Source organism: Coregonus clupeaformis, chromosome 11 (genome assembly GCF_020615455.1).
Source record: "Coregonus clupeaformis isolate EN_2021a chromosome 11, ASM2061545v1, whole genome shotgun sequence".
Lineage (NCBI taxonomy): Eukaryota > Metazoa > Chordata > Actinopteri > Salmoniformes > Salmonidae > Coregonus > Coregonus clupeaformis.
The window spans coordinates 37,218,607-37,283,573 of record NC_059202.1 but is presented as its reverse complement, the minus strand read 5'-3'; the positions used below and the strand labels follow the sequence as shown (position 1 = coordinate 37,283,573).

The 64,967-nt window shown below is 43.3% G+C and overlaps 4 protein-coding genes and 1 non-coding gene across 5 annotated transcripts in view; 2 read left to right on the top strand and 3 right to left on the bottom strand.

The window, feature by feature from the left end:
* Positions 1–3,412, bottom strand: part of LOC121577236 (excitatory amino acid transporter 5-like) — a 27,021-nt gene extending 23,609 nt beyond the window's left edge. The window contains exons 1-3 of the mRNA XM_041890997.2: positions 3,079–3,412; positions 1,131–1,210; positions 169–384 (exon numbers count right to left, since the gene is read on the bottom strand). Of these exons, the coding sequence (XP_041746931.1) occupies positions 169–384; positions 1,131–1,210; positions 3,079–3,393 (611 nt within the window). The 5' untranslated portion in view covers positions 3,394–3,412. The remainder of the gene's footprint in view (positions 1–168; positions 385–1,130; positions 1,211–3,078) is intronic.
* A 17,050-nt stretch (positions 3,413–20,462) lies between these two features.
* Positions 20,463–25,976, bottom strand: LOC121576475 (zinc transporter ZIP3-like). The gene is made up of 3 exons (XM_041889639.1): positions 25,932–25,976; positions 22,960–23,292; positions 20,463–21,901 (listed from the first exon to the last, which is right to left on the bottom strand). The coding sequence occupies exons 2-3, from the start codon at positions 23,167–23,169 to the stop codon at positions 21,164–21,166; spliced, it is 948 nt and encodes a 315-aa protein (XP_041745573.1). The 5' UTR covers positions 23,170–23,292; positions 25,932–25,976; the 3' UTR covers positions 20,463–21,163.
* A 2,919-nt stretch (positions 25,977–28,895) lies between these two features.
* LOC121576478 (small glutamine-rich tetratricopeptide repeat-containing protein alpha-like) lies at positions 28,896–37,442 on the bottom strand. Its single transcript, XM_041889641.2, has 12 exons — positions 37,339–37,442; positions 36,527–36,675; positions 36,298–36,401; positions 36,121–36,211; positions 34,286–34,385; positions 33,997–34,101; positions 33,749–33,884; positions 33,606–33,668; positions 30,367–30,404; positions 30,042–30,209; positions 29,716–29,838; positions 28,896–29,567 (listed from the first exon to the last, which is right to left on the bottom strand). The coding sequence occupies exons 2-11, from the start codon at positions 36,624–36,626 to the stop codon at positions 29,727–29,729; spliced, it is 1,017 nt and encodes a 338-aa protein (XP_041745575.1). The 5' UTR covers positions 36,627–36,675; positions 37,339–37,442; the 3' UTR covers positions 28,896–29,567; positions 29,716–29,726.
* A 49-nt stretch (positions 37,443–37,491) lies between these two features.
* On the top strand, positions 37,492–61,110 carry thop1 (thimet oligopeptidase 1). The gene is made up of 14 exons (XM_041889640.2): positions 37,492–37,615; positions 38,660–38,866; positions 42,263–42,411; positions 42,960–43,067; positions 43,303–43,405; positions 43,739–43,896; positions 44,234–44,369; positions 44,967–45,109; positions 54,364–54,587; positions 57,498–57,699; positions 59,708–59,894; positions 60,068–60,196; positions 60,347–60,483; positions 60,723–61,110. The coding sequence occupies exons 1-14, from the start codon at positions 37,603–37,605 to the stop codon at positions 60,882–60,884; spliced, it is 2,058 nt and encodes a 685-aa protein (XP_041745574.1). The 5' UTR covers positions 37,492–37,602; the 3' UTR covers positions 60,885–61,110.
* Positions 43,450–43,586, top strand: LOC121577486. The gene has a single exon (XR_006002637.1). It is a non-coding gene; the product is annotated as a small nucleolar RNA SNORA16B/SNORA16A family (small nucleolar RNA).
* Positions 61,111–64,967: the final 3,857 nt, after the last annotated feature.

Below are 64,967 nucleotides of genomic sequence, written 5' to 3'. Positions count from 1 at the left end.
TAAGGGCTGTAAGTAAGCATTTCATTGTAATGTCTGCACCTGTTGTATTCGGCGCATGTGACCAATAAAAATTGATTTGATTTGATTTGATACCCCTGCCCTAGACAGTATTGATTGTTTGTAGATATTGCTTGTCGAGCTTCAGGTTTATCTTCATTGGTCACTCACCTGATGAGATCTAGCAAGGCATCAGCAGAAGTCATGACGGGCCCTCCTCCTAGCCTGTTGCTGTCCATCTCAGTACCCACCCCGGGCTTGATGATGATCACCAGCAGGATACCCACCACCACCGCAATGAAAGTGGTCCACAGGTAGTAGGTCACAGTGAGAACACCCATACGACAACATGCTTTGGGCTCCATGGACGACAGGCCTGACATTAAACTGTAAAAGGGAAAAGAGAGAGAGAGGATTAGATAGGATCAAATAACGCAAATATATAATACAAATGGCCCCATAAATGCTCAGGTGCCTAAATTGGAACTCAAATATGGTTCCATTCTACTGACTGGTTAAGTGAAGCTACGGTGAATGACCAGGAGAGAGTGTGGACCTAAGCGAGATCTAATTCTAATTTCAAATGTTTGTTGTAAGTACTACTTCTTATACTATCTGACAGGTGTGATATAACTACAACCTGTCATGTTATGTAGACAATATGGAATCTATTGACATTTGGTTTCCAAAAAGTCTGGTTTTGTCATCTTTTATCATTATAATTGCCTGTCTGTAGGGGGTTGCTACTTATATTGGGTGTAGCTCAGTTGGTAGAGCATGGCGTTTGCAACACCTGGGTTGTGGGTTCGTTTCCCACGGGGGGCCAGTATGAAAAAAATAAAAAATGAAAAAATAATAATGTATGCCCTCACTACCTGTAAGTCGCTCTGGATAAGATAAATGTAAAATGTAGTGTGATAACAACAGCAAAATTGGTCACTGCAGTCAGCACTTTCTACAGTTCATTCAACATCCCTTGTCCAGTTATGCACTTTTCTCAAAAGCATTTAAAAAGTCACTTTTGAGGCTGAATATCTTTTGTGGTGAGTGAACACCAAATATTTGTATTCCGCTACTGCTGATGAAATATAAAACCATATTACTGGACAGAGGCTGACATTACAGATGTTTACCTGGATGTGATGAGGGGAAGGATAAGCATTTTGAGCATTCTCATGAGAAGCTCTCCAGGGAACGAGAAATATATCTTAGCCTGGAGGGGAAATCAGAAGAAACATAAGTTACATTAAAAAGAATATTATACATTAGAAGTAGACATGAACCCCTCCAAAGCAGTGGCAGCTGGTGACTTTTGAAAAAAGAGCCAAAGAGCACCTTCAAACATATTACAAAACTTAAGAAACCCAAGCAGTGTTCCTGACTTTACCACAGGAGACCCTTTTCAAAGGTTGGACAGATATTTTTGTTTCAAGCATTCCTTTCCTATAGGAAAAAGTGCCCATCAGCACACCCTTGGATGAATCTCAAATGCCTTTTGCTTGATTCCTTATGTCCTCTCTCCTAGATTCCTTGTATCCTCTCTCCTAGATTCCTTGTGTCCTCTCTCCTAGATTCCTTCTCAAACCATCAAAGGGAGGTGAGGAGAGCATTGAAGAAGATCTAAGGTTCCTTCTCCTCCAATGCGCCCAACTTCCCTCTGATGTTTTGAGAAGGGAAATCTAGGAAAAGGCTTTTCAGATTCACCCCTTGTGAAAAAGTTGTTCATGGTTTTCAAAATAGACATACTAAAATGTGGAATAATCTTGGTTGATTCGATCAGGTTCATATGAATAGAATGGAAACTATATAATTTACATTAGTCATTGGCGTTGATAAAATTTAAAATCAATGTGGTTTCAAATGTTTGGATTGCATTAATAGGTCTCAAAGCCATAGATGACTAGCTATAAGTGACAGGGTTGGGGTCAACTCCATTTAAATTCAGAAATTCAAAATGTTACCCATTGAAAAGCATTGAAGAGAATTGGAATGGAATTGACCCCAACCCTGATACGTGACACAGTTCTTAGTAGTAACACGCACAGTAATTCCCTCCAGTTAAACATTTGCTCACTTTTAAACATCAGCCTTGGGTCACACGTCACCTGTGATTATCGAGCACACTTAAGGCCATGTTTGCTTTGGCAAGCCAATTCTCAGTCTGAGATCAAATAATCCCCTCCGATTCTGAACATCGGTTTTCTTTCGTCTTTCATGTAAAAGTGAACTGGAAGGGCGTGATAATGTGGACAGATGATACATTTCCTTCCTAACCTTATGAGTCCCAAAATATGTCCTGTAACTATCTAAGTATCTATTGTTGCCCTCCAAGAATATGCTGCAATTCTTTTTCTGAAGCCAGTAATCGATTCACCATCTATGGTCTAGATTCGAATGTATTCCTCCAAAAAATGCATTGAGACTGATACATGTGCGTCAATGGAGTGCTTTCCTCTCAGAAACATGTTGCTTAGTAGAGGTCATTAACTCCTTCCCAACAACCACTTTTTGAATCAAGGGGATGAATGCAGGCTGCTCTTATTGCTGTGCACTGACTCTCTGTTCCTATAACAACTGTAACACACACCACTTTACAGGGTTCCAGTCCCATCATTTGCAGATAGTGTAGTGCACTTGAAGCTTCTCTCAATGGTTCATTAGGTCTGGCTGTTGATGTTATCCTATGGTTTTCCACAACCCAACAATGAAATGCTCCAGTGCATCAAGGCAATGCAAACAGGAGCTCTATAGGCGTTTAAGTGGAACACCGTCACGAAAAGAGGGAGAGGTGCTCAAACACAGAAATGTACACAGTGTACAAAACATTAAGAACACCTACTCTTTCCATGACATAGACTGACCAGGTGAATCCAGGTGAAAGCTATGATCACTTACTGATGTCACTTGTAAAATCCAACTCAATATTAGGAAGGTGTTCTTAATGTTTTGTACACTCAACGTATGTATGCACTGCTAAGAGAGACCAAACCAAGAGAGACATATGGACCTGGAGGGCAGGCCCATCAAATAATCAAACAGCATTTGCACATGCATCTGACTGTGTGATAAAGAGTGACTTACCTGGGTAGAGAGATGGCTCCCTCTCAACACAGCCCCCAGGACACAGCCCATCAACACGGCAAAAACCGAGAGCGTCAGCAAGCCGTTGCGCTTCAGGTAGCCCCTTAACCACTGTTTCAAGTCATCAACAAAAGCCCTGTGGAGAAATGTATTGACACGTTCGTACATGGTTTCTCCTCTTGGAGAATACGAGCTATTGTTGGAGCGTGTCTCCTCGCCTTCAGTGGGCAGTAGTAGTAGCTCCTCCATAGTTCCAAGTCCTTCACTGGGCAGACAGTCAACTTCTTCTGGAGTGTGGCGATTCTTAGGAACCATATAGCCCACATGGGGATTAAGCCATCATGGCTTGTGCAGAGTAAACACCAGCCAGCCACAGCCCCACGGTCAGGGAGAATTAGTGGGACTAAGAGGCTTACAAGTGTGTAATAAAATCGAACATGTCTTTGTTGTTAGACAGCTGCCATGCTTTTGTACTTCCTCATTGTTGATGTCTTGTCATCTCAATCAATCATCACATTTATAAAGCTCTTTTTACATCAGCAGTTGTCACAAAGTGCTTTTACAGTAATCCGGCATAGAACTCAAAGAGCAAGCAGAAATGGAAGCAGAAGCACAGTAGCCAGGAAAAACTCCCTAGAGGCCTAGAGAGGAAAACCTAGAGAGGAACAAAGCTAAGAACGTAAGGTCCATCCTCTTCTAGCTGTAACAGGCAATCTGCTACAACCTTGCTTTTCGCAGGACCATTAACTTTCTTGGACAAGTTATAGGCTACTGAGGGCATAGCTGTGGGAAGTAGGGGTACTGAGGGTGCTGCAGCACCCCCTGAAAAAAATAAACATTTTTCAGAAATGTAGTGCACTGTGCCTTTACGAGTCCTGTACTAGCTGACCAATATGGCCGTCTGTAGGCCATTTGATTTTGTTTGTATCGCACAATTAAATGATACATTCAGAAACTTTTGCATTCACAATTGTGCATCACTGATTCTTTCTTTACGAAATGATAACTTGGATTCCTTGAAAATGGACTTTGGCTGCATTTTATGTTATCAAAGTGAATTCAGCACACTATGGCACTGCTAGATGGGAGTATTGACAACAGGCTTGTTGGGTAGGTAGGCTATAGTAGGAGGTCCTTCATGGTTTCATCCCAAATGTGCTCCAGTTCGCAGTAGCCATTTTAGTAGCCCCTTATCCATAAGATAAAAAGTGTGATGAGATAAGACGTATGATGACAGTCCCAAAGTCGGAGGTTTACATGCACCTTAGCCAAATACATTTAAACTCAGTTTTTCACAATTCCTGACATTTAATCCTAGTAAAAATTCCCTGTCTTAGGTCAGTTAGGATCACCACTTTATTTTAAGAATGTGAAATGTTAGAATAATAGTAGAGAGAATGATTTATTTAAGCTTTTATTTATTTAATCACAATCCCAGTGGGTCAGAAGTTTACATACACTCAATAAGTATTTGGTAGCATTGCCTTTAAATTGTTTAACTTGGGTCAAATGTGTCGGGTAGCCTTCCACAAGCTTCCCACAATAAGTTGGGAGAATTTTGGCCCATTCCTCCTGACAGAGCTGGTGTAACTGAGTCAGGTTTGTAGGCCTCCTTGCTCACACACGCTTTTTCAGTTCTGCCCACACATTGTCTATAGTATTGAGGTCAGGGCTTTGTGATGGCCACTCCAATACCTTGACTTTGTTGTCCTTAAGCCATTTTGTCACAACTTTGGAAGTATGCTTGGGGTCATTGTCCATTTGGAAGACCCATTTGCGACAAAGCTTGAACTTCCTGACTGATGTCTTGAGATGTTGCTTCAATATATACACATACTTTTCCTTCCTCATGATGCCATCTATTTTGTGAAGTGCACCAGTCCCTCCTGAAGCAAAGCACCCCCACAGCATGATGCTGCCACCCCATGCTTCACGGTTGGGATGGTGTTCTTCGGCTTGCAACCCCTTCTACCTTTTTCCTCCAAACATAACAATGGTCATTATGGCCAAACAGTTCTATTTTTGTTTCATCAGACCAGAGGACATTTCTCTAAAAAGTACGATCTTTGTCCCCATGTGCAGTTGCAAACCGTGGTCTGGCTTTTTTATGGCGATTTTGGAGCAGTGGCTTCTTCCTTACTGAGCGGCCTTTCAGGTTATGTCGATATAGGACTCGTTTTACTGTGGATATAGATAATTTTGTACCTGTTTCCTCCAGCATCTTCACAAGGTCCTTCGCTGTTGTTCTGGGATTGATTTGCACTTTTCACACCAAAGTACGTTAATCTCTCGGAGACAGAACGCGTCTCCTTCCTAAGCGGTATGACGGCTGCGTGGTCCCATGGTGTTTATACTTCCGTACTATTGTTTGTACAGATGAACGTGGTACCTTCAGGCATTTGGAAATTACTCCCAAGGATGAACCAGACGTGGAGGTCTACAATTTGTTTTCTGAGGTCTTGGCTGATTTCTTTTGATTTTCCAATGATGTCAAGCAAAGAGGCACTGAGTTTGAAGGTAGGCCTTGAAATACATCCACAGGTACACCTCCAATTGACTCAAATGATGTAAATTAGCCTATCAGAAGCTTCTAAAGCCATGACATAATTTTCTGGAATTTTCCAAGCTGTTTTAAAGGCACAGTCAACTTAGTGTATGTAAACTTCTGACCCACTGGAATTGTGATACAGTGAATTATAAGTGAAATAATCTGTCTGTAAACAATTGTTGGAAACATTACTTGTGTCATGCACCAAGTAGATGTCCTAAACAACTTGCCAAAACTATAGTTTGTTAACAAGAAATGTGTGGAGTGGTTGAAAAACAAGTTTTAATGACTCCAACCTAAGTGTATGTAAACTTCCGACTTCAACTGTACCTAAATCTCAAATGCACTGCCAAACTGAACAATTCTGTGCCAGGTAACAATGGGGCATTTTATAAAATTGTGCCTTCAAATCAAATTTATGAACTGAGATTAAATGAATCCCAATTAAACTGATCCCATCACAAACATCTAAGGATCAGTAGATGAATCCTCATTAAGGTCAATCTCATAAGGTTTGATCGTCATTGTGATCTAGATACAACAAAGGGACGGCTGCAATCCAATCAAATCCTAACCCTGCACAGGCTATATAAGACGTGTAGGTGGAAAGGTCAACCAACAGTTAAGCGATGGAAAATGCAACTGGGCAACTAGTTTGAGAGGCTTGGGAAGAGGTTGTGCCACAATTTGACCTAGATGTGTGTGCCAAAAGGTCTTCATGTCATGAGCCCTCTCACTCCACCGGGTTACCACCTTAATGTGTTTCCATTATCTTCCACTCTGCTCATCTCTCTCTCTACTCAGCCTAACTAGCTCCACCTGTCCCTGCTCTGCTCGGCTCTAATTACTCTGCCAGCTGCGCTGCATTACCCACTAACCTCTCCCAGTATTTAAAGTCCTGTCTTTCAGCTCTCCTTTGTCAGATCGTCTGCAAAGCTCACACCCGGAACCTGTGTGCTCGCGCTTCTGGCTCACCCCTGTTTTGTGACCCCGGACCTGCCTGATTCTTGGATACTCTTCTGCCCCAGGAGGACCAGACCTGCTTTCTGCCATTACGACTCCTGACTACTCTTCGACCCCGGTAACTCTGACCAGCCTTCTGCCTTGCTACAACGTATTTGGATTTCCCTTGAACTGTACTTCTGCCTGTTTTCATCCGCCCCGTTGTGTCTGTGTTTCCTCCCCCCCCAGGACTTCTGGACCACCAACCACCGGCGTCATCGGACGCATCGCTGCCACTGGGGGGAGGCACAGACCCAGCACATCGGACGGGATAACCCCTGGAGCCTCCACTCACTCCCTACATCCCTTTCCCCTTAAGTTTAAATAAACTTTCTGGTGTGACGCAATTGTGGTCCTCTTGTCGTCTGTCTGAACCGTGACAGTACGATCTGACCATCATGGACTCAGCGCACACTTCCCCCGACATGGAAGCCGAAGAACCTGAGCAACCCACCGCCATGCTACGCCTGGAACACACTGAGAGAGAGCTAGGCCGCATGAGCGGCGACGTCACCTCTCTGCTTCAGGTCGGCCACCAACAGCATCAGCAGTTCCAGCAGCACCAGCAGCAGTCCCAGCAGCAGCAACAACAACTCGCCAGGATCATCCAACTCCTCACCAACCTTACCCCAGCCAGTCTGCCCACCAGCCCTGCCTCCGAGTTACCTGCCCCGGTCATAGCAGCCGCTGCCCCCGAACCCAAGATTGGAAACCCCGAGCGGTTCAACGGCGATTCTACCCAGGTCCGGCCATTCCTGACTAGCTGCCGACTTCAGTTCTCCTTGCAGCCAAGGACCTTCGCCACGGAGGGGGCTAGGGTCGGGTATGCCATCACTCACCTGACGGGCCGAGCTCGACTCTGGGGAACAGCAGAGTTCGAACGTCAAACCCCCGCATGTGCAACCTTCGACCTGTTTGCTGAGGAGATGCTGAAGGTGTTTGACCTGGATTCACCAACCGCAGAGGCGTCTCGTGAACTGTTCAGTATTCGACAAGGCAGACGTACAGTCGCAGACCATTCCATCGACTTCCGAACCCTGGCAAGACGAAGTTCTTGGAACACACCCTCGTTGGTGGACGCGTTCTTCCATAGCTTGGCTGACTATATCAAGGACGAGTTGGTCTCCCATGAACTGCCTTCCACTCTTGATGAAGCCATCGCACTGACTGTCCGGATCGACAGAAGGATACAGACCCGTCGGTCGTGAGAGGGGGCGCCAAGGTCCACCAACTACCGGCATTCGGAGAGATCCGACTGGGCTCCTGTCAGCTACTGCCACTCACCCAAGTCAGCTTGATCAGTCTGAGCCTATGGAGATTGGGCGAGCCTCTCTCACTCCTGCAGAGCGCCAGCGCCGCTTCACCTCAAACCTCTGCCTCTATTGTGGAGGTGATGGACATCGTGTGGTAACCTGCCCTTTAAAAGGCCGAAGCTCACCGGGCATAGGGGGAGTCCGGTTGAGCTCAATGACCACCCAGTCCTCCGACCGCAAACCCTTGCTGCAAGTTCACCTCCGCCTCTCTGACTCAACTCACACCCTGGCTGCTCTGGTGGATTCGGGCGCCGAAGCCAACATAATGGACATCAAGCTGGCACGCCAACTGGGACTGGAGAACCTCCGTTTGACACCTCCTATTCCTGCCCGGGCACTGGACGGACACTTACTCGGATCGGTCACTCATGTCACGGCCCCGGTCTTGATGGGTCTGTCCGGAAACCATCAAGAAACTATCCAGTTTCACCTGCTCCCCTCTCCAGGCCAACCCCTCATCCTGGGTTACCCATGGCTCCGCCGGCACAACCCTCAGCTCGACTGGGTGACCGGGGTGATCAGGGAGTGGGGAGAGGACTGCCACCGAACCTGCCTGCTTGCTGCCGCACTACCCCCTCGGCCAGTACCTACTAACTCCGCTCCTGACCTCTCCCATGTCCCAGAATGCTACCATGGTCTCAGAGAGGTGTTTAACAAAGCAAGAGCCACATCTCTGCCCCCCTCACCGACCGTACGACTGTGCCATCGACCTCCTCCCTGGAACAGCCCCTCCAAGGGGCCGTCTTTATTCGTTGTCTGCTCCTGAAAGAAGGTCCATGGAGGACTACATCAATGGCTCTCTGTCCACAGGATTGATCCGTTCATCTTCATCTCCGGCTGGTGCTGGCTTCTTCTTTGTGGGGAAGAGGGACGGATCTCTTCGCCCCTGCATCGACTACAGGGGACTCAACGACATCACAGTGAAAAACCGTTACCCTCTCCCTCTGCTCACCTCTGCTTTTGAGTTGCTCCAGGGAGCCACTGTTTTTACCAAGTTGGATCTCAGAAACGCTTACCACCTAGTGCGGATCCGGGAGGGAGATGAATGGAAGACCGCATTCAATACACCAACAGGCCACTACGAGTATCTGGTTATGCCTTTTGGCCTCACCAATGCTCCTGCTGTGTTCCAGGCTCTAGTGAATGATGTACTGCGGGACATGTTAAACAAGTTTGTCTTCGTTTACCTGGATGACATCTTAATCTACTCCAGAAACCTGTCTGAACACACCCGCCATGTCCAGCAAGTCCTTCATCGTCTTCTGGAGAATTCCCTCTACGCCAAGGCAGAGAAATGTGAGTTTCACGTCAAGACAGTGGCCTTCCTGGGGTACATAGTGGCAGAGGGAAGTATCCAAATGGATCCTGCCAAAGTATCAGCAGTCACTTCATGGCCAGTTCCGGAGAACAGAAAGAAGCTGCAACAGTTTCTGGGGTTTGCTAACTTCTATAGAAAGTTTATCCGGAACTACAGTACCGTTGCTGCCCCTCTCACTGCTCTAACCAGCACCAAGCAACCCTTCACCTGGACCCCAGCAGCCGACAAGGCCTTCAGTACCCTCAAGGTAAGGTTCACCTCCGCTCCCATCCTCCAGATGCCTGACGTGGACCGGCAATTCATTGTGGAGGTGGACGCCTCGGATGTGGGAGTTGGTGCTGTGATTTCTCAGTGGGCTGCGGAGGATAGGAAGCTCCATCCCTGTGCCTTTTTCTCACGTCGGTTGTCCCCCTCTGAGTGCAATTACGACATAGGGAACCGAGAGCTGCTGGCTGTGAAGCTTGCCTTGGAGGAGTGGCGTCACTGGCTGGAGGGGTCCACCATTCCATTTCTCGTTTGGACCGATCATAAGAACTTGGAGTACATCCGCACGGCCAAACGGTTGAACTCCAGGCAGTCCCGCTGGGCCCTGTTCTTCACCAGGTTTAATTTCACTCTGTCATACCGGCCTGGGTCACGCAACACCAAGCCAGACGCCCTCTCCCGTCAATTCCAGAAGGATGACAACCCCTCCAAGGATCCTGTGTCGATTCTGCCAAGTCCCTGCATCGTAGCAGCTCTGACCTGGGCTGTTGAGGAACAGGTGCTGGAGGCTCTCCGTAACCAGCCCGGTCCCAGCACTTGCCCAGCTGACCGCCTTTTTGTCCCCGAAAACCTAAGGTCCCAGGTCGTTCAGTGGGGACATGACTCCCGCCTAGCTTGTCACCCTGGCTCCACCCGCACTTACAACCTGCTCGCCCAGAGGTTCTGGTGGCCCGCTCTGAGAAAGGATGTACGGGAATTCGTCCAAGCCTGCCCCATCTGCAACCAACACAAGTCGTCCTGCCAGCCCCCAGCCGGATTGCTGCAGCCCCTGCCTGTGCCCAGACGTCCCTGGTCTCACATCGCCCTTGACTTTGTCACGGGGCTGCCCCCTTCAAGGGGCAAGACCGTCATTCTCACCATAGTTGACCGATTCAGCAAGATGGCACACTTCATTCCCCTCCCCAAGCTCCCAACCGCCAAGGAGACCGCCCAGGTGGTCCTGGAACACGTCTTCCGGATCCACGGACTGCCAAAGGATGTTGTTTCTGACCGTGGTCCACAATTCTCCTCCGCTTTTTGGAAGGAGTTCTGTCACCTGCTGGGAGCCACAGTCAGTCTGACTTCCGGATTCCATCCCCAATCCAATGGGCAGTCAGAGCGGGCAAATCAGGAGCTCGAGAAGGCACTGCGATGCATGACCTCACGCAACCCCCCACTCCTGGTCGCAGCAATTGACATGGGTGGAGTACGCACACAATTCTCTGACCTGCTCTGCCATCGGTATGTCCCCTTTCCAATGTGTTTATGGATACCAGCCTCCTCTATTTGCCAGTCAGGAAGGGGAGGTTACTTGCCCATCTGCACTTGCGTTTGCCCGTCGATGTCGCCGCACCTGGTCACAGGCCCGAGCCACACTTCTCAGATCCGTTGCCAGCTACACTAGCGGGGCCAACCGTCGGAGAATCCCTGCTCCCACCTACCATGTTGGTCAAAGGGTGTGGTTGTCGTCAAGGAACCTGCCACTCAGGGTGGAGTCGCAGAAGTTGGCACCTCGGTTCATTGGCCCATTCCCTATCATAAGAGTGATTAGCCCAACTGCTGTCCGGCTCCAACTGCCTAATTCCATGAGGGTGCACCCCACTTTCCATGTGTCTAAGATTAAGCCCATTCATGAGAGTCCGCTGGTCCCTGCTGCGCCTTGTCCTCCTCCTCCACAGCTCGTCGATGGTGGTCTGGTTTACACCGTCCGCCGCCTGCTTCGGTCCAGACGGAGGGGTAGGGGTCTCCAGTACCTCATTGACTGGGAGGGCTATGGACCTGAGGAAAGGACCTGGGTGCCAGCTAGTCGGATTGTGGATAGGACTCTCATCACCGCCTTCCACCAACGGCATCCTGATCAACCTGCAATCCGTAGGGGCCGCCCCAGAGGGATCCCTAACCGTCCTGCCCGCTCGGCTTCCTGTCCTGTGCCTGATCCTGTCTCGGGACCTGTCCCATCTCCCGACCACGGCCCTCAGGCTTCCTCCGAGGATGAGGGCGTTCGCTCGGACCGTTCGGAGGAGTTCTAGCCCTCCTCCGGCTCCCCTCCTCCCGCCCGGCGTGGTGTTGCTCTTGGGACTTCTGGGGCCGTCCCTTGGGGGGGGGGTTCTGTCATGAGCCCTCTCACTCCACCGGGTTACCACCTTAATGTGTTTCCATTATCTTCCACTCTGCTCATCTCTCTCTCTACTCAGCCTAACTAGCTCCACCTGTCCCTGCTCTGCTCGGCTCTAATTACTCTGCCAGCTGCGCTGCATTACCCACTAACCTCTCCCAGTATTTAAAGTCCTGTCTTTCAGCTCTCCTTTGTCAGATCGTCTGCAAAGCTCACACCCGGAACCTGTGTGCTCGCGCTTCTGGCTCACCCCTGTTTTGTGACCCCGGACCTGCCTGATTCTTGGATACTCTTCTGCCCCAGGAGGACCAGACCTGCTTTCTGCCATTACGACTCCTGACTACTCTTCGACCCCGGTAACTCTGACCAGCCTTCTGCCTTGCTACAACGTATTTGGATTTCCCTTGAACTGTACTTCTGCCTGTTTTCATCCGCCCCGTTGTGTCTGTGTTTCCTCCCCCCCCAGGACTTCTGGACCACCAACCACCGGCGTCATCGGACGCATCGCTGCCACTGGGGGGAGGCACAGACCCAGCACATCGGACGGGATAACCCCTGGAGCCTCCACTCACTCCCTACATCCCTTTCCCCTTAAGTTTAAATAAACTTTCTGGTGTGACGCAATTGTGGTCCTCTTGTCGTCTGTCTGAACCGTGACACTTCAATTAATTCAAGATCTTCTTAATGTGCCCTTCTCTGTGGATTTACATGTATATTTATTATCAACATACTATTTGCTACATAATAATTAACGTATTTTAACATCCCATTAACATATAATGTTCTAATGTTAATCCATTTTATATTTTGTTGGCATTGTCCTATACTGACAGAATCAAGCAATAATTAATGGTCGATTTATCCAATTTAGCTATACAGTACATTGGACACCTAAAATGTAGTCTACATGGGCTTTATCTTCAGTTGGGTGCAACGAAGTCAAATGCAAGCATTTTGGTATACTTTGGTCCAGCACAGGACAGCAGCAATATTTCCTGTTGCCACCAAAGTTTTCTGATCTATACTGATTCATTTGCATTGAGTTATGAGGGGCGGAGTTAATAACTCATGGATTAGCATGTACAGTGGGGGAAAAAAGTATTTAGTCAGCCACCAATTGTGCAAGTTCTCCCACTTAAAAAGATGAGAGAGGCCTGTAATTTTCATCATAGGTACACGTCAACTATGACAGACAAATTGAGAAAAAAAATCCAGAAAATCACATTGTAGGATTTTTAATGAATTTTTTTGCAAATTATGGTATAAAATAAGTATTTGGTCACCTACAAACAAGCAAGATTTCTGGCTCTCACAGACCTGTAACTTCTTCTTTAAGAGGCTCCTCTGTCCTCCACTCGTTACCTGTATTAATGGCACCTGTTTGAACTTGTTATCAGTATAAAAGACACCTGTCCACAACCTCAAACAGTCACACTCCGAACTCCACTATGGCCAAGACCAAAGAGCTGTCAAAGGACACCAGAAACAAAATTGTAGACCTGCACAAGGCTGGGAAGACTGAATCTGCAATAGGTAAGCAGCTTGGTTTGAAGAAATCAACTGTGGGAGCAATTATTAGGAAATGGAAGACATACAAGACCACTGATAATCTCCCTCGATCTGGGGCTCCACGCAAGATCTCACCCTGTGGGGTCAAAATGATCACAAGAACGGTGAGCAAAAATCCCAGAACCACACGGGGGGGACCTAGTGAATGACCTGCAGAGAGCTGGGACCAAAGTAACAAAGCCTACCATCAGTAACACACTACGCCGCCAGGGACTCAAATCCTGCAGTGCCAGACGTGTCCCCCTGCTTAAGCCAGTACATGTCCAGGCCCGTCTGAAGTTTGCTAGAGTGCATTTGGATGAACCAGAAGAGGATTGGGAGAATGTCATATCGTCAGATGAAACCAAAATAGAACTTTTTGGTAAAAACTCAACTCGTCATGTTTGGAGGACAAAGAATGCTGAGTTGCATCCAAAGAACACCATACCTACTGTGAAGCATGGGGGTGGAAACATCATGCTTTGGGGCTGTTTTTCTGCAAAGGGACCAGGACGACTGATCCGTGTAAAGGAAAGAATGAATGGGGCCATGTATCGTGAGATTTTGAGTGAAAACCTCCTTCCATCAGCAAGGGCATTGAAGATGAAACGTGGCTGGGTCTTTCAGCATGACAATGATCCCAAACACACCGCCCGGGCAACGAAGGAGTGGCTTCATAAGAAGCATTTCAAGGTCCTGGAGTGGCCTAGCCAGTCTCCAGATCTCAACCCCATAGAAAATCTTTGGAGGGAGTTGAAAGTCTGTGTTGCCCAGCGACAGACCCAAAACATCACTGCTCTAGAGGAGATCTGCATGGAGGAATGGGCCAAAATACCAGAAACAGTGTGTGAAAACCTTGTGAAGACTTACAGAAAACGTTTGACCTGTGTCATTGCCAACTAAGGGTATATAACAAAGTATTGAGAAACTTTTGTTATTGACCAAATACTTATTTTCCACCATCATTTGCAAATAAATTCATAAAAAATCCTTCAATGTGATTTTCTGGAGAATTTTTTTCTCTCATTTTGTCTGTCCTAGTTGACGTGTACCTATGATGAAAATTACAGGCCTCTCTCATCTTTTTAAGTGGGAGAACTTGCACAATTGGTGGCTGACTAAATACTTTTTTTCCCCACTGTATGGTCCTGGAGAGTCAGTGACTGATGATTTTCAGTCTTTCTGGGTATTAATATAGTGAGGTGAATTTATAATTTGGTTAAATTCCCCTTATACCCTTATTGTTATATCCCTTTCATGTTTGAGAATGTGAAACATATCTTTTACAGTAGTAGATTTGAATAACTGTTCCCATGGTTTCATTTACTTAGAAAGGAATTATTTCGGTAGGGTAACACTCAGAACCTTCGGTAATACCCACTCAGTAATTAGCTAGAAGTTAAACGTTTGACATGCTGAACAGGGCGTTGTGTCAAAACCATGTCTACTCTGACCCTCTAGATGCATTTAACAGGAGGCTCAACTATCTTTGGAAATGATACCATTATAGTACTGCCAATTCTAGTCCTCACATCTCCTTACTTGGAAAAGTGCCATTTGGAATGTGTCATTGAAGGTGTGAATGTAAATATACTGAACAAAAATATAAACGCAACATGTAAAGTGTTGGTCCCATGTTTCATAAGCTGAAATAAAAGATCTCAGAAATATTCCATACACACAAAAAGCTTATTTTCTCTAAAATTGTGTACAAATTTGTTTACATTAATGTTAGTGAACATTTCTCCTTTGCCATAATCTATACACCTGACAGGTGTGCCATATCAAGAAGCTGATTAAACAGAATTATCATTACACAGGTGTACCTTGTGCTGGGGATAATAAAAGGCCACTCTAAAATGTGCAGTTTTGTCACACAACACAATGCCACAGATGTCTCAAGTTTCGAGGGAGCGTGCAATTGGCATGCTGACTGCAGGAATGTCCACCAGAGCTGTGGCCAGATAATTTAATGTTCATTTCTCTACCATAAACTGCTTCCAACGTCGTTTTAGAGAATTTGGCAGTACGTCCAACTGGCCTCACAACTGCAGACCACATGTAACCACACCAGTCCAGGACCTCCACATCTGGCTTCTTCACCTGTGGGATTGTCTGAGACCAGCCACCCGGACAGCTGATGAAATATAGGAGTATTTCTGTCTGTATTAAAGCCCTTTTGTGGGGAAAAACTCATTCTGATTGGCTGGGCCTGGCTCCCAAGTGGGTGGGCCTATGCCCTCCGATGGCTGTGCCCCTGCCCAGTCATGTGAAATCCATAGTTTAGAACCTAATTTATTTATTTCAATTGACTGAATTCTTATATGAACTGTAACTCAGTAAAATCGTTGAAATTGTCACCTGTTGCATTAATATTTATGTTCAGTATAGTTAAGTTGCACTACAGGTCAGACGGAATGGTTTTGGCCAGTAGCTAGTTCACCAACTGGAATGGAGGAGGAAATCCCATTTCCTTTCCAAATTAGTGAGACAATTCTTGGAAATCACACCGAAGTCATCCAAGGTCAAAGTTGTTTGTGGTACTGTTCATCTGATCTTTATAAAACATCTGATAAGGCAAATACTTTTCTGGCCAAGGTGTGGGTAAGGTTTTTCTTTAGTGTTAAATTCAATTGAATTCAAATTTCTGGAAACCCTTACTGCCAAAACATGGTATAGTTTCAACAAAGGAAAATAAATGTATGTTAAAATTTGATTGTCATAACATTGCAAATGGTTTTCATTGAAGGATTGCTATTTTATCTAATCTAGTTTATTAAACCATTACCTACCCCTTGTTGCAATACAAGTAATAACTTGGGTGCATTTCCACTGCTCATTATATAAGGAAATCTAGTTGCCACTGAAGAATTTAGCAGTACAATTTATTTTGGAATACAGCATTAAAATATAAATTAATGTTTCCTTTTGTTTAAAGCCCCTAAAAGCACAAATTGACATGGACACATTCAAACTGACCTAGTCTACTATACGTTTGCACAATCACAAACATTTTGCTACACCCGCAATAACATCTGCTAAATATGTGTATGTGAACAATAAAATTGGATTCGATCTCATGTAGATTATAGGAGTACAATAAAGATTGAACTTGATAAATGTTCCTCTATCTGTAGGCTTCCTCCAGTACGTGGCTTCTGCTAAACAAGTTCTACACATTCACATTAGGAGAAAAAAATATAACATGAACAAAGATACACCTGTGCAATATTTGAAATAGGCGTGTTTAGTTGAATATGGCAAAATTAGAATTCCTCTAAGAAGCTGTATAAAATGATCTGTCAAAGCGAACTGTGGCAAAGACACCTAATGTATAATACAAACAAGAGATCGAAGTCTGAACATTTCAGCCACAGGTATCTCATTATTTGCAAACAGCACAAAAGTGACAACTGACAACAATGTACAGTAGAGACCACAGTGGTCTTCGCATACTTTATGATCATTAAATACAATTTTGAAATATAATAGACCCTCTACTACTCATAATACCTGTACCTCATCATTCATAAAAAGAGACATGGTTCTCAATGTGACTCCCTGTTAACATAAACTCTATTAAAATGTATAACGTTTAAAATACAGTAAAAACTTGAAAAGCAAACCATGGATATAATCTCTGACGATAGATGACAGGACCATTCAACAGGCTACTCAAACGATTTCCAGGGAATTGGTTCTGATATTTGATTAGGGAAAGTAATACGTTGAAAAAGGATACAGTAGCTATCCAACCAAAATGGGGAAAAGACAACACACTGGGCCGTATTCAGACTTGATTCATATAACTCTCCAATTGACTTCCATTAATGATTTAGGAAAACGTTTTGAGTTGCGACATTTTTTCTCAACTCTGAATTCGGCCTTTAACGCTAAGAAATAATTAAACCAACAAACAATACATTTTTAAAAAAAGATATATGTTTACATATGAAAATGTTACATTCAAATATGCATAAAGTTGAAGTCGGAAGTTTACATACACCTTAGCCAAAAACATTTAAACTCAGTTTTTCAAAATTCCTGACATTGAATCCTACTAAAAATATTCCCTGTCTTAGGTCAGTTAGGATCACCACTTTATTTTAAGAATGTGAAATGTCAGAATAATAGTAGAGAGAATGATTTATTTCAGCTATTATTTCTTTCATCACATTCCCAGTGGGTCAGAAGTTTACATACACTCAATTAGTATTTGGTAGCATTGCCTTTAAATTGTTTAACTTGGGTCAAATGTTTCGGGTAGCCTTCCACAAGCTTCCCACATTTACATTTACATTTAAGTCATTTAGCAGACGCTCTTATCCAGAGCAACTTACAGTTAGTGAGTGATTACATTATTATCGAACCCACAACCCTGGGTAAGTTGTGTGAATAAGTTGTGTGAATTTTGGCCCATTGCTCATGACAGAGCTGGTGTAACTGAGTCAGGTTTGTAGGCCTCCTTGCTCGCACACGCTTTTTCAGTTCTGCCCACACATTTTCTATAGGATGTAGGTCAAGGGCTTTGTGATGGCCACTCCAATTCCTTGACTTGGTTGTCCTTAATCCATTTTGCCACAACTTTGGAAGTATGCTTGGGGTTATTGTCCATTTGGAAGACCCATTTGCGACCAAGCTTTAACTTCCTGACTGATGTCTTGAGATATTACTTCACTATATCCACATACAGTGGGGGGAAAAAGTATTTAGTCAGCCACCAATTGTGCAAGTTCTCCCACTTAAAAAGATGAGAGAGGCCTGTAATTTTCATCATAGGTACACGTCAACTATGACAGACAAATTGAGAGAAAAAAAATCCAGAAAATCACATTGTAGGATTTTTAATTAATTAATTTGCAAATTATGGTGGAAAATAAGTATTTGGTCACCTACAAACAAGCAAGATTTCTGGCTCTCACAGACCTGTAACTTCTTCTTTAAGAGGCTCCTCTGTCCTCCACTCGTTACCTGTATTAATGGCACCTGTTTGAACTTGTTATCAGTATAAAAAGACACCTGTCCACAACCTCAAACAGTCACACTCTAAACTCCACTATGGCCAAGACCAAAGAGCTGTCAAAGGACACCAGAAACAAAATTGTAGACCTGCACCAGGCTGGGAAGACTGAATCTGCAATAGGTAAGCAGCTTGGTTTGAAGAAATCAACTGTGGGAGCAATTATTAGGAAATGGAAGACATACAAGACCACTGATAATCTCCCTCGATCTGGGGCTCCACGCTAGATCTCACCCCGTGGGGTCAAAATGATCACAAGAACGGTGAGCAAAAATCCCAGAACCACACGGGGGGACCTAGTGAATGACCTGCAGAGAGCTGGGACCAAAGTAACAAAGCCTACCATCAGTAACACACTACGCCGCCAGGGACTCAAATCCTGCAGTGCCAGACGTGTCCCCCTGCTTAAGCCAGTACATGTCCAGGCCCGTCTGAAGTTTACTAGAGTGCATTTGGATGAACCAGAAGAGGATTGGGAGAATGTCATATGGTCAGATGAAACCAAAATATAACTTTTTGGTAAAAACTCAACTCGTCGTGTTTGGAGGACAAAGAATGCTGAGTTGCATCCAAAGAACACCATACCTACTGTGAAGCATGGGGGTGGAAACATCATGCTTTGGGGCTGTTTTTCTGCAAAGGGACCAGGACGACTGATCCGTGTAAAGGAAAGAATGAATGGGGCCATGTATCGTGAGATTTTGAGTGAAAACCTCCTTCCATCAGCAAGGGCATTGAAGATGAAACGTGGCTGGGTCTTTCAGCATGACAATGATCCCAAACACACCGCCCGGGCAACGAAGGAGTGGCTTCGTAAGAAGCATTTCAAGGTCCTGGAGTGGCCTAGCCAGTCTCCAGATCTCAACCCCATAGAAAATCTTTGGAGGGGAGTTGAAAGTCTGTGTTGCCCAGCGACAGACCCAAAACATCACTGCTCTAGAGGAGATCTGCATGGAGGAATGGGCCAAAATACCAGCAACAGTGTGTGAAAACCTTGTGAAGACTTACAGAAAACGTTTCACCTGTGTCATTGCCAACAAAGGGTATATAACAAAGTATTGAGAAACTTTTGTTATTGACCAAATACTTATTTTCCACCATAATTTGCAAATAAATTCATTAAAAATCCTACAATGTGATTTTCTGGATTTCTTTCTTCTCATTTTGTCTGTCATAGTTGACGTGTACCTATGATGAAAATTACAGGCCTCTCTCATCTTTTTAAGTGGGAGAACTTACACAATTGGTGGCTGACTAAATACTTTTTTTCCCCACTGTACATTTTCCTTCCTCATGATGCCATCTATTTTGTGAAGTGCACCAGTCTCTCCTGCAGCAAAGCACCCCCACAGCATGATGCTGCCACCCCCGTGCTTCACGGTTGGGATGGTGTTCTTCGGCTTGCAAGCAGCCCCCTTTTTCCTCCAAACATAACGATGGTCATTATGGCCAAACAGTTCTATTTTTGTTTCATCAGACCAGAGGATATTTCTCCAAAAAGTACGATCTTTGTCCCCATGTGCAGTTGCAAACCATAGTCTGGCTATTTTATGGCGTTTTTGGAGAAGTGGCTTCTTCCTTGCTGAGCGGCCTTTCCGGTTATGTCGATATAGGACCCGTTTTACTGTGGATATAGATACTTTTGTACCTGTTTCCTCCAGCATCTTCACAAGGTCCTTTGCTGTTGTTCTGGGATTGATTTGCACTTTTCGCACCAAAGTACGTTAATCTCTAGGAGACAGAACGCGTCTCCTTCCTGAGCGGTATGACGGCTGCGTGGTCCCATGGTGTTTATACTTGCGTACTATTGTTTGTACAGATGAACGTAGGACCTTAAACATTTGTAAATCGCTCCCAAGGATGAACCAGACTTGTGGAGGTCTACAGTTTTTTTCTGAGGTGTTGCCTGATTCCTTTTCATTTTCCCATGATGTCAAGCAAAGAGGCACTGAGGTAGGCCTTGAAATACATCCACAGGTACACCTCCAATTGACTCAGGTAGGCCTTGAAATACATCCACAGGTACACCTCCAATTGACTCAAATTATGTCAATTAGCCTATCAGAAGCTTCTAAAGCCATGACATCATTTTCTGGAATGTTCCAAGCTGTTTAAAGGCACAGTCAACTTAGTGTATGTAAACTTCTGACCCACTGGAATTGTGATACAGTGAATTATAAGTGAAATAATCTGTCTGTAAACAATTTTTGGAAAAACTACTTGTGTCATGCACAAAGTAGATGTCCTAACCGACTTGCCAAAACTATAATTTGTTAACAAGAAATGTGTGGAGTGGTTGAAAAATGAGTTTTAATGACTCCAACCTAAGTGTATGTAAACTTCCGACTTCCAACTGTATTTACAAATAGCATACTGACCATGGAAACAGCAGGTATAGACCAGACAGGGGAAAACATGAACAACACTTCAAATATGCACCACTGCATAATAACCACCATTATAACATTATCGTTCAACCACAAACATCAATATGTTTACATTTGTTACATATCACTGCAAGTAGTATTCTTATAAATGTTCTTCATTAAAAGGTTTCCTTTATGTTATAAGTAGGTTATCACTTCACTCGTCTTGCAAAATGCCAATAAGACAACAGTGTCTTTACTTGAAATGCTATGGAGTACTTATCCTGATATCTCTACATGAGTTTTAATCCTGTGTCTGGCAACGTATACAAAAGTATCCTGTCAAAGTGACTCACTTTACCATTACTACTCAATGGCAGGAACATGGAGTATTCCCTATGGCAGAAACTAAAACAGTAACGTAGCCTTAATAAGTAAGCAAACATGTTCCAGTGTAAATGCTAAGAAAAAAACAATTAAACTTGATTTACCACACCCCTTTACCAAAACCAAAAAAGTTTACTTTGGTAGTGTTGGTGTGCACAATGCAAAGTGTGGCCAGTAAGATCCTCATCGACATCTCAGTGCATTAAAAAGGCCTCTTCTGTCCATCACCACTTGATGAACATTAGGCCTGCTAGTACCCCATAGCCCAGTATAAGAAAGAGCACCTTTAGCAGTCTGTTATGTTTATCCTCCAGCTCCCGAGACAGGATCTCAAAGAAGGTGACAAAGAGGAAAGTCCCAGCAGCCAGGCCTTGGAGCACCACAGAGGCAATACTGCCTGCCAGGTTTTGGGCACTATTGATGCCCATGCCCAGTCCGATGCCAATGGGAATCATGAGGCTGACCGTTACACCGAGCTTGATGGCATCCCTCATGGGCAAAGCAGCTTTGGCCACACTCACCCCCAGAGCCACGGCGGCCAGGGTCTCGTGGATGCCCACCCCCAAGAAGAGGCTTCCCAGCTTGGCCCCATCCTCCTGGAGGCCCAGGGCCAGCCCCTCGAACACAGAATGGGCAGAGAGAGCCAGGACCAGGCTGGCCAGCCGCAGAGGCCCAGCTCTGGCCATCTCAGTGGGGCTGAGGTGTCCGTGGTGATGCCCATGGTGGTGGCCCACAGGGGAGCCCCGAGTGGGAGAAATGAATGGAGTGTCGTACTCAGAGTCGCTCCCAGCCTCGGATACCCCTGCGTTAAAGGTCTCCAGGTTGATGAATGATGGCTTTTCCTTCTTGAAGGTGAGCACTGCTTGCTCCACAAAAACTGTGAGGAAGAAGCCCAGCATCATCATGGTCTCTGCCAGGGGGTAGTCTGTGGTTATATTCACCAGCTTAAGGACCTCGTCCACCTAAAGAAACAACACTCAGTAAATTAACATCAGCATATAAACATTCTACTTCTATTCTACAACAGCAAAGTGGTTGTCGGAATATATTGGAGTGGCTTCTCAACAGGGCTTCTTTCTTCCAAACTGCTTCTGAGAGCCTGACTATTTTATTTAATTTATTTAACCAGGGAAAAACACATTGAGACCTAGGTCTCATTTGCAAATGTGCCCTGGGAACAATACAGAAAATTAAATTATACTCTATTTAATACACAAAATTAAATAAATAGCAAATATTATATACACAAACAATCAAACAAAACAAACACATTTATCAATGTAAAAATCCCTAGCCTTTCTCCTAAACTGACCCTGAGACAACAACACATCCAAATGAAACGTTACTTGGAGATTATTCCACAAGATAGGGGCCTGGTAGGAAAAGGCAGATTTACCCAACTCTGTGGATACACGTGGAGTCTCCAGCATTAACCAACCCTGTGATCTAGTGTTGTAATCCGAGTTTCTATATTTCAACAATAATGTTAAGTAAATTGGTAGTTTATTGAGTAAGGCTTTATAAACAAAAACAGAATAATTAAGTGACCTCCTTTTTTTTTGGCGAGGTCCAACCAACTTTATGATAAAGGATGCAGTGGTGAGTGTCAAAACTATCAGATGTTATAAAACAAAGTGCGCTACGATATATTGTGTCCAAGGGCTTCAAAACACTGGTAGCTGCATTAATGTATATAATATCGCCATAATCTAACAGGAATGAATGTAGACTGAATTATCTGTTTTCTACTGGTTAATGAAAGGCTATGGGAGGGGGCAACACAGTAAGAGATTTTATCAATCAATCAAACCAACCAACATTTTAGACTTACACACTGAAGAAGGCTGTAAAGCAGTGAAATTAATTGAAAACATTGAATAATTAAGTAAGCTTTATGCGACATCTTCTTGAGTGCGAACCCATTACACCTCTTTGTTTGACTGAATTGACAGGTTTTACACACCAGCCAAGCCTCTTGGAGAGCGCGACGGTTCTCTTCTGGTAAGACATGGCTACCTACCTTGTTTCTTACTGCTGGCAAAAGAGCATTGAAGCAAGTGGCCAGAAATACACCACCTCCAAAAGAATTGCAGAGTGCAAGAGCCTTCCTGTAGCTTTGGGCTTTCTCATAGTCCACCTGCATCATCAGGCGCACTGGGACAAGAATCCCAGCCAACATAAGAGCAAACACCCCCAGAAGGCAAAGGACCTTGGCCACTACTAGCTCCATTATGTCCAGATATGGTATTACTCAGTAATATGAATGGCACATAATCCTCAAAGCCTTCTCTTCCTTTTCTCTGTCAGGTCACAGAGAGTGGTCTTGTCATCCTGGTCCAAGAGACAATTCCAGCTGTGACATGAGCAACAAATGAAAAAGAAAAATGTCAAAGATGTGCAAACAAATTAGGTAAACTTTTAGTTTTATTCATGACAGTCAGTCAGAAACTAGAACAGCCAGCTAGCTATCATTTAACTAAGCTAATATGATCAGCTTGTTGACTGGTTTGATTCAACATGATCACAGCTGTGATAGCTAGATGTGCAATCTTGAATGTTGCAAAGAATAATATATAGCTGGGCAATATGGACAAAAATCCATATTGCAATAAATTGCCTGAAGTTATGCGTAACGATAAATAGAACGATACGTTTATAAAAATGTTTTATAATATCCCATTAACAATCACCCATATTAGCAAACGTATTTCATTTTAAACTTCACATTTCTTTAGTATAGGCTACTTATCGTAATGAACGATATCAGCAAAATGCCTGCGATAAGTGATTGGTGTCGATCATTTCCGGTGTATCTCCCAGATCTAGTATAATCTTTAATATTGCATACCAAGCATATCTATGTACAGATTTGCTCGAGAACTCAAGTGTTTTTCAGTTACAACACTTTTCTGGCATCCACAGGTGTTTGGAGAACGCTAGATAGCTTACAAGCACAGGTGGTCGCCTCTGTATTCCGCCTGTCTTTAGTAAATAAGCGCTGTAAAATGGAAATATGGCCGTGAGGGAACCTAACCTTATAAAAGGTGTGTATTAATGCAACCTTTAAAAAAAAAAAGTATTATTATTTCTCGCTGACATGAAAGATAAGGTCCTTATGTTTCCAAAACTGTATTGCAAGTGATGCTTGATAACGTCCAGACCGAGCAAGGCTCGTAAAAAAAAAAACCTGGACGGAAGATACCTCCGTGAAGAGAAGCTAGAGTTAACATCTATGAATAGGCTATGTACAGATCAGACAAAACATAACCTTAAACAATTTGTGATTATGGGTCTTTAAATAAATTAATGGGGCCAATGTGTGACATTTGGATACACATTTCTAAATGGTTTGAAACAAAAATAAAAATGTTTTTTATGCAGTTCCACATGTGTACTTAGAGGAATATATGCAAACTGGCCCATAACTCCACCTATACAACAACATAGGCCTAAGACTATACATCCTTTAAACAGGATTCATACAGGTATTGGTAAGTCAAATTCAATGACTTTTTCAAGCACTTATTGTAATTTTCAAGGACCTCAATGTTATACAATTGAATAATTTACATAATTGCACATATAGGGCCTAATGTAGACCTATGGTTTTAAATTGCAGGTGTAACATGGAAACCAAAATGTATTTGTCATAATAATATGCAATTTAGCAGGGATGTAGCTCAGTTGGTAGAGCATGGCGTTTGCAACGCCAGGGTTGTGGGTTCGATTCCCACGGGGGGCCAGTATGAAAAAAACAAAAAAACATGTATGCATTCACTAACTGTAAGTCGCTCTGGATAAGAGCGTCTGCTAAATGACAAAAATGTAATGTAAATGTAGCAGACGCTTTTATCCAAGGCGACTTACAGTCATGCGTGCATAAATTTTTGTGTATGGGTGGTCCCGGGGATCGAACCCACTACCTTGGCGTTACAAGCGCCGTGCTCTACCAGCTGAGCTACAGAGGACCAGATCGTATTGTGAAAAAGCCCACTAGGCTATGTCATTTGTTGTCATTATATCCAATGAGATCCAATGGGGACCCAGGCACAACTGTCTTCATCAGTTTAATGAATAGACCAATATATTCTGGACATTCCTCGCGAACACCTTTTTTCAAGCACTTGGGCTGTGTCTGCTGTTGCATCGCATGCACCATCACAACAGCTGTTCGTCACTTGACTGTCATTCAGAAAATTCCTTCTGGATCAAATGATGACGTGTGAAAAAAGGATAGACTATCACGGCTTAAACAGCTCGACACCAAATGCAAATCCTACAAGTATTATGCGTCATTATTGAAGAACCACGTTAATGACAGTATCGATTTAGTTTTTAAGTATCAACGTAGTGACTCTTTCGGTTAGAAGCATTCGATTTTGCAATCACATACATTTTTTTTGAGAGATCTGAGATCTCTATACAAAAAAACAGTCCGAGAGCTAGATTCAGGATTCTTACACGGTTCAAGTTGAATGTCTAATTTAACTGATTATTGCTTAATATATGATATAACTACAATTTACACTGCCATAAATGCAAGGACAGAAAAGTAATGTTTTAAGACACCAACCATGAGAATTGGTTAATCATAGGATTTAAAATCAACTCGTGACTTTTTTTTAAAAATATTGCTATGTACCCCACTTATATCTTAATGAAATGACATGAAAATAATTAGCATATTATTATCAATGATTTATCAACAGCTGTAACAAAGTTGTCCACCGTAGGAAATCCTCACTGGTACCGTAGTTTATAAAAAAAATACCCTTATAGCTAAACTAGCACGCATGTCAACATAAATGGCATATTAACATAACATTAGCAAATTATCGGGGCGACCAGTTGATAAACACAGCTTTCTAAGGGGATGCTAGCTATCATTAATATTCATTTGCGTCACATTGCAAGCTTCTCCAGCAGCTGAAACGTATATAATCATTTCTATCGAGCTTTTCGACGAGGAATATGAAATAGCTCTACACTGACCTTTCACAGCTTTTTCCTCGTTCTCGTGACACTTCCTGTTCACACGACGAAAACGTTTCTGATTGGTGGAGATGCTTTCAAGACAACTGGGTAAAATCATGACGTCAGTGATCTTCAGGTCGGAAAGACGAAAATGAGGTAAAAAGTACACAAAAAAAAACACACACAAAAATATTTTAAAAACATTTTTTTTTTTAAACAAGAGGAAGAGGCTCAAACTCAGTCATGGCTAGAAGGATTACCGATTTTGTGAAAGTGACGTCATAGTCCCGTCTGCTCCACTCGCGCGGACATAGATAGAGGTGCATCAGGAATAGTACACTGCTCAAAAAAATAAAGGGAACACTTAAACAACACATCCTAGATCTGAATGAATGAAATAATCTTATTAAATACTTTTTTCTTTACATAGTTGAATGTGCTGACAACAAAATCACACAAAAATTATCAATGGAAATCAAATTTATCAACCCATGGAGGTCTGGATTTGGAGTCACCCTCAAAATTAAAGTGGAAAACACACTACAGGCTGATCCAACTTTGATGTAATGTCCTTAAAACAAGTCAAAATGAGGCTCAGTAGTGTGTGTGGCCTCCACGTGCCTGTATGACCTCCCTACAACGCCTGGGCATGCTCCTGATGAGGTGGTGGATGGTCTCCTGAGGGATCTCCTCCCAGACCTGGACTAAAGCATCCGCCAACTCCTGGACAGTCTGTGGTGCAACGTGGCGTTGGTGGGTGGAGCGAGACATGATGTCCCAGATGTGCTCAATTGGATTCAGGTCTGGGGAACGTGCGGGCCAGTCCATAGCATCAATGCCTTCCTCTTGCAGGAACTGCTGACACACTCCAGCCACATGAGGTCTAGCATTGTCTTGCATTAGGAGGAACCCAGGGCCAACCGCACCAGCATATGGTCTCACAAGGGGGTCTGAGGATCTCATCTCGGTACCTAATGGCAGTCAGGCTACCTCTGGCGAGCACATGGAGGGCTGTGCGGCCCCCCAAAGAAATGCCACCCCACACCATGACTGATCCACCGCCAAACCGGTCATGCTGGAGGATGTTGCAGGCAGCAGAAAGTTCTCCACGGCGTCTCCAGACTCTGTCACGTCTGTCACATGTGCTCAGTGTGAACCTGCTTTCGTCTGTGAAGAGCACAGGGCGCCAGTGGCGAATTTGCCAATCTTGGTGTTCTCTGGCAAATGCCAAACGTCCTGCACGGTGTTGGGCTGTAAGCACAACCCCCAGCTGTGGACGTCGGGCCCTCATACCACCCTCATGGAGTCTGTTTCTGACCGTTTGAGCAGACACATGCACATTTTGCAGGGCTCTGGCAGTGCTCCTCCTGCTCCTCCTTGCACAAAGGCGGAGGTAGCGGTCCTGCTGCTGGGTTGTTGCCCTCCTACGGCCTCCTCCACGTCTCCTGATGTAGTGGCCTGTCTCCTGGTAGCGCCTCCATGCTCTGGACACTACGCTGACAGACACAGCAAACCTTCTTGCCACAGCTCGCATTGATGTGCCATCCTGGATGAGCTGCACTACCTGAGCCACTTGTGTGGGTTGTAGACTCCATCTCATGGTACCATTAGAGTGAAAGCACCGCCAGCATTCAAAAGTGACCAAAACATCAGCCAGGCAGCATAGGAACTGAGAAGTGATCTGTGGTCACCACCTGCAGAACCACTCCTTTATTGGGGGTGTCTTGCTAATTGCCTATAATTTCCACCTGTTGTCTATTCCATTTGCACAACAGCATGTGAAATTTGTCAATCATTGTTGCTTCCTAAGTGGACAGTTTGATTTCACAGAAGTGTGATTGACTTGCAGTTACATTGTGTTGTTTAAGTGTTCCCTTTATTTTTTTGAGCAGTGTATATTTATTGGTGAATTGTAGCTAGCCAGCAAGTGATTCTGTGGAAATCAAGTAGTCTGCTGTAGAACTCGACGCTGTGTAAGACGCACTTGTTGTAGTGAACCGGACTATGACGTATCTTTTACAAAATCTGTGTTCCTTTTAGCCATGACCGCCCAACTCGGCGGACAATCGGTCTCCCTCCACCCTCCAGCAGGAGGAGGTTTTTCGTTGTTTCGCCCACCAAGCAAGGCGTTTTAGTATGGAGGCCAATGAGTGTCGAATTTGGTCAACAAAACAATTAATGGCTTATTTGATCGAATAGAAGTTTCGTAATGCTTAAGTTATGTGTACTGATATAAATAGGACACGTGACATCCCGGCAACGTTGAGAAACAACACTATAGCGAAGTTGTCTCGCGATGGCTATGCATATTCATGAAATTAGTCTATAGAGTATTAAAACATGATTACAATAATGAGATGTATCCACCAATCCAAAGAAAGGATAGGTGGGCGCTAGACATCCGTGCTGCTTTGTGGATGACTCCCCCCATTGTTAGGGCGGAGAGACATGCATCTTATTAGTATATCCATAATCTTTGGTTGTAGAAAGATGCCAGAGTCTCCGACTTGGAATTCCGAGTTGGATGACCATTCCAAACGATTTTCCCAGTAAGAGCTCGTTTTTTTACGCGAGTTCCCAGTTGTCTTGAACACACTGAAGTTGGAGATTTACGAGTTCCCAGTTGTTTTGAACGCGGCAAAAGCTTGCCATGAGCTAAGTGATGATGTTTCGTGGAAAGGGCTTTTGTAAACTGAGGTCTCCAGTTGACTAAGGTTTCTCTGCTGTAAATGTATTACATTTAAACTCCGGAGTTTACTTCTTTTTTTTGTGTGCTAAATGCATCAATATCATCAATGCAATGCAGCTTTTAGCTTTATGTTTCAGTGTGGGGTCAATTCCATCTTCAGTCAAGTCAAATAAATAATTTCAATTCACTAATATTTTCTAAATGGAATTTCCAATTCATCAATTTAATTTCAATTTATTTCCTGAGTTGAAATAGATAACAAATAGGTTTAAAATCAAGCAAACATGTTAGGCTAATTTATCAGTATGATTTAATCAAAGATTGTGAACAAAAACGTCAGCCACCCATGTTAGAAAAAACAAAAACAGTGTAACACTGACATACCCATTACAAAATAAGTGTATAATGCTTAAACAACTCCTGGACTACAGAGGACACAAATAGGTCCTATTTGAAATGCTCAATTTAAATTCCCATAATGTTGACAGTACTCTAGATACCATCCCTGCAAGCAGTATTTCTCTGTACAAATAGATGCTTCTCAAAATGTATATGGCTGCTGAACTGTATTATCGCATAATAATCTCAAGGTGTTTCTGTGTACCTGAACTGACAAAGCTCAAGTGATGCAGCTGCATTTAGTCCACTGGGGGGACTAAATGACAACAGTCCACTGGCAGGAATTAGTAACATGAAACACCTAAACCAAGTGCTACACTGGTGTGACATTGCAGTGCAACTGATGTGACACCCCAATCAATCCAGACACTTCGGACTAGATATCTGTTGACAACAGGTTTATCAAATTTCATCATCTCTGCAAGGTTTTGTTGATCAGTTTCCTTTAAGACGGGGGCGGAGCACACATGCAATAACTACTCAGTGATAAAGCTTTTTGTCCATGGAGTTGGGAGATTTAAAAAAAAGGACAGCATCTCTTCTTTTTTCCACACGCAAATCTTCCTCTGTCAGAAAAGGGAGATCAGACCATTTTATGATTAGCTCTACATGTGCGCTTTGTAAAGGTGAACAAAAAACACATTGCAAAAACAACCCAGTACGACTCTACGATACATGGACCAACCCATAACCATTTAAAAATGTTAATCTTACCCATCTGAGGGTCAAGGTTGCTCTTCGTTGCTACCGCTAGGTGTCCGGCTGTGAATTTGACTCCTCAGCTGTTCAATTAGCTCTGGGTTCTGCTGTTGCATCTGCTGTGCAAATTGTTGGCCCCTAAATGGACATGGACACAGCGAGGTGATGGAATGGCAGTTACCAAGTACAAGTCACAAAAACATGAATGCATTGAATCAATGCATTTTATTAATACTCACAGATGTTAAATGCTTTCATGTCTTTATCACTGATGCCATGGGTATAATACAATATACAAGTACTATTTGGCACAGACTGAGTAGAGCTGGTGGTAGACTTACGCTTGGATGAGACCAAAGATGTCACCTGGTCCCGCTCCCCCTACTCCAACTCCTGCTGCCGGTCCGGCTCCTAACCCTAACCCTGGTCCGGCTCCTAACCCAGGCCCTATTCCAGGCGCTGCTGGAGCTCCCATTGGCCCGTAAGCCCCTGACATCATCCCCGACATCCTGTACAACACAGACAAGAAAGGTGGTATATTCTCTACATTCATTTACTTTAAAAGCTCCCTACATTTCACAAGTAATTGTGGAATCTCATTTACAAAGTCCTTGTGCTACATCTAAAAAAAAAATATATTTGATAGACAATTAATGGATAACTTACAGTTGCTGTACTTGTGGGTTGTTCATCAAACCGGATGCCTAGGACAAAGCAGCCGTAACAATGTCAATACGATTTCTAATTTGGTAAACCTTTTCTACATATGCTGTGTTCATGACATCTCATCAATTCATAAATACGAGCATACAACTGGGAAAAATCCAGTTGAACGCCCCTCCAACTAATAATTACTAGTGGGAAACTCATTGAAAACATGTTTTTAGAAATGTCTGCACATTTATTGAAAATGAAATACAGAAATATCTAATTGACAAAAGTATTCACACCCCTGAGTCAATACTTTGTAGAAGCACCTTTGGCAGCAAATACAGCTGTGAGTCTTTCTGGGCAAGTCTCTAAGAGCTTTCCACACCTGTATTGTGCAACTTTTGCCCATCATTCTTCTAAAAATTATTCAAGCTCTGTCAAATTGGTTAAATTGGTTGTTGATCATTGCTAGACAACCATTTTCAGGTCTTGCCATAGATTTAAGTCAAAACTGTAAATCGACCACTCAGGAACATTCACTGTCTTGGTAAGCAACTCCAGTGTAGATTTGGCCTTGTGTTTTAGGTTATTGTCCTGCTGAAAGGTGAATTAATCTCCCAGTGTCTGGTGGAAAGCAGACTGAACCATGATTACAAGCACACCCATAACATGATGCAGCCACCATTATGCTTGAAAATATGGAGTGTGGTACTCAGTAATGCGTTGTATTGGATTTGTCCCAAACATAACACTTTGTATTCAGGACAAAAATCTAAATTGCTTTACCACATTTATTGCAGTATTACTTTAGTGCCTTGTTGCAAACAGGATGCATAATATAATATAATAATAATATGCCATTTAGCAGACGCTTTTATCCAAAGCGACTTACAGTCATGCGTGCATACATTTTTTTTTTGTGTATGGGTGGTCCCGGGGATCGAACCCACTACCTTGGCGTTATAAGCGCCGTGCTCTACCAGCTGAGCTACAGAGGACCACATGCATGTTTGTGAATATTTTTATTCTGTACAGGCTTCCTTCTTTTCACTCTGTTAATTAGGTTAGTATTGTGGTGTTTTCTCCTATCACAGCCATTAAACTCTGTAACTGTTTTAAAGTCACCATTGGCCTCATGGTGAAATCTGAGCGGTTTCCTTCCTCTCTGGAAACTGAGTTAGGAAGTTTGCCTGTATCTTTGTAGTGACTGGGTGTATTGATACACCATCCAGTGTGTAATTAATAAATTCACCATGCTCAAAGGGATATTCAATATCTGCTCTATTTTACCCATCTACCAATAGGAGCCCTTCTTTGTTTTAGTTAACGGTGCACTGTGAAGAAATCGCACCGCCATTTTATGGGTGCTAAAATTCTTATAGGTCGCCTAATTTCAGTTTGTGACAAAACAAGCAAGTATAGTGTAGAGAATCATTGTACCATCTACACCGCTGTGAAATATATTTTCCATAACCAAAAATATAGTATTTTCAGGTGTTTCAGGTGTACTGGTGTACAAAACCTAAAGTAAAAGACGCAAAAATGAAATGTAAGAATGGGAAGCACAGAAATAGCGCACATAGAACATATCTACTGCTTTTTAGACTTGCTTTCAATGAGAATGACAGATCTATAACTCATACAGTGGGGGAAAAAAGTATTTGATCCCCTGCTGATTTTGTACGTTTGCCCACTGACAAAAAAATGATCAGTCTATAATTTTAATGGTAATGGTAAAATCCAGAAAAACGCATGTCAAAAATGTTATAAATTGATTTGCATTTTAATGAGGGAAATAAGTATTTGACCCCCTCAATCAGAAAGATTTCTGTCTCCCAGGTTTCTTTTATACAGGTAAGTCACTCTTAAAGGCAGTGCTCCTAATCTCAGCTTGTTACCTGTATAAAAGACACCTGTCCACAGAAGCAATCAATCAGATTCCAAACTCTCCACCATGGCCAAGACCAAAGAGCTCTCCAAGGATGTCAGGGACAAGATTGTAGACCTACACAAGCCTGGAATGGGCTACAAGACCATCGCCAAGCAGCTTGGTGAGAAGGTGACAACAGTTGGTGCGATTATATGCAAATGGGAGAAACACAAAATAACGGTCTCCCTCGGCCTGGGGCTCCATGCAAGATCTCACCTTGTGGAGTTGCAATGATCATGAGAACGGTGAGGAATCAGCCCAGAACTACACGGGAGGATCTTGTCAATGATCTCAAGGCAGCTGGGACCATAGTCACCAAGAAAACAATTGGTAACACACTACGCCGTGAAGGACTGAAATCCTGCAGCGCCCGCAAGGTCCCCCTGCTCAAGAAAGCACATATACATGCCCGTCTGAAGTTTGCCAATGAACATCTGAATGATTCAGAGGAGAACTGGGTGAAAGTGTTGTGGTCAGATGAGACCAAAATGGAGCTCTTTGGCATCAACTCAACTCACCGTGTTTGGAGGAGGAGGAATGCTGCCTATGACCCCAAGAACACCATCCCCACCGTCAAACATGGAGGTAGAAACATTATGCTTTGGGGGTGTTTTTCTGCTAAGGGGACAGGACAACTTCACTGCATCAAAGGGACGATGGACGGGGCCATGTACCGTCAAATCTTGGGTGAGAACCTCCTTCCCTCAGCCAGGGCATTGAAAATGGGTCGTGGATGAGTATTCCAGCATGACAATGACCCAAAACACAAGGCCAAGGCAACAAAGGAGTGGCTCAAGAAGAAGCACACTAAGGTCCTGGAGTGGCCTAGCCAGTCTCCAGACCTTAATCCCATAGAAAATCTGTGGAGGGAGCTGAAGGTTCGAGTTGCCAAACGTCAGCCTCGAAACCTTAATGACTTGGAGAAGATCTGCAAAGAGGAGTGGGACAAAATCCCTCCTGAGATGTGTGCAAACCTGGTGGTCAACTACAAGAAACGTCTGACCTCTGTGATTGCCAACAAGGGTTTTGCCACCAAGTACTAAGTCATGTTTTGCAGAGGGGTCAAATACTTATTTCCCTCATTAAAATGCAAATCAATTTATAACATTTTTGACATGCGTTTTTCTGGATTTTGTTGTTGTTATTCTGTCCCTCACTGTTCAAATAAACCTACCATTAAAATTATAGACTGCTCATTTCTTTGTCAGTGGGCAAACGTACAAAATCAGCAGGGGATCAAATACTTTTTTCCCTCACTGCATGTCTATTTGAATTTGGTCAGGTCACCCAAAAAGTTACATATTACAGCTTTCATGGAACTCACCATGTTCATGAAACCAGGGTTACTGAGCAAACCAGCCAGATCAACTCCTCCCATTCCTCCTGTCTGAAGAAAAAAAAATAATAACACGATCAACAATTATATATTATGTATTCTCCATAGTGGTTGAGATGTAATCAACTTACTGGGCTTGGAGTCTCCATTTTCTGCTCTGCTATTTTCAGGTTGGATTTGTAGGTGTCGTTCTCTGGGTCCAACTCCAGGGCTTTCTTGTAATAACCTACAGATTCTGTGTGTTTGTTTAAACTGGCTAGAGCCAACCTGGAAGCATGGGACGTTTGAAGTCAATGTATGTTCAATCATCAGTCAATAACAAAGCAGCAACACAGTGGCCCATGTCCACGGTAACATTGAACGCTAGGGTCTAACCTACCCCATTCTTCCATATGCTTTGCTGTAGTTTGGGTCAATCCCAATGGCAAGTTCACAGTCCTGAACTGCTCCAGCGTAGTTGCCTAGTTTGCTGTATGCAGCAGCCCTAGCAAAAACAAGTCCATACAATTAGCAGTACTTCACATAAAAACAAAAGCGTGAATACATTTTTATTGCTTTACTAAAGCTGCACACATGCGTGAATATCCACAAAATTTGCATTTGGACATACACAATTTGTGACTAATAGTCACAGAGTCCTCCAAGTTTAAGAGTGTGTTGGTCAATACCTGTTGCAGTAGTAAACTGCATTCCGGGGGTTTATGGCAATAGCCTTTGAGTAGAATTCCACAGCTGCCCCAAATTTCTCAACCTTCATTTGATCATTGCCTGCCATAAAGAAAATACAAATATTATAGGCCTACAAACAGCTCTTAACATTACATATGAAGAGAGCTAAGTTCACATCAGGGAAACTTTAGAGGGAGCGCAACGCTCCATATGATATGTGGATCTGTTCACATCAGGGGAACTGAGCAGGATGGAACGACTTTTGTGGAACTTCACATCTCCATTTGTCGCGTTTACATTCAATAGCATCTTTGCATCACATGATTATGCATAGTATTGACGTCAGATGGAAGGACCAATGACACAGATGGTAAACACATGATTCTGCCAGTGTGTTTGTACTAAGTTGAGGATCTTAGACTCAATGTTCATATCTGTTGATAATATTGGAGTCAGACTGCTGAAGGTATACAGACCAAGGACAGGGATTGTTGCTATTATTTTATCATGAGTCTTCCTGATGTTGTGAGATTCTTTCTGGTGTTGACAGAACACTGGAGCTGTGAGAAGAATATCAGGGCCGGCTTACAGAAAGCAGTTGTAGCACTAGAGCTACAGTTGGTAGAGCATGGCGCTTGCAACGCCAGGGTTGTGGGTTCGTTTCCCACGGGGGGCCAGTATGAAAAAATGTATGCACTCACTAACTGTAAGTCGCTCTGGATAAGAGCGTCTGCTAAATAACTAAAATGTAAAATGTATGGGGGAAATGAATTGCTGCAGTATAGCCTTTCCACTCCGTTGTGTCCTCCTCCCAGAGTGCGAAGAGCCTTGGCGTGACCCTGGACAACACCCTGTCGTTCTCCGCTAACATCAAGGCGGTGACCCGATCCTGTAGGTTCATGCTCTACAACATTCGGAGAGTACGACCCTGCCTTACACAGGAAGCGGCACAGGTCCTAATCCAGGCACTTGTCATCTCCCGTCTGGATTACTGCAACTCGCTGTTGGCTGGGCTCCCTGCCTGTGCCATTAAACCCCTACAACTCATCCAGAATGCCGCAGCCCGTCTGGTGTTCAACCTTCCCAAGTTCTCTCACGTCACCCCGCTCCTCTGCACACTCCACTGGCTTCCAGTTGATGCTCGCATCTGCTACAAGACCATGGTGCTTGCCTACGGAGCTGTGAGGGGAACGGCACCTCCGTACCTTCAGGCTCTGATCAGTCCCTACACCCAAACGAGGGCATTGCGTTCATCCACCTCTGGCCTCCCTACCTCTGCGGAAGCACAGTTCCCGCTCAGCCCAGTCAAAACTGTTCGCTGCTCTGGCACCCCAATGGTGGAACAAGCTCCCTCACGACGCCAGGACAGCGGAGTCACTCACCACCTTCCGGAGACACTTGAAACCCCACCTCTTTAAGGAATACCTGAGATAGGATAAAGTAATCCTTCTACCCCCCCTTACCCCACCCCAAAGAAAAAAATAAACATATTGTAAAGTGGTTGTCCCACTGGCTATAAGGTGAATGCACCAATTTGTACGTCGCTCTGGATAAGAGCGTCTGCTAAATGACGTAAATGTAAATTTAATTATGAGTACACGATGCATGGAATGTTAAGGTATAAGTTTATGAAAATGTGTAATCTTATTTTAAAGAATGTAGTTCTGTCCTTGAGCTGTTCTTGTGTATTAATGTTCCATAATATGTTATGTTTTATGTGGACCTCAGGAAGAGTAGCTACTGCTTTAGCAGTAGCTAATGGGGATCCTAATAAAATACTTAAGCTGAAAGTGAAGACTGAGTAATGCACAAACTATTACAGGGGAGGTCCTACCGTCAGTTTTGAGTCTCTCTGCCTCTGCTACTTCCTCCTCAGTGGGGGAATCTGTGGCTGTGTTTATTTTCACCTGGGGGGTATCTGGATGCTGCAACAGACAGTCAACACATCTGAGACAAAAAGCTATTGACCACATAATCACCTTCATATTAAGTGGACATCTTTTGAGTCTACCTTCTGTGTCGCAGAGGCAAAAATCTCTGGTAATGTTTGAGTGACAGATAGGGTCTGGTCGTCGGTCGAGACCTCGAAGGCCGTCTCCAGGCATTGGACTGCAACTGGAAAATAATCAGATGTTGAGGAAAGGCAATGACACCGACTGGACACAGTTGAGTCCCTGGTCATCGTCCAACATAGGGTGTGAACCCATCCCCTCAGAATTAATCTTGGCTTCCCAACGTACCTTCTAAACTTTCCTGAGCATCTGACGATAGACTCCCAGAGCCCAGTTGATCATGAAGAAACTGAATGATGGAGATGGCAAGACGCTTTGTGTCTGTCATTTTGGATTGAGGTCCAAACCTCTCAGTAGAATGTGTGTTGTGAGGGCCCCTGATGAAGAAAGAAAGATAATGAGATGATGTTGTAGGTCTAAAAAAAACATATCCATTGTAAATAACTTGCAACTGGTTGGGATTAATTGTAGCTATAACAGTAATTTAGAGGATACATTATAACAAAGAAGCCTATACGTTACCATCTGTTTAAATATCGGACTAAAGCTCACCATGGAGTGGCGTTTAGTCCGTTTGTGATTATAGATAGTTTCGTTTCTTAATCCTAGGCTAATAGCTAGCTAGCTTGTTAGTAAGTATGTTGACTTGGCAGGTGACGTTGCTAGCTAGCTAGAATGTTCTAGCAAGTTGCTTATGGTCGGCTGCTAACTAATGCTAATACGGCTAACACAGCTAAATTGGCCTACCATGTGAAAGCCCTCCGTGTATTGCCAAATTAACAGACGAGCTAGTCTTGCTTACGTGCAATGGAGCTGGTTAAATTTACGTGGATAACTTAACTAGGGCTAACTGGGTTTCTTGCTTGTAGCTATATAGCTAGCTTAGCATTGCTGACATGACGCCAATAACAAAAGGCTTTCTGAGCACTTTACCCTGATTTACTCAACCAACAGATAGCTATGTGGTTTAAAGCACGTTTAGCTATGCCACACAACATAAGATATATACAAATATGTTAGCTAGCAATAATTATACTTACCAGTTGCCTTTGCTTCAGATGTTCCTTGCAGTAGCTGGTGGTGATAGCAAAAATGGTGTTGACTTTCGTCGCATGTGTTATACGTCATAACTGCGAAGCCTGAAGCATGCGTCCCTACCTCAGTGTGCGTGCCTCCAATTTTGACTTTGTGGCTGTGATAACTAGTGGAAACCTCAGTTGTCAAAACCCCTAATCGCTGTATTGGCATCGTCAACCACAGACTGTAAAACTCTCCGCGAACGTTGCTTCTCAGATTTCTGAAATATGGCACCGACAGGTGAGTCTTTACGAAATTCATCCAAATTACATTAGCTATTTTATAACACTTCATTGTCAAATGAATAAACTCAACGTTTTGCATATTCGATCGTCAGTCTGTGCTGGACTTGCTAACGGTTTCTGGTTTTCTGAACACTAACGCGTTAACGTTAGTTATCTTGCAAGTGTGGTGGCTGATTTAAATTGGTTAGCTAACGTTAACCTTATTTAACAGAACATGTATTGCACGCTATTAAAATGTTGTGTTTGTAGCAAGCAAGCACATCTCTGCAGGTTCATCTTATCTAGCTAACTAACCAGCTTAGCCACCCACTAAAATGATTGTTAGTTAGCTAGCTACAGCATACATCCAGTGCATCCGTCCCATTCAGCTAGCTACCTAGCCAGATATATCAAAAGGCGCGATTACAAGTTGGCAAGAATCCCACTGGCGCGTTTTGATAATGAACCTGAACCTTCCAAATGTTACAATATAACTAACTACAAGCTACGTCAGCAGTACTGACAATGCCCTCTGTTACATTGACTGGCTAGCTAGCTAGATTTTCAGTAGGGAGGATGACAGCCGCCTAATTAATTAAACGATAGTTAGCTAGCTAACGTTAGCTAATTTTGTTAGGTAAGCAGTGCTGAACCTCAAAGTATCGCTGGATTAGCTACTACTATGCACATCCACATATATAGTTTCCATAGATAAAATAGTAGAAATGTCAACACTATTACTACTATCACGGGTTGACATTTGCATACGGCCTATTGGTTGCAAGTGTTTAAGGGCAACAGGGAACTGTTGCTAGCTAGTATTTTCATGGGGTGTAAAACTGTAGTTTTGACTGTACATCTAATAGTACATCAGCCACAGTATCTTCTCACCACGTGAGCAGTGCTGATGCTCAAACTAGGCATAGTTTATAGCACATGCCGCCATACTGAAACAAGCTATGTCCTTATAACGTGTACACTTCCTCACGGTTCAGTAGTTAGTAGGCCTTTTCCAAGACGAACCATCCAACTCGTGACCATTCCTTATTTCACCCCACAGGAGAGGTGGCGTCTGGCAGTGGTGCGCGAGTGTGTGCTGACAACCGCCTGCGCTGGGACCTGACCCCCGAGCAGATCCATCAGCTCTCGGATGAGCTTATTGACAAGACCAAAAAGGTGTACGACTGTGTTGGGGCCCTGGACCTGGCCAGTGTTTCCTATGAGAACACCCTGAAAGCCCTCGCTGATGTAGAGGTGGAGTACACTGGTGGGTGAGACCCATACTCCAAAATGCCACCTTTCTTTAACCCCCTTTCCTCTATTGTGACAGTGAATTGAAATTACTGAATTGAGGTCACAGCAGTACGGTGAAAATACGGTGTCAACCTCTCCAGTCATTTAAAGAGCCGTCTGCCATCAAGGAAATAATTAGAGGGTCGGAGGGATATTGAGTGTATGTGACTTGACAAGTGCTTCCCAACAGGTTTCCCCTATAATTTCCTCTATATAACAACCTATAGGTTGATTAGAAATCCAGGGCTTAAAAACAAAGGTATCATTTTACGCTGATGGTTCATGTTTTCTTTGAAATCCACAACTTGAATCCCTCCACAGCCTCATAGAGGATCTAGATACATTTTCTAACCTCTCTGGATTACAACCAAATTATGACAAATGTACTATATTACGTATTGGATCACAAAAAAATACAATTTTCACATTACCATGTAGTTTACCAATAAAATGGTCTGATGGTGATGTGGATATACTCAGAATACATATCCCAAAGGAAATAAATGATCTCACTCCAATACATTTTAATAGAAAGTTAGCAAAAATAGATATGATCTTGCTACCATGGAAAGGTAAATACCTGTCAATTTGTGGAAAAATCACCCTGATTAACTCTTTAGTATTATCCCAGTTGACCTATTTGCTTATGGTCTTGCCTATGCCTAGCGAACAGTTTTTTTTAAATTATATGAGAAAAAAAGATTCAATTTTATTTGGAACGCAAGCCAGACAAAATTAAACAGGCCTATTTATATATTGAATATGAATTCGGAGGACAGAAATTATTAAATATTAAAGCATTAGACCTATCACTAAAAGCTTCAGTCATACAAAAGTTATACTTAAATCCGAATTGGTTCTCTAGCAAATTAGTAAGATTGTCTCACCCAATGTTCAAGAATGTCCTTTTTCCCTTTATTCAGATTACAACCTCTCACTTTCAGTTATTTGAAAAGGAAATCATCTCCCAAATATCACTATTTCCAAAACAAGCCATAGAAAGTTGGTTGCAATTTCAATTTAATCCTCCAGAAACGACAGAACAAATAATGCAACAAATATTGTGGTTAAACTCAAATATACTAATTGACATTGATTTTTTTTGACGAAATGTTTAAAAAAGGTATAATCTTCGTAAATGATATCATCGGTAGGACTGGTGGAGTTATGTCGCACATGCAGCTAACAAAAACATATGGAAATGTCTGCTCTACCCAAAATTACAACCAAATAATTGCAGCCTTACTGCAAAACTGGAAGAGGAAAGTGGAAGGGGGAGAAAGTAAGGAACTTGTCTGTCGGCCCTGCATTAAAGAACATAATTGGTTAAAGAAAACTGTGATAAATAAAAAAGTATACCAGTTTCATTTAATAACCAAAGGATTGACAGCCGTCCCATATAGATTGCGAAATAGTTGGGAGGAGATTTTTGACGTACCGATCCCATGGCATAGTGTTTATGAACTGATACGCAAAACGACACCGGATTCAAAACTTAGAATCTTTCAATTTAAATTATTATATAAAATTCTTGCTACCAATAGAATATTATTTATATGGGGGATACAATCTTCCCAGCTCTGCAGATTTTGCTGCGAAGAGACAGAATCACTAGATCATTTGTTTTGGTACTGTCCATTTGTAGCTTGTTTTTGGACACAGGTCCAGGAATGGCTAAAGGATTGCAATATTTACCTGGAGCTAACCTTGCAGATAGCATTACTGGGTGATCTGAAAAGTCATAGTCAATCGATCAATAATATAATAATACTTTTAGCAAATATGTTTATTTTCAATTTACGATCTGTAGAAACAATGAGAATAGAAAGGTTCAGAGCTTTTGTAAAACATCACAATACAGTTGAAAAATATATGGCAAATGGCAAACCTATATGGCTGGTGTTAAGAGATAGATGGGAGGTGTTGAATGGAGTTGAAGGATGGGACTAATAACAACTAACAACAACTAATAACAAGATAACTAATAATGTAAGCATACTGTGTCCATAATAACTATATAGGTTGTAGGTTGGGAGCTTTTGTGAAGGAGCACAGAAAGATATGGCATATAGAAGCAAACCGGATGGACATCATGAAAATGATCAGAGAGGTTGAGAGTAGAAGAAGTTCAGGAGAAAAAACAAACAAAATATAATTATTGTAAAATTGACTGTGTCCATAAAATGTATATAGTCAGTATAAGCTGGAAGTAGAGGCCTAAGCATTGTTGTTCACTAGTTTACTCCAATTAGGGAAAGGGTGGTGGGGTTGGAAAGTAATAAAGGGGAATATATATATATATATATATATATATATATAAAAACATGGGGATTGGAAGTGATGCAGACAATTACATTGATGGAAGTTACAATCTATCTGCAATATTAAGCTGATCTACCCCCTTTAAAAAAAAAAAAAAAAAAACATATAGGTTGATTCATAATTGGTGCATTTGTACAGTAGAACCATATACTCATGTAAAGAAGGCAAAGAACAAGTCCTTGCACTTTGTTGGTAGCTGATGGGCAGGTTTCACAAAAAACTAAACTAAGGATACATAATCAGTTCAGTCCAAGGCAACCACACCTAGCATCTACTCCACTGCCATTGTAAGCGATGGGGAAAAGTCTGAGTTGGCAGGAAAGAGGTATGCAATGGTATAGACAAATCAGCACTTTTTACACAAAGACTAGCTGACCAGCCTATGCTCACCACAATAGTGTTTTGGGCATTGTTTTGAAGCCAGGGCAAAGGCAGTGGACCCTGGGCTGTAGATGTTACATCAGGCAGTTGTAGCCTTTCATAAACCCAGAGCAGCAAAATATATTGTACAAAATAACATGTTTTTATACTCGCTTTCCTGCCTCATCATTTTAGGCCTTTTGTTACCTGTTTCATCACAATGCACATTCCCCAAAACATGAGCTTATGTTTCAAACAGAACATTTTCACATTAGACTGGATTTATAAACTACAGGTGGGTGCTACACATTGGTAATGGATGAGGTGAGTTCCAGTCTTTCAGTACGAAAGCACTCTGAGCACTGAAAAAGCCCAATATATATAATCATCGTCATGATACAGTGCATCATGATACAGTTGCTGACTTTTTTTTATAGTGAGGAATGTTATTTTTTTCATGATCGTGTTTTGCAAGTTACTTTTCTTCAATTGCTTGTAAATGTTTTATGTTTTTATTGCATTGGAATTGTAAATATTGTGAGTTTGTATGATTCTGTGCAGGGCTCCCTTTAAAAAGAAGCCTTGGTCTCAGGGGGATTCCCTGTTTAAATAAATAATAAAAATCACATGCAAAGAAAATGACACTCATAACACCTGCTCACGCTTGCATTTTGACATGTTGTTCCAGTTGAGCGCAATATGCTGGACTTCCCCCAGCACGTGTCCTCCTCCAAGGACGTGCGCACGGCCAGCACCGACGCCGACAAGAAGCTGTCAGAGTTTGACGTGGAGATGAGCATGAGGGAGGATGTATACCAGAGGATCGTGGCGCTGGAGGTGAGGAGGAAGAGGTCAATACAGAAGGTCCATCTCAATAGTCTAAAGTGACTTCCTCTCCTCATCTCTTTACATCGACATTTGAGTCATTTAGCAGATGCTCTTTTCCAGAGCGACTTACAGTTAGTGCATTCATCTTAAGATAGCTAGGTGGGACATCCACATATCACAGTCATAGAAAGTACATTTTTCCTCAATAAAATAGCTATCAGCAAGGTCTGAGCTAAAAAGGGAAGAAAAAAGTCATTTGATTTATTTTTCATCTGAAGTCTGCCCTGATCTGAAAACACACTCAGTGGATGTGCTTTCGTCTGCCACTTCATCAGATCAGTACAGCTGATAAATACTTTGAGGGATCAGGACTAATAAAGAAGGGGAAAATACCCTTTGGCCTGTTGAGATAAACCGATAGATCTCTGTAGGTGAGGCCTGTATGTTTTCAAATGTTATTGCCTCATCATGTTGTCTTTAGAATTATCCTATGGCTAAGGCAAAGGCTGGGTGGAGTATCGTTCTCATCACCCGAGTTCTGCTTTCCGTCCTCACAGGGGAAGGTTGACGCTGACACGCTCACTGATGAATCCAAGAGGTACATGGAGAGGCTCATCAAGCTGGGCCAAAGGAACGGCCTCCACCTGACCAAAGAGACACAGGATGTAAGGGACTTTACTGAAAGGTTTTAAATTCCAAAGCTCATACTCTGATTAGACCTTGGTTCAAATACTATTTGACATCTTTCCAATACTGAGCGATTGCTTTAGCCTGCCTGTAGTGGTTCAGACAAGCACAGCTAAAGTATCAGAAAATATTTTAAAAAGTATTTGAACCCAGCTCTACCTCTGATCATTAGGGTCATTGTCAACCCATTGTCTTACTTCTATCTCAAAATAGGAAGTCAAGAGGATTAAGAAGAAGCTGAGCAACCTGTGCATTGACTTCAACAAGCACCTGAACGAGGACACCACCAGTCTGGTTTTCACCAGAGAGGAGCTGGGTGAGTTCATAGGCTATAGATTTGGTCTGCAATTGGATCATTGGTCAGGCACTTATCAAAGCAGTCCCTGTTCTTTTGTAGAAGTCACGGGTCAAAAGAATGCCAAAAACATCACTTTCACCGACGGTCACTGTGCAGTTCGACAGTAACTGATTTAGTGACATTAAGGGGAAGGACGCTTGGAAATGTTGATGTCTCTTTCTTGGCCATATGAAAATCGAGCTAGTTTTCAGGTTTCCAATTTGATTGCGTAAAAAAAGAAGCAACAAGCGCTGGATAATTGAAAGCAAATCCAGAAATATGACTTCCGACATGTATGACGATGCACTTTAGGCGGTCTCCCCGAGGATTTCCTGAGCTCGCTGGAGAAGGACGGGGACAAGCTGAAGATCACCCTCAAGTACCCTCATTACTTCCCCACCATGAAGAAGTGCTTCATCCCCGAGACCCGTAGGAAGCTGGAGGAGGCCTTCAACTCTCGCTGCAAAGAGGTGAGCCATGGTCTGTTCTGTGTGAGACAGAGATGCTATCCGGTATTGGGGAGAATTGGGTACACTTCCGTAATAATAAAAAAAAAATACATGGCAATGACCAGAGAAAGTACTTGAAACAAGAAAATCAACGAGCCCCCTCAAATAAAGTTGAATTGCTGCACGGAAATGTACGTTTAAGTTTATTTCAGCCAACATGTATGATAGACAACATGTTGGTTGGTGGTGCGTTTCAGCTCCACATTTTGTATTTTCTCTGAGCACCAATGATAACCTGAAAAATGGTCCCCTGGAATGAATTTCAGATTCCACCCTGTGTAATTTTCTCCTGGTGTAGGAGAACTCTGCCATCCTGAAGGAGCTAGTGCAGCTGAGGGCTCAGAAGAGCTCCCTGCTGGGCTTCACCACCCACACTGACTTTGTCCTGGAGATGAACATGGCCAAGTCTGGCAAGAAGGTGGCCGGCTTCCTAGGTGGGTGTTACTGATCGAGATCGGAGGGGTTGAGGAAGGAGTTCGTACAACTCATTGAAAGGTTGTTATTGTTCGTGGTTCCATTTTCAACTGACCAGTGTACAATTTGGCTAGTTGTTTGTGGTTGACTATTGTTAGCTGCAGAGGCTGTTGTCCATTCTATCAGAAACAAAGTAATATATGTGTAATAATTAAACCCTAACTTGCTCCAGGGGCACTGTAGTACTCTGGCTGATCCTGTAAAACAACACATTTCACTGCACCTATCCGGTGTATGTGACAATAAAACATTAGTTTTTTGTGTGTGCTGCAGCTGCTTCACTATACTCCCCTGGCCGTAACCACCCTGTTCTATTTTAGGGAAAGTATTGATGTCATATTGTTTGTTGAGGGCATTGCTCACACACAACTATGCATTAACAAACACAACTGCTACAACACAAAATGGTTCACATTGCAAAAAATTGTACAACAATGCACGCGCAATTACACACACACTAGTTACCACCCCTCTGCTCCAACCTGTGTCTGTCTTTCGGAGGAGACACATGTCCTTTGTGTACCTTTTGACAATAAGGTAATGTTCCTCTTTTCCAGAGGAGCTGGCCCGTAAGCTGAAGCCCCTGGGGGAGGAGGAGCGCAGGGTCATCCTCACACTGAAGGAGAAGGAGTGCCAGAAGAGGAACCTGCCTTTCAACGGCGAGCTGCATGCCTGGGACACGCGTTACTTCATGACCCAGGTAGAGAAGAGGGAAAATACAGTGTCTGTTACGCTCAGTGACCCAACAGTCATTTATTTAACACACACATAAATACATCGCTGTTGGATGATATCAGAGTTTCAGAATGCAAAGATTTAAAAAAAACTTTATTTAACCAGGTAAGCCAGTTGAGAACAAGTTCTCATTTACAACTGCGACCTGGCCAAGATAAAGCAAAGCAGTGCGATTAAAAACAACAACACAGAGTTACATATGGGGTAAACAAAACATAAAGTCAATAACACAATAGAAAATCTATATACAGTGTGTGCAAATGTAGTAAGTTATGGAGGTAAGGCAATAAATAGGCCATAGTGCAAAATAATTACAATTTAGTATTAACACTGGAGTGATAGATGTGCAGAAGATGATGTGTAAATAGAGATACTGGGGTGCAAATGAGCAAAATAAATAACAATGTAAATAACAATATGGGGATGAGGTAGTTGGGTGGGCTAATTACAGATGGGCTGTGTACAGGTGCAGTGATCGGTGAGCTGCTCTGACAACTGATGCTTAAAGTTAGTGAGGGAGATAAGTCTCCAGCTTCAGAGATTTTTGCAGTTCATTCCTGCCATTTGCAGCAGAGAACTGGAAGGAATGGTGGCCAAAGGAGGTGTTGGCTTTGGGGATGACCAGTGAGATATACCTGCTGGAGCGCAGACTACGGGTGGGTGTTGCTATGGGGACCAGTGAGCTAAGATAAGGCGGGGATTTGCCTAGCAGTGATTTATAGATGACCTGGAGCCACTGGGTTTGGCGACGAATATGTAGTGAGGGCCAGCCAACAAGAGCGTACAGGTCACAATGGTGGGTAATATATGGGGCATTGGTGACAAAACGGATGGCACTGTGATAGATTACATCCAATTTGCTGAGGAGAGTGTTGGAGGCTATTTTGTAAATGACATCGCCGAAGTCAAGGATTGGTAGGATAGTCAGTTTTACGAGGGCATGTTTGGCAGCATGAGTGAAGGAGGCTTTGTTGCGAAATAGGAAGCTGATTGTTCTGTTGTATTGCCCCCCAATCCCCAAAACACGTGTAAATATTGGACTATAAATTGTGCCTTCCTGTATTATACTTATGTTAAATTGTTTATTATATTCTACTGAGCCATTAACTTTATGTTTGTATTCTTATCTTTTAAGAATAGCCTATATTTATTTGTGTATATATATGTGTGTGTGTGTGTGTGTGTGTGGGTGTGTGTGTATGTATGTGTATATACAGTGGGGGAAAAAAGTATTTAGTCAGCCACCAATTGTGCAAGTTCTCCCACTTAAAAATATGAGAGAGGCCTGTAATTTTCATCATAGGTACACGTCAACTATGACAGACAAAATGAGAAAAAAAAATCCAGACAATCACATTGTAGGATTTTTTATGAATTTATTTGCAAATTATGGTGGAAAATAAGTATTTGGTCAATAACAAAAGTTTCTCAATATTTTGTTGTATACCCTTTGTTGGCAATGACACAGGTCAAACGTTTTCTGTAAGTCTTCACAAGGTTTTCACACACTGTTTCTGGTATTTTGGCCCATTCCTACATGCAGATCTCCTCTAGAGCAGTGATGTTTTGGGGCTGTCGCTGGGCAACACGGACTTTCAACTCCCTCCAAAGATTTTCTATGGGGTTGAGATCTGGAGACTGGCTAGGCCACTCCAGGACCTTGAAATGCTTCTTACGAAGCCACTCCTTCGTTGCCCGGGCGGTGTGTTTGGGATCATTGTCATGCTGAAAGACCCAGCCACGTTTCATCTTCAATGCCCTTGCTGATGGAAGGAGGTTTTCACTCAAAATATCACGATACATGGCCCCGTTCATTCTTTCCTTTACACGGATCAGTCGTCCTGGTCCCTTTGCAAAAAAACAGCCCCAAAGCATGATGTTTCCACCCCCATGCTTCACAGTAGGTATGGTGTTATTTGGATGCAACTCAGCATTCTTTGTCCTCCAAACACGACGAGTTGAGTTTTTACCAAAAAGTTATATTTTGGTTTCATCTGACCATATGACATTCTCCCAATCCTCTTCTGGATCATCCAAATGCACTCTAGCAAACTTCAGACGGGCCTGGACATGTACTGGCTTAAGCAGGGGGACACGTCTGGCACTGCAGGATTTGAGTCCCTGGCGGCGTAGTGTGTTACTGATGGTAGGCTTTGTTACTTTGGTCCCATCTCTCTGCAGGTCATTCACTAGGTCCCTCCGTGTGGTTCTGGGATTTTTGCTCACCGTTCTTGTGATCATTTTGACCCCACGTGGTGATATCTTGCGTGGAGCCCCATATCGAGGGATATTATCAGTGGTCTTGTATGTCTTCCATTTCCTAATAATTGCTCCCACAGTTGATTTCTTCAAAACAAGCTGCTTACCTATTGCAGATTCAGTCTTCCCAGCCTGGTGCAGGTCTACAATTTTGTTTCTGGTGTCCTTTGACAGCTCTTTGGTCTTGGCCATAGTGGAGTTTGGAGTGTGGCTGTTTGAGGTTGTGGACAGGTGTCTTTTATACTGATAACAAGTTCAAACAGGTGCCATTAATACAGGTAACGAGTGGAGGACAGAGGAGCCTCTTAAAGAAGTTACAGGTCTGTGAGAGCCAGAAATCTTGCTTGTTTGTAGGTGACCAAATACTTATTTCCACCATAATTTGCAAATAAATTAATTAAAAATCCTACAATGTGATTGTCTTGATTTTTTTTCTCTCAATTTGTCTGTCATAGTTGACGTGTACCTATGATGAAAATTACAGGCCTCTCTCATCTTTTTAAGTGGGAGAACTTGCACAATTGGTGGCTGACTAAATACTTTTTTCCCCCACTGTATATACCGTATTTTCCGCACTATAAGGTGCACCGGAGTATAAGCCGCAGCAGCTAAATTGAATGATGCGTACATATATAAGTCGCACTGGACTATAAGCCGCAGGTGTTTTAATGTTTAATTACCATATGTAAGGGTTCGTGCACAGAGGGGATTGTCGGGAAAGAGACAAACTGTCTCGCTCTCGTAATGTCTGTCTGTCTTGCTCTCTTTCTGTCTCTCGTTCTGTCTCTCGTACCACTCTCGGTTCCACTTTTACTTTTGCACGCTACCTGTCTCACTCTTTTCCGGCCTCCAGCTTTTCCTGCTGGAGCCCGCCGCTTAAAGGTGGGGGGCGCGGACCTGTCATAGAGCCCATAGAGTTAAAGTTGGTGGACTGTAACCTGTAAAATCCATAGATTTAGGAGGCCTTCTAGTGGCCGTTAGCTGTAAAAATTCATAGATTAGCCGCACCGTTATATAAGCCGCAGGGTCGAAAAATGGGGAAAAAGGCGCGGCTTATAGTCCGAAAATTACGGTATACAGTGGGGAGAACAAGTATTTGACACACTGCCGATTTTGCAGGTTTTCCTACTTACAAAGCATGTAGAGGTCTGTGATTTTTATCATAGGTACACTTCAACTGTGAGAGACGGAATCTAAAACAAAAATCCAGAAAATCACATTGTATGATTTTTAAGTAATTAATTTGCATTTTATTGCATGACATAAGTATTTGATCACCTACCAACCAGTAAGAATTCCGGCTCTCACTGACCTGTTCGTTTTTCTTTATATAGGTAACGAGTTCAAACAGGTGCAGTTAATACAGGTAATGAGTGGAGAACAGGAGAGCTTCTTAAAGAAAAACTAACAGGTCTGTGAGAGCCGGAATTCTTACTGGTTGGTAGGTGATCAAATACTTATGTCATGCAATAAAATGCAAATTAATTACTTAAAAATCATACAATGTGATTTTATGGATTTTTGTTTTAGATTCCGTCTCTCACAGTTGAAGTGTACCTATGATAAAAATTACAGACCACTACATGCTTTGTAAGTAGGAAAACCTGCAAAATCGGCAGTGTATCAAATACTTGTTCTCCCCACTGTATGTGTATATATATATATATATATATATACAGCTCTGAAAAAAATTAAGAGACCACTGCAAATTTTTCTTAAATCAGCATCTCTACATGTATGACAGCCATTCTATTCCAGTGTCTGTTGAATTCCAACACAGGCACACCTCATTCTACTGAATGAGGTACTGATTAGGTGATCACATTAACCAAATCTTATTTAACGAGGAAAAGTATAAAAACCACTGCTGTGGTCATCACTATCCTTTTGCAATAGGACCAGCTGGATGGCAAAAACAGTGCTAATAGTACCTCAAAAGTAATATTAATCAAAAAATAACTATTGACCATGCCAAAATAGTTGAAAAGGAAAGTTTTGAGTGAGGAAAATAAGGGTTCATTTCTGGCTTTACTGGCAGAGGGATACAGTGAGCGTCAGGTTGCTTCCATCCTTAAAATTTCAAAGTCGGTGGTTCATAAGAACAAGGTCAAGCAGCAGACATTGGGGACAACAAAGCTACAGACCGGCAGAGGGCGAAAACGACACTCTACTGACCGGGATGACCGCCAACTCATTCGAATGTCACTCAACAACCGTAGGATGACATCAAGTGACCTACAAAAAGAATGGCAAACGGCAGCTGGGGTGAAGTGCACGGCGAGGACGGTTCGAAACAGGCTCCTAGGGGCAGGGCTGAAGTCGTGCAAAGCTAGAAAAAAGCCCTTCATCAATGAGAAGCAAAGAAGAGCCAGGATGAGGTTTGCAAAAGACCATAAGGATTGGACCGTAGAGGACTGGAGTAAGGTAATCTTCTCTGATGAGTCCAATTTTCAGCTTTCCCCAACACCTGGTCGTCTAATGGTTAGACAGAGACCTGGAGAGGCCTACAAGCCACAGTGTCTCGCACCCACTGTGACATTTGGTGGAGGATTGGTGATGATCTGGAGGTGCTTCAGCAAGGCTGGAATCGGGCAGATTTGTCTTTGTGAAGGACGCATGAATCAAGCCACGTACAAGGTTGTCCTGGAAGAAAACTTGCTTCCTTTTGCTCTGACATTGTTCCCCAACTCTGAGGATTGTTTTTTCCAGCAGGCCAATGCGCCATGCCACACAGCCAGGTCAATCAAGGTGTGGATGGAGGACCACCAGATCAAGACCCTGTCATGGCCAGCCCAATCTCCAGACCTGAACCCCATTTGAAAACTTCCGGAATGTGATCAAGAGGAAGCTGGATGGTCACAAGCCATCAAACAAAGCCGAGCTGCTTGAATTTCTGCGCCAAGGGTGGCATAAAGTCACCCAACATCAATGTGAAAGACTGGTGGAGAGCATGCCAAGACGCATGAAAGCTGTGATTAAAAAATCAGGGTTATTCCACCAAATATTGATTTCTGATCTCTTCCTAAGTTAAAACATTAATATTGTGTTGTTTAAAAATGAACATGAACTTATTTTCTTTGCATTAATCGAGGTCTGACAACACTGCATCTTTTTTGTTATTTTGACCAGTTGTCATTTTCTGCAAATAAATGCTCTAAATGACCAAAAAAAATTTGGGAATTTGGGAGAAATGTTGTCAGTAGTTTATAGAATAAAACAAAAATTTTATTTTTACCCAAACACATACCTATAAATAGTAAAACCAGAGAAACTGATAATTTTGCAGTGGTCTCTTAATTTTTTCCGCAGCTGTATATGTGTATATCCAATCAAATCTAATCAAATCAAATTGTATTGGCCACATGCGCCGAATACAACAGGTGCAGACATTACAGTGAAATGCTTACTTACAGCCCTTAACCAACAGTGCATTTATTTTTAATAAAAATAGTAAAATAAAACAACAACATAAAAGTGTTGAGGGAAAAAAAAGAGCAGAAGTAAAATAAAATAACAGTAGGGAGGCTATATATACAGGGGGGTACCGGTGCAGAGTCAATGTGCGGGGGTACCGGCTAGTTGAGATAGTTGAAGTAATATTTACATGTGGGTAGAGTTAAAGTGACTATGCATAAATAATTAACAGACTAGCAGCAGCGTAAAAAGATGGGGTGGGGGGCAGTGCAAATAGTCCGGGTAGCCATGATTAGCTGTTCAGGAGTCTTATGGCTTGGGGGTAGAAGCTGTTGAGAAGTCTTTTGGACCTAGACTTGGCACTCTGGTACCGCTTGCCGTGCGGTAGCAGATAGAACAGTCTATGACTAGGGTGGCTGGAGTCTTTGAGAATTTTGAGGGCCTTCCTCTGACACCGCCTGGTATAGAGGTCCTGGATGGCAGGAAGCTTGGCCGCAGTGATGTACTGGGCCGTACACACTACCCTCTGTAGTGCCTTGCGGTTGGAGGCCAAGCAGTTGCCATACCAGGCGGTGATGCAACCAGTCTGGATGCTCTCGATGGTGCAGCTGTATAATTTTTTGAGGATCTGAGGACCCATGCCAAATCTTTTCAGTCTCCTGAGGGGGAATAGGCTTTGTCGTGCCCTCTTCACAACTGTCTTGGTGTGTTTTGACCATAATAATATGATAGTTCGTTGGTGATGTGGACACCAAGGAACTTGAAGCTCTCAACCTGTTCCACTACAGCCCCGTCGATGAGAATGGGGGCGTGCTCAGTCCTCTTTTTTTCCCCTGTAGTCCACAATCATCTCCTTTGTCTTGGTCACATTGAGGGAGAGGTTGTTATCCTGGCACCACACTGCCAGGTCTCTGACCTCCTCCCTATAGGCTGTCTCATCGTTGTCGGTGATCAGGCCTACCACTGTTGTGTCGTCTGCAAACTTAATGATGGTGTTGGAGTCATGCCTGGCCATGCAGTCATGGGTGAACAGGGAGTACAGGAGGGGACTGAGCACGCACCCCTGAGGGGCCCCTGTGTTGAGGATCAGTGTGGCAGATTTGTTGTTACCTACCCTTACCACCTGGGGGCGGCCCGTCAGGAAGTCCAGGATCCAGTTGCAGAGGGAGGTGTTTAGTCCCAGGATCCTTAGCTTAGTGATGAGCTTTGAGGGCACTATGGTGTTGAATGCTGAGCTGTAGTCAATGAATAGCATTCTCACGTAGGTGTTCCTCTTGTCCAGGTGGGAAAGGGCAGTGTGGAGTGCAATAGAGATTGCATCATCTGTGGATCTGTTGGGGCGGTATGCAAATTGGAGTGGGTCTAGGGTTTCTGGGATAATGGTGTTGATGTGAGCCATGACCAGCCTTTCAAAGCACTTCATGGCTACAGACGTCAGTGCTACGGGTCGGTAGTCATTTAGGCAGGTTATCTTAGTGTCCTTGGGCACGGGGACTATGGTGGTCTGCTTGAAACATGTTGGTATGACATACTCAGTCAAGGACATGTTGAAAATGTCAGTGAAGACACTTGCCAGTTGGTCAGCACATGCTCGGAGTACACGTCCTGGTAATCCGTCTGGCCCTGCGGCCTTGTGAATGTTGACCTGCTTAAAAGTCTTACTCACATCGGCTACGGAGAGCGTGTTCACATAGTCATCCGGAACAGCTGGTGCTGTCATGCATGCTTCAGTGTTGCTTGCCTCAAAGCGAGCATAGAAGTGGTTTAGCTCGTCTGGAAGTCTTGTGTCACTGGGCAACTCGCGGCTGTGCTTCCCTTTGTAGTCTGTAATAGTTTTCAAGCCCTGCCACATCCGACGAGCGTCAGAGCCGGTGTAGTACGATTCAATCTTAGTCCTGTATTGACTCTTTGCCTGTTTGATGGTTCGTCTGAGGGCATAGTGGGATTTCTTATAAGCGTCCGGGTTAGAGTCCCGCTCCTTGAAAGCGGCAGCTCTACCCTTTAGCTCAGTGCGGATGTTGCCTGTAATCCATGGCTTCTGGTTGGGGTATGTACGTACGGTCACTGTGGGGACGACATCATCGATGCACTTATTGATGAAGCCAGTGACTGATGTGGTGTACTCCTCAATGCTATCTGAAGAATCCCGGAACATGTTCCAGTCTGTGCTAGCAAAACAGTCCTGTAGCTTAGCATCTGCGTCATCTGACCACTTTTTTATTAACCGAGTCACTGGTGCTTCCTGCTTTAGTTTTTGCTTATAAGCAGCAATCAGGAGGATAGAGTTATGGTCAGATTTGCCAAATGGAGGGCGAGGGAGAGCTTTGTATGCATCTCTGTGTGTGGAGTAAAGGTGGTCTAGAGTTTTTTTTCCTCTGGTTGCACATTTAACATGCTGGTAGAAATTAGGTAAAACGGATTTAAGTTTCCCTGCATTAAAGTCCCTGGCCACTAGGAGCGCTGCCTCTGGATGAGCGTTTTCCTTTTGACTTATGGCCTTATACAGCTCATTGAGTGCAATCTTAATGCCAGCATTGGTTTGTGGTGGTAAATAGACAGCTATGAAAAATATAGATGAAAACTCTCTTGGTAAATAGTGTGGTCTACAGCTTATCATGAGATACTCTACCTCAGGCGAGCAAAACCTTGAGACTTCCTTAGAATTGGATTTTGTGCACCAGCTGTTGTTTACAAATATACACAGACCGCCACCCCTTGTCTTACCGGAGTCAGCCGTTCTATCCTGCCGATGTAGCGTATAGCCCGCTAGCTGTATGTTGTCCATGTCGTCGTTCAGCCACGACTCGGTGAAACATAAGATATTACAGTTTTTAGTGTCCCGTTGGTAGGATAACCATAATCTTAGGTCATCCCATTTATTCTCAAATGATTGAAGATTGGATAATAGGATTGATGGGAGAGGCAGTTTACTCGCTCGCCATTGGAACCTTACAAGGCACCCCGACCTACGTCCACGATATCTCCGTCTCTTCCTCATGCGAATGACGGGGATTTGGGCCTTGTCGGGTGTCTGTAGGCTGTCCTTCGCGGCCGCCTTGTTGAAGAAAAAATCTTCGTCCAATACGAGGTGAGTAATCGCTGTCCTGATATCCAGAAGCTCTTTTTGGTTATAAGAGACGATGGCAGAAACATTATGTACAAAATAAATTACAAATAACGCGGAAAAACACACATAATAGTACAATTGGTTAGAGGGCTGTAAAACGGAAGCCATCTTCTCCGGCGCCATTCTCTATAGTGTATGTAAAACGGCAGCCATCTTCTCCGGCGCCATTATCTGTCTATAGTGTGTATATATATATATATATATATATGTGTGTGTGTGTGTGTGTGTGTGTGTGTGTGTGTGTGTGTGCATCGCCTATATTTATGCAAAAAGAATAACGGGATAATAAAAACAAATCTCTGTATTTTCTACTGCGGTGGTAGAGCTGACCCTGTGGGCTGTGTATTTGCCCTTGAGGGGATAAAAAACGTTTTAAAGTGTTTAATTGAATCTATTTCCTCTGCTCTGCCCCCCTGTAGGTGGAGGAGACCCAGTACGCGGTGGACCAGAACCAGCTGAAAGAGTACTTCCCCATGGAGGTGGTGACCCGGGGCCTGTTGGACATCTACCAGGAGCTGCTCAACCTCACCTTTGACCTGGTGGAGGGCGCTCCTGTGTGGCACGACGACGTCACCCTCTACTGCGTCAAGGACCGCACCTCAGGCACGGTGGTGGGCCAGTTCTACCTGGACCTCTTCCCAAGGTGAGTCGGAGGAAAGCAGAGGAGATCAAAAAGGGGCAAGGATTTTAAAGATTGCCGCCTTTGGTTTACTATTTTATTTTATTTAGCCTTTATTTTAACAGGAATTCATGCTGAGACCAAGGTCTCTTTCACATGTGCCCCCTGTGTACACATCAAACACATAAATATACACTAAACACATCAATATACATCAATATTCACATCAGTATACGCTATACACATCAATCTACACTATACACACCAATATACACATCCATATTTACTATACACATCAATATACACATCAATATTCACTATACACATCAATATTCACAATACACATCAATATTCACATCAATATACACTATACACATCAATATTCACATCAATATACACTATACACATCCATATACACTATACACATCAATATATATATATATATATATATATATATATATACTATACACATCAATATTCACATCAATATACACTATACACATCAATATTCACATCAATATACACTATACACATCAATCTACACTATACACATCAATATTCACTATACACATCAATATACACATCAATATTCACTATACACATCAATATACACTATTCACATCAATATTCACATCAATATTCACTATACACATCAATATTCACATCAATATACACTATACACATCAATATTCACATCAATATACACTATACACTGTACACATCAATATATATACTATACACATCAATATTCACATCAATATACACTACACATCAGTACTCACATCAATATACACTATACACATCAATATACACATCAATATACACTATACACATCAATATACACATCAATATACACTACACATCAATATACACATCAATATTCACTATACACATCAATATACACATCAATATTCACTATACACATCAATATTCACATCGATATACACTATACACATCAATATATATATATATACTATACACATCAATATTCACATCAATATACACTATACACATCAATATTCACATCAATACACTATACACATCAATATACACTATACACATCAATATTCACTATACACATCAATATACACATCGATATTCACTATACACATCAATATTCACATCGATATACACTATACACATCAATATTCACATCGATATACACTATACACATCAATATTCACATCGATATACACTATACACATCAATATTCACATCGATATACACTATACACGTCAATATACACTATACACATCAATATACACATCAATATACACTACACATCAATATACACATCAATATTCACTATACACATCAATATACACATCAATATTCACTATACACATCAATATTCACATCGATATACACTATACACATCAATATATATATATATACTATACACATCAATATTCACATCAATATACACTATACACATCAATATTCACATCAATATACACTATACACATCAATATACACTATACACATCAATATTCACTATACACATCAATATACACATCGATATTCACTATACACATCAATATTCACATCGATATACACTATACACATCAATATTCACATCGATATACACTATACACATCAATATTCACATCGATATACACTATACACATCAATATTCACATCGATATACACTATACACGTCAATATACACTATACACATCAATATACACATCAATATTCACATCAATACACAAAAAAGCAAAACAATGTGCTATGTACGATGAATGTTATGATATATCGATCTTTTATATGTGGTCCTCTGTAGCTCAGCTGGTAGAGCACGGCGCTTGTAACGCCAAGGTAGTGGGTTCGATCCCCGGGACCACCCATACACAAAAATGTATGCACGCATGACTGTAAGTCGCTTTGGATAAAAGCGTCTGCTAAATGGCATATTATTATTTATTATTATTATTATAAGGATTTGATCCTTTTTGGGAGGGGAAGAAATCTGTATTTCATTGCTCTGCAGAGTTGCAGTTTAATTTTGTAAATGAAGTTCAACTGCAATTAAAATAAAGAAAGAGCTCACCTTTGCTCGTCAACATTATGAGGGAGACAATAAAAAAATAAACTAGGGCTGTCAAATGATTAAAATTTTTAATCAAATTAATCAGAATTTTCAGTGGATTAATCATGATTAATCACTATTTGCAATTACACCTGAATCCTAACCATTTTTTTTCTGAAATGCATACCAAAAGATAAATAACAGGACACAGATACATAATTTTCATATTATGTCTGTTTATTAACACAGCCAAATAATGGTGTTTTAAATCAAGCTGAAACATACTACACACCATAATATTTGTCTTTGGCTGTGGCTCTTGACGGTGGCTTATAGAATGAGTCTTGAGACGCCACTTGCAAAACATCAAGGAAACCTGAGTCTTCTACAATGCTAATGGGTCTACAATCCTTTGCAATCCATTTTGCTATTGTGTTGGTCAAATTATCTGAGGTTGATTTTGTTAATTGCCTGCAAACATTCAGCGTGGTCTGGCGCAAACCACTTGCTGAATCTGACGGCCCAGCAAACGCATGTTTGGCGTTGACATGGTACTTCAAGCTTGAACAGCCCTGGTGAAATTGAAACTCCTTCTTACAAATCTTGCAAATAACCTTGTACTTGTTAACTGTACCATCATCATTCTTTTTATATTTGAATCCGTCAATAGGCCCACTTTGCTCACCTTGCTCCATCTCGCCTCTAGCTCCCAACCACTTTCCTGACCTGAATAATTTGTCACACTGCGCATGCGTGAAATGCGTTAAAAAAATTGACGTAATTAACAGCAAACAACTAATTAACGTCGTTAACGCGCTATTTTTGACAGCCCTAAAATAAACATATCAAAAGTTTTAGCCAGTCATGTTCAACAGTCATGGTGATTGTGTGTAACCCCCCCCCAGAGAGGGGAAGTACGGCCACGCGGCCTGCTTCGGCCTGCAGCCCGGCTGTCTGCTGTCGGACGGGACCCGCCAGATGGCGGTGGCAGCCATGGTGGCCAACTTCAGCAAGCCCACGGCCGACGCCCCTTCCCTGCTGCAGCATGACGAGGTGGAGACCTACTTCCACGAGTTTGGCCATGTCATGCACCAGCTCTGCGCTCAGGTGTGTGTGTGTGTGGTGTCATTACTAGTATACAACATTGTTCTGTTCCTAAGCACTGAAATTAATGTTTGTCTGAATAAACCAGGGGGGGCCAGTATGAACAATGTATGCACTCACTAATTGTAAGTCGCTCTGGATAAGAGCGTCTGCGAAATGACTAAAATGTCAAAAAAATTAAGGCATTTTAGTGTGATGGTTAATATATTTCCCACTCTGGCTCTTAATTTCCTGTAAAATCAACCTGAAAGAGTTTGTAAACAAGGACTTCTTGCAAGTCACTTTAATGCCTGAGAGGGCAGTGTCCTCCTCTGATTATTCAATCTAAAATATATACACTGCTCAAAAAAATAAAGGGAACACTTAAACAACACATCCTAGATCTGAATGAATGAAATAATCTTAAATACTTTTTTCTTTACATAGTTGAATGTGCTGACAACAAAATCACACAAAAATTATCAATGGAAATCAAATTTATCAACCCATGGAGGTCTGGATTTGGAGTCACCCTCAAAATTAAAGTGGAAAACCACACTAAAGGCTGCTCCAACTTTGATGTAATGTCCTTAAAACAAGTCAAAATGAGGCTCAGTAGTGTGTGTGGCCTCCACGTGCCTGTATGACCTCCCTACAACGCCTGGGCATGCTCCTGATGAGGTGGCGGATGGTCTCCTGAGGGATCTCCTCCCAGACCTGCACTAAAGCATCCGCCAACTCCTGGACAGTCTGTGGTGCAACGTGGCATTGGTGGATGGAGCGAGACATGATGTCCCAGATGTGCTCAATTGGATTCAGGTCTGGGGAACGGGCGGTCCATAGCATCAATGCCTTCCTCTTGCAGGAACTGCTGACACACTCCAGCCACATGAGGTCTAGCATTGTCTTGCATTAGGAGGAACCCAGGGCCAACCGCACCAGCATATGGTCTCACAAGGGGTCTGAGGATCTCATCTCTGTACCTAATGGCAGTCAGGCTACCTCTGGCGAGCACATGGAGGGCTGTGCGGCCCCCAAAGAAATGCCACCCCACACCATGACTGACCCACCGCCAAACCGGTCATGCTAGAGGATGTTGCAGGTTCTCCACGGCGTCTCCAGACTCTGTCACGTCTGTCACATGTGCTCATTGTGAACCTGCTTTCATCTGTACAGGGCGCCAGTGGCGAATTTGCCAATCTTGGTGTTCTCTGGCAAATGCCAAACGTCCTGCACGGTGTTGGGCTTTAAGCACAACCCCCACCTGTGGATGTCGGGCCCTCATACCACCCTCATGGAGTCTGTTTCTGACCGTTTGAGCAGACACATGCACATTTTGCAGGGCTCTGGCAGTGCTCCTCCTGCTCCTCCTTGCACAAAGGCGGCGGTAGCGGTCCTGCTGCTGGGTTGTTGCCCTCCTACGGCCTCCTCCACGTCTCCTGATGTACTGGCCTGTCTCCTGGTAGCGCCTCCATGCTCTGGACACTACGCTGACAGACACAGCAAACCTTCTTGCCACAGCTCGCATTGATGTGCCATCCTGGATGAGCTGCACTACCTGAGCCACTTGTGTGGGTTGTAGACTCCGTCTCATGCTACCACTAGAGTGAAAGCACCGCCAGCATTCAAAAGTGACCAAAACATCAGCCAGGAAGCATAGGAACTGAGAAGTGGTCTGTGGTCACCACCTGCAGAACCACTTCTTTATTGGGGGTGTCTTGCTAATTGCCTATAATTTCCACCTGTTGTCTATTCCATTTGCACAACAGCATGTGAAATTTATTGTCAATCAGTGTTGCTTCCTAAGTGGACAGTTTGATTTCACAGAAGTGTGATTGACTTGGAGTTACATTGTGTTGTTTAAGTGTTCCCTTTATTTTTTTGAGCAGTGTATTTCATATTATACATGCATGATATTTTTTATTCAGACTGATATGAACATCAAATTGTTCCAGTTTGATGTCTACTACTAACACCTCAGGATTAGTTTATTAACAGATCCCTGTCTCTCCTCTGTCTCTGCTGCTACCAGGCTGACTTTGCCATGTTCAGCGGGACTCACGTGGAGCGGGACTTTGTGGAGGCGCCCTCCCAGATGCTGGAGAACTGGGTGTGGGAGAAAGAGCCCCTGCAGCGCATGTCCAAACACTACAAGACGGGTGCCCCTATCCCTGACGACCTGCTGGATAAACTCATGAAGTCCCGGCTGGCCAACACGGGTGGGTCACTACGAAACAATGCCCTGGTTCCTTAATAGAACACCCCTTAACACCTTGTACACCAGTGCTGGAGGTTAGGTTATTGGGCTGTGGTCACCAAACAGACTCCTGAAGAACTACCTGGTTTACAGGTATCAGTGTGTTAAAGTGTTAACCCTCTCCCTCCCATGCAGGTATGTTTAACCTGCGTCAGATTGTCCTGGCCAAGGTGGACCAGGCACTCCACACCAAGAATGGCCTGGACCCGGCCGAGGAGTACGCCCGGCTGTGCCAGGAGATCCTGGGCGTGCCCGCATCCTCAGGTCAGAGACAACCTCAACCAATGAGCCAGACCACCATCACAGCTGTAGTTTGGTAGCCTGGTCCCAGATCTGTTTGTGCCATCTTGCCAACTCCTATGGTAATTGTCACAGCTTTTAAACAATCCTTTCTCTTTGCCATTGTGCCCATAGGAACCAACATGCCTGCCACGTTTGGCCACCTGGCAGGTGGTTACGACGCCCAGTACTACGGCTACCTCTGGAGCGAGGTCTACTCCATGGACATGTTCTACGCCCGCTTCAAGCAGGAGGGCATCATGAACCCCAAGGTTGGCACAGCTGAGCAATTTATTTACAATCTTATCTGTTATTTACAATGCTGTTTTTACACTTGACCATCTTCAGCTATTATCTAGTAATTGGTATCAGCCGTTATTGATTCTAGTGACTACCTGCAGCCCTGACTTTGGTTTTTGAGCTCCAAATGATTTCACCACGGCAGAAATGTAATTGTTTTTTGGCTAAGATGGCCTTCTGCTTAATGCCGATGTCTTTTTCCATCTCCCAGGTGGGGCTCGACTACAGAAACTTTATTCTGAAGCCCGGAGGCTCGGAGGACGCTGAACTGATGCTCAAGAACTTCCTAGGGCGGGAGCCAAAGCAAGAAGCTTTCCTTCTGAGCAAAGGACTAACGGTGGAGCTGGAGGCGGACACTCCATGTGCCTGTTGACCAATCACAACCAGCTTAGCGTAAACGTCCCCCAACCAATCATACACTTAGGACACGGGCACAAGGGACCTACATTTTCTAGAAAAAAAATGAAGACAAGAATTGATGAAGAGAATAATTTCACGTTTCCGCTGCTCTAGAGCAGTGTTCCCCAACCCTGGTCCTCCAGTACCCCAACAGGACACATTTGTGTTGTAACCCTGGACAAGCACACCTCATTCAACTTGTCAACTAATCATCAAGCCCTCAATGAGTTGAATAAGGTGTGTTTGTCCAGGGTTACAACAAAAATGTGTACTGACCAGGGTTGGGAAAAACTGCTCTACATGAAATATCACCCAGTTTCCCCCTTTTGTGCTGTGTTTTGAGTTGAGGTATGTTTTAAACTGCAATTGTATTCAAGTAAGGATGAGCAAAATACACTAACAAAGAATTGACTTGACCCTTTTGTCGGCATTTGTTGAATTCTGTCAGTTTTCTCAGAAGAAGTAGCTCTCCAGTTTCTGCAGAGCTGCAATATGTACTGTTCCTAGACCAGGGGCCATCAAACTCATTTTGGGCAGAATCTCTGACGATTCAGTATCCTGTCTGGTAAAACGAGGCGTAATACTAACTCCCCTCAGAATGAGGCTCTAGCCTTTCACTTGAAGTACACTCGCGGCCATAAAGCTGTTATAACACACTGTCCTAAGAATACAACCGTTGTTACACTCGCAGCCATAAAGCCATTACAACACTGTCCTAAGAATACAACCGTTGTTACACTCGCAGCCATAAAGCCATTACAACACTGTCCTAAGAATCAACCAATCAAATGTAATTATAAAGCCCTTTTAACGTCAGCAGATGTCACAAAGTGCTATAAAGAAACCCAGCCTAAAACCTCAAACAGCAAGCAATGCAGATGTAGAAGCACGGTGGCTAGGAAAAATTCCCTAGAAAGGCAGAAACCTAGAGAGGAACCAGGCTCTGAGGGGTGGCCAGTCGTCTTCTGGCTGTGCCGGGTGGAGATTATAAGAGTACATGGCCATTTAAGGCCAGATTGTTCTTCAAGATTATCAAATGTTCATAGATGACCAGCAGGGTCAAATAATAATCACAGTGGTTGTAGAGGGTGCAACAGGTCAGTACCTCAGGTGTAAATGTCAGTTGGCTTTTCATAGCCGAGCATTCAGAGGTCGAGACAGCAGGTGCGGTAGAGAGAGAGTGGAAAACAGCAGGTCCAGGACAAGGTAGCACGTCCGGTGAATAGGTCAGGGTACCCTAGCTGCAGGCAGAACAGTTGAAACTGGAGCAGCAGCACGACCAGGTGGACTGGGGACAGCCAGGAGTCATCAGGCCAGGTAGTCCTGATCCTAGGGCTCAGGTCCTCCGGGAGGGGAGGGAGAGAGAGAGAATTAGAGGGAGCATACTTAAATTCACACATGACACCAGATAAGACAGGAGAATTACACCAGATATAACAGACTGACCCTAGCCCCCTGGCACATAGACTATTGCAAGCCAATGTAATGCTTTGTAGGTTAACAGTAAGAACTTGAAATCAACACACTAAGAATACAACTGTTGTTACACTCCAGGCCATAAAGCTGTTACAACACACTGTCCTAAGAATACAACTGTTGTTACACTCCAGGCCATAAAGCTGTTACAACACACTGTCCTAAGAATACAACTGTTACTGTATAATTAATATCTTAACATATCTCTGTGGATTGATCACTGTCGAGCCACGTCAGAGAAACCATTGAGTATATACTACATGACGAAAAGTATGTGGACACCTGCTCGTCGAACATCTCATTCCAAAATCATGGGCATCAATATGGTGTTGGTCCCCCCTTTGCTGCTATAACAGCCTCTACTCTTCTGGGAAGGCTTTCCACTAGATGTTGGAACATTGCTGCAGGGACTTGCTTCCATTCAGCCACAAGCGCATTAGTGAGGTCGGTCACTAATGTTGGGAAATTAGGCCTGGCTCGCAGTCGGCGTTCCAATTAATCCCAAAGGTGTTCGATGGGGTTGAGGTCAGGGCTCTGTGCAGGCCAGTCAAGTTCTTCCACACCGCTCTCGACAAACCATTTATGTATGGACCTCGCTTTGTGCACGGGGGCATTGTCATGCTGAAACAGGAAAGGGCCTTCCCCAAACTGTTGCCACAAAGTTGGAAGCACAGAATCGTCTAGAATGTCATTGTATGCTGTAGCGTTAAGATTTCCCTTCACTGGTAGTAAGGGGCTTAGCCCGAACCATGAAAAACAGCCCCAGACCATTATTCCTCTACCAAACTTTACAGTTGGCACTATGCATTGGGGCAGGTAGCGTTCTCCTGGCATCCGCCAAACCCAGATTCGTCCGTTGGACTGCCAGATGGTGAAGTGTGATTCATCACTCCAGAGAACGCATTTCCACTGCTCCAGAGTCCAATGGCGGAGAGCTTTACACCACTCCAGCCGACGCTTGGCATTACGCATGGTGATCTTAGGCTGCTCGGCCATTTAAACCCATTTCATGAAGCCCCCGACGAACAGTTATTGTGCTGACGTTGCTTCCAGAGGCAGTTTGGAACTCGGTAGTGAGTGTTGCAACTGAGGACAGACTATTTTTTACGCACTGCGCGCTTCAGCACTTGGCGCTCCTGTTCTGTGAACTTGTGTGGCTTACCACTTTGAGGCTGAGCCGTTGTTGCTCCTAGACGTTTCCACTTCACAATAACAGCACTTACAGTTGACCGGGGGAACTCTAGCAGGGCAGAAGTTTGACGAACTGACTTGTTGAAAAGGTGGCATCCTATGACGGTGCCACATTGAAAGTCACTGAGCGCTTCAGTACTTGCCATTCTACTGCCAATGTTAACTATGGAGATTACATGGCTTTGTGCTTGATTTTATACACCTGTCAGCAATGGGTGTGGCTGAAATAGCCGAATCCACTAATTTGAAGGGGTGTCCACATACTTTTGTATATACACTACCGTTCAAAAGTTTGGGGTCACTTAGAATGTTCCTTATTTTCGAAAGGAAAGCAATTTTTTTGTCCATTTTAAAATAACATCAAATTGATCAGAAATACAGTGTAGACATTGTTAATGTTGTAAATGGCTATTGTAGCTGGAAACGTCTGATTTTTAATGGAATATCTACATAGGCGTACAGAGGCCCATTATCAGAAACCATCAGTCATGTGTTCCAATGGCACATTGTGTTTGCTAATCCAAGTTTATCATTTTAAAAGGCTAATTGATCATTAGAAAACCCTTTTGCAATTATGTTAGCACAGCTGAAAACTGTTGTGCTGATTAAATAAGCAATAAAACTGGCCTTCTTGAGACTAGTTGAGTATCTGGAGCATCAGCAAATGTGGGTTCGATTACAGGCTCAAAATGGCCAGAAACAAATAACTTTCTTCTGAAACTCGTCAGTCTATTCTTGTTCTGAGAAATGAAGGCTATTCCATGCGAGAACTTGCCAAGAAACTGAAGATCTCGTACAACGCTGTGTACTACTACCTTCACAGAACTGTGCAAACTGGCTCTAACCAGAATAGAAAGAGGAGTGGGAGGCCCCGGTGCAAAAGGACAAATACATTAGTGTCTAGTTTGAGAAACAGGCGCCTCACAGGTCCTCAACTGGCAGCTTCATTAAATAGTACCCACAAAACACCAGTCTCAACATCAACAGTGAAGAGGCGACTCCGGGATGCTGACCTTCTAGGCAGAGTTGCAAAGAAAAAGCCATATCTCAGACTGCCCATTTTAATCTTTTCTTTTTATTGGCCAGTCTGAGATATGGCTTTTTCTTTGCAACTCTGCCTAGAAGGTCAGCATCCCGGAGTCGCCTCTTCACTGTTGACGTTGAGACTGGTGTTTTGCGGGTACTATTTAATGAAGCTGCCAGTTGAGGACCTGTGAGGCAAGACCTGGGAAATTACAAAAACAAATCCCCAATGTTGGCACTAATGCAATTCCACATGACATGCGCAGCATCAGATTAGCAAAACATTTAATAATACATTATCCAAACAAGTTGGCGCCTGGAAGTCTTTAGCCTAGCATATTTACACAAAGTCGCCGTAAATTCAAAG

Coding starts and splice junctions, on each gene's coding strand:
- LOC121576478 (XM_041889641.2), bottom strand. CDS start 36,626: ATGACAGACACAAAGCGTCTTGCCATCTCCATCATTCAGTTTCTTCAT. Junction 33,885..33,996: donor AAAGCATATGGAAGAATGGG/GTAGGTTAGACC, acceptor CCATGCTTCCAG/GTTGGCTCTAGCCAGTTTAA. Junction 30,405..33,605: donor ACCCTGGTTTCATGAACATG/GTGAGTTCCATG, acceptor GCTTTGTCCTAG/GCATCCGGTTTGATGAACAA.
- thop1 (XM_041889640.2), top strand. Junction 54,588..57,497: donor TACCTGGACCTCTTCCCAAG/GTGAGTCGGAGG, acceptor ACCCCCCCCCAG/AGAGGGGAAGTACGGCCACG. Junction 60,197..60,346: donor GGGCGTGCCCGCATCCTCAG/GTCAGAGACAAC, acceptor TTGTGCCCATAG/GAACCAACATGCCTGCCACG.
- LOC121576475 (XM_041889639.1), bottom strand. CDS start 23,169: ATGGAGCTAGTAGTGGCCAAGGTCCTTTGCCTTCTGGGGGTGTTTGCT. Junction 21,902..22,959: donor TGCCAGCAGTAAGAAACAAG/GTAGGTAGCCAT, acceptor TTGTTTCTTTAG/GTGGACGAGGTCCTTAAGCT.